This window comes from Musa acuminata, chromosome BXJ2-8, assembly GCF_036884655.1.
Source record: "Musa acuminata AAA Group cultivar baxijiao chromosome BXJ2-8, Cavendish_Baxijiao_AAA, whole genome shotgun sequence".
Taxonomy (NCBI): Eukaryota; Viridiplantae; Streptophyta; class Magnoliopsida; order Zingiberales; family Musaceae; genus Musa; species Musa acuminata.
Window position 1 is genome coordinate 20204871 of NC_088345.1, and position 72089 is coordinate 20276959.

Below are 72089 nucleotides of genomic sequence, written 5' to 3' on the forward strand. Positions count from 1 at the left end.
GTTTTATCTGTCATTTGAAAATAATTATTGATTTTCTATTTTCTTATATTTATGATATTAATATAATTAGTATCATGTAGTAGATGTGACTAGACCAGTAGTTCACATTGGGAGTGCAACTTGTGAAAGGAGCTACGGGCCCATCACAATGCGGAGCCACCAATGAATATAGTCTAGCATATTTACATCAAGTATGGTCTCTCATGATATTTAATCATATTGATTTCTTGATGCATGCGTGAGTGAATGGATGAGTGTAAATGAATGATCATGAATGTTTATGTATCCCTGCCAAGGGCAGGTATGACGATTCTGTTCAGGGATAAACGGGCCATCAGACGTGATGGTTAGATGGTTCTTTCATCTGTTGTTAGGAGGAACGTGTCCATACTTAAGCGGGTGAGGGATACCACTTCATCCGCTATTGGGAGTGCGATATGGATTATCTCCATCCGTTGTTGGGAGGAATCTATCTCATGGAATATGTCACTCCATCCATTGTTGTGAGAGTGCACTAGGTGATGTACGCCTTTGTTATTATGTATGTGTTGCATGTGGTTGATGCATGATTTTATTTATTATTTAAGAAATTATCATTATTTTTCTGATGCATAAATTTTATAATGAATCGATATATTGTCATTTCTTATTAAATTATTGATATTTATTTTTTTCATGAATATTAAAAATTATTTTAATGATTATTTTGAGATTCCTACAGTAATCTACTATTTTGTAATAAATCTAAAGCTTGGATAGAAGAGACTTATGATGCTACCAAGAAGATGCGATCTTTTTTCTAATTAATAAAATATTTACTATTGTAAAGATATCGATTTGAATTCAAACATGAATGAAAAAAAATATTATGTAAATTATGAATAATAAATTATTGATTTATTATTCTTTTTATAAATTCGGGAGGTGATAAATCTATTATATTATTAAGAATATAAGAATATATAAATTATAAAGAAGGGTGCCATGGATATGGTGTGTAGCACACCAGTTCTTCCTAGACATGCATTGTCATATAACTAACACCAACCAAATGATCACAACTTCATCTCCTAAAGATGGAGGAGCTACTACAATTATCAATATCAAGATGAATTAATTCTGAGATGACAACCACATGAAACATTTCCACTAGTTCCCTTAAGGAGAACAATCCCTAACAGTCCTCATATCATCATGTCCCTTTGAATTGTATTTTTTTAGTTTAGCATGTAATTCCTATCCCTCTAGAAACGTTCCTAAATCAGCACGGTTAATTTGACAATCGTACCATCCTTGTATCACATGGTATATTTCCAATAGACATAATGGCCTACACTTGTAGAATCTATAAAACTTATTTGGTATATTTCTTTTTTAAGTACTACACTTATTTGGTCCATTTCGTAGTCTTAAATTTTGAAGTTATTTATCCTAAATTATCAACTAAACGTTTTTACCAGAGAAAAAAAATCAAAAGACAAAAATGGAGAGTTACTAGTGGTATGCCAGCTGGAAAAGCAAACTCAGCTGCAGTTAATGCAATCAAGGGTGTTTTATTGTATTCTGATGGCTTGGCGATGACTGCACAGCCACAAGAAATGTTAGCCTAACCTAAACATCATAATGCAAGAAGATTTTCTTTTAAATTAAAAGTGCCATGCAAGAAATAGAACCTATAGACTTGTAAAATAGATTCATTATGTGAAATAGTAAATGTCACTGTAAAAGCAATTTTTATAGGATAACAAAGCCTGACAGATAACAACGGCCGAAGCAAACTTCCAAAGTTTGATTGCTCCAACTGCTCCTACAGGAATAGCGAATGCAATTTCACCTTAGATCGGTACGCACTGGCTATCAACACGTAGGCCCCCCAATTACGGACAATCCACATGTGGTACAGTGATCAACAAGGATCAGACAAGACAGTAAGCCTATAAACCTTAAATACAATGATGTATGTTTCCCACGCGATCCTATCTTGTGTTGTTCGCTGCTGCCAACACACTACCCTTACCCCGGTGGTCCTCTTATTTCTTATTTTTATTCTCGTTTTCGTTCACGCTTATCAATCGGTAATATTCGTCTTACGAGAGTATCATATGTATCTTTATTTTATAGGATTAAGGTTCATTTAAACTCCTATAATTTTGATCATGAATCATTTAAGTTTTTATGATTTATTTATATCTAAAATAATTCTTATATTTTAAAAAATATAGTATATAAACTCCTCCCGTCAAGTCTGAGTTAACATATATTAAAATATTTTTACGTGACATACTGATCCATAATAAATTATTAATATAATAACACATATAATTTAAGTTTAAAAAAAAATTAAGATCCATTTTAGCCCATATTGTTTTGGCCATGGACCACTTAACCCCTTATGGTTTACTCGTGTCTAAAGTAATTTCTATATTTTTAAAAACGTAATATATAAGCTCATTCCCTTACGTTTGAATTAATAGACATTAGAGTCTGTTTATGTGATATATTGACTCATAATAAATCATTAATACAATAACACATATTGGGTCACTGAATGAGCCTCTCAATGAATCTAAATCAGTCCCAATTAAGGCATAATTGGCCCGTAATTGAGTTAACATTATTATATCAAAAGCTAACTCAATTAGTCCCCTAAACTACTTCAATCTTAGACAAATGGTTACAAAGCATGAATCCTTTGTCCGACATGTCATTGGTTTATCCGGCGCTTATCCGATCCTTCGGCGTATTGCCCAATCGGCATGTTGACTCCCGCAACTTCCGATTTCCTTAGTGCAATGTTCGATCTTTTGGTCCGATGCTTGAATTCACGACACGAAGCCTTTTGTCAATATGTCGACTGATCCTTCGGCCTAACGTCCAATCTTCTAACATGTTCACTCCGCCCTAATGTATGATTCCTTCTACTTTAATCAATTTGTCTCTCCTTGATCAAAGCTAGTTCTACATTACTCAAAACGCAGATTATATCACAAACTCATCAATTGATTTCATCATCAAAATCCGAGATTCAACAACTTTGATGATGAAAATTATTTTTCAGTTTTAAACAATGATGTATGTTTTGATTTGGTGTAAAAACTTTGGCATGCTTGTAAGAAATAAAATCACTTAAATTGAAACAACTAAAAAGAGGAAAGCATTTTTCTTGAAAATTTTTTTCTCTATCTTATCAATTTTTTAAAAAAGAGATTAATGAATCTATTTATGATATTTTATGAATCTTTTGAACTATTAAAGTGATTTTGATGATTTAGATTTGAATGAGTTTTATCTAAATCATAATCTTGATTATTGAAGATTTTATATGCATGAATTGAGATATTTTTCTCCTATGTTTCTTTTTGCCCATTGCTAAATAGAAAAATTATCTAAATTGTTCTTTTGATTATAACTTGAAAGATTTTCTATATGAATCTTGAGAATTCTTATGCATGAATCGAGATCATTTATTATTTGTTCTCCTACAATTCTTTTGTTGTTTATTAAAGAGAATATCTTTCTCAAAATTCGTGACTTAAAATTTTCTTTGAAGAGTAATCTCCTAAGATTTCCTTTTGATTATTTAAGAGGAGATTTGTCAAAATAAATTATCTTTTGGTATTCACATGATCTTATCTTTCATGATATGATTTTCTTTATATAATTTATTATATTCATGAAGTATATCTCATCATCAAAATTTTATTGATATCTTCCATGTGATGACTCGAATATTTCCGCCTTTGTGCTATTCCCCTCTTTTTGACAACGGGGGAGAAAATAAATGTTGAATGTTTGGTATTATGTATGAATTGATAAATGCTTAAAAATTTTAATGTTGATTTAATGTATGAAGAGATAAATTCTTAAAAATTTTAATGTCTTAGTATCATGAATGTTATACTTAAAATGATGTATCATAAATGCTTGAGTATCATGATTTGTCTATAGTGATGATTGATTTATTTTTGGTATTATATATAAAATAAGGATGATGTGTAAGGTTTTGAAATTGTGCATGTTTTAATTTGAAACTATAATGATGCACAAACATATTGAATTAAGAATGATACTTTATCTTTGTCATAATATGAAAATTGATGTAAAGGGAAAAGGATTACAAAATTGTATTCTTCCCTTCTTTTTTATAATAACAAAGGAGGAGATAAAATTGCTAGCTTGTATGCTGATATAAAATTTGATAGCTTGCATATTCTAATATGATATAACACTTGCTAAATTTGCTAGCTTACAAATTATAAGGAGAAAAACCTACTATGAAGTAAAATTGTGCACTTCTCAAAAGAGAAGAAAGAACTTGCTATCTTGAACATTATCAATAATTGCTAGTTTGCAATCTCAAGAGAAGTAAAAGTGCTATCTTGCCTATCTTAAGAAGTAAAATTTATAAATTTGCACAACTCAAAATTATTGCTAGCTTGTATGTTATAAAACTTGTATATCTCAAAAACTTGCTATATGCACTTTTTCTTTTTGTCGATGACAAAAGGGGAGAAGGTATGATGATAATACATGGCACGATGAATAATGATTTAGAATCATGCATGTAATGATGATTTTATATTTTAAAAATATACATGATGATTTGGTATTATGCATGCAATACTTCAACTTATGATAATGATGTATACAATGATGAAATATTCATGATGAAATATTTCTTTGACTTGAATTCAGTTTGAATTTAAGATTCTATCAATGGAATATTGATAGGGGGAGTTAAAGGTTAACTTTGTCATCAATTGGTTGTCATCATCGAAAAGTGGGAGATTGTTGAATTTCGGATTTTGATGATAAAACTAATTGATAGTGTTTATGATTTGATCTACATTTTGAGTGACGTAGGAAGCTTCAATCAAGGAGAGACAATTAAAGTAGGAAGAATCATGTTGGGTCGGAGTGGAACATGTCCGAAGATTGGACTTCGAGCTGAAGGATCAGTCGAAGTATTGACAAAAGGCTTCGAGCCATGGGTTCAGGTATCGTGCCAAGAAGAGTGGAAATTACACCAAGAAAATTGGAGTTGCAGAGATTAATTCGCCGATTGGGTAATTGGCTGCAAGATAGGATGATGCACCGAAGAATCGGACGAAGCGTCGATGAACCAATGACATGTCGGACGAGATTTGATTCAAGATTTGTAATAATTGTCTAGATCAAAGTAGGTTTTAGGTGTAATTGAGTTAGAATTGGACCAACTCAATTAAGAGCCAATTGGACCCAAGTTTAAGTTGTGTTGGGCTAAGTGAAATACCCAAACAATGACCCAATAGATGGAACCATTGGTGGCACAATCTCCGAGATTATGTCAGGCGGTGGTATCGTCCAGACATAGTCTTCTAGGCGGTGGTATCGTCCGATGTCAGTCCTACAGGAGGTGGTACCGCCAGGATCTAGGAAACTCGGGATGAGACCTTTTTTAGCTCCAATTTTGAAGCCATTTGGGGTCTATAAAGACCCCAGCTATTCATGCATTGAGTAGCAAGAATTGAGCATAAATTTAAGTTGAAAAAGAAAGAAAAATAATTGAGAAAAATTGAGAAACTCTCTTAGGATTTAGGATCACTTCTTCCTAGAATTTAGAAGTTCATATAAAGGGATAAGTGAGGTCTACGAAAAAGAGACTTGTAGAGGTTGTCTCCTAAACCCGTGAAAAGGAGAAAGAGTGTAAAAGGGTAATTGATCTTCGCTGGTTGAAAGAAGATCGTTAGTGGATGCCGATGGCCTTGACGGAAAAGGAATCGGGAGTAGATGTAGGTCATGACGATCGAACCACTATAAAACTCGGTTTGCATTTCTATTTTGTTTTTCATTCCCTTACTGCAAACTGCCTTACTTGCTTACTGTTTTCACTACGCTTCTGTACGTTTTCAAATTAAACGCACATTTTCGATACAAGTTTTTATCAAATGAAAGATTTTCGAACCGACGTCGTTTTTATTCGCTATACTAATTCACCCCTCCCCCCCTCTTAGTACCGACTCGATCCTAACAATATTTGTATTTAACAAATAAACATCAAATAAGAAAATATATTTTAAATACCACACTATTCATGAATATATATATATATATATATATATATATATATATATATATATATATATATATATAGACAACAATATAGTTAAGTGATGTTCTGTGTTCTTGATTCAAGAAGAAATGAAAAAACACAAAGAAGAAAACAAAGAACATCAACCCACGTATCCATGTATAAAGACAAGGGGAGACAAATAAAAACAATAAAAAAAATTACTTATCAGAACAACACCGTGCAGATAACAATCACTTTATAGATTTTCTTAATAAAAAAAAAATTAAACCAGCATAATTTAAAAAAAAATATTAAACCAGCATAAATCATTATAACCTGAGTTGTTTAGTAAGATTTTACTGAACGGACGATGCAAACCCATTGTTTTGAAAAAATAAATTTAAGCTTAACTGTTCAAAATTAGATAGATAAAATAGCTCACGCTATTTGAATATTTTTCAAAATAAAAACACTATGTAAGAAAAAGCCATAGTCAAAAACTTTTTCTAAAAATTCATCAAAAAGAAATTCTCAAATATCAACCAGAAGGCTGATAAGGACACTGCTCAAATAAAAGAAAGCGAAAGCAACCCGTTTGGAACTTGCGAGAAAAAAAAATGCCACGATCAAACATCCAGATAGCCGCGGAACCACTGGGAAAACAATTCTTGATACATTATTTTGAAGCAGAGTCATGTCCATGAGCATAACTTAAACACAACTTATAGTTTTTCTGTTTTATCATCCAAAATAAAGCTGAGACACATCCATAAAAATCTCAACTTGGTTTTGTTCCGAGAAATGTGCATTTCCAGCAATATTACACAGTTTTTGAACACTAATCATCAATTGGATCATGAGGAGCCTCGTCAGCCTTCCTTTTAATGGTAACCACCGGGCAATCTACATGCTTCACCAGGTACTCACTCACAGTCCCGACAAAAACCCTGAAAAAGAAAAATAAAACGTGCACTGTATACTTAAGTTAATAACATTCATAAAGGAGTGAATAAACTTTGATAAATACATGAATTTAATGTCATTACAAACAAGAACATGATTATTTCCATTAATAAACAAAAATTATGAAGCCTTCTATGACGGAGTTAAAAAATTTTCCAAAAGGATATCAAGTCAACACATCTCATGAAGGCAACCAGAAACTTGAGGATTAAATGGTCCAGGCCATGCACCATATTTAGTTCCGGTATAAATTCTCAGCCTTGCATATATGCTTCAATGATCATGGCATATCTTTCTTCACATGTGAGAACAGAAATTCCTTTAAACAATATTCACATGAATAAACTGGACTTTGCACCAACCCTAGAGGACGAGTGGACAATCTCCAAACACTATGTCCGCCATTCACTTAATACGCTGTGCAGAGAAATCATCTAATTTGGAAACTAAATAAAAGAAATCAGAATATGTTACTAGCACCAAATTAATCTAAAAGAACTTGCATTAAAAAAGAGTTCAAGAACTTCAGAAAAGAAATTCCATACCCCACACACACACAAGAAAACAATGAACAAATTTGACAAGCCAAAATAAAAGTATCACGACCCAACCTGATAGGATAACTAACATGTTAACTTTGTTGGATTTGACAATAGTACATCTATCAAACCTTTATAACTCAATCTATCATTAGAAACTCCTGATGTAGGGCTAAACCAAAGCGTTAAAATCTACTTAACTTAAGGGATTGTTATCCTTCCTAGTATAGCTTAAAATTAGACTTTAATATGGTGCATATGACATTTTTTAGGACTAGTATGGAAACACCTTAAATTGATCTAATTTAAACTTAATTGAGTCTAACTTTGGTTAAACAAGCTTGAACCAGTCAAAATTGATTCAGTCAAATAAAAATATATATTATAATTATAAAAATATATAATATAATTATTTAAAATTATCTAAATTATAAAATATATAATATAATTATAACAATAATTTTAAATAAATAAAAATTAACAATATTAAAATCAAAATAATATATTATTAATCTATTAACAGAAAATTAATCATTTCAAAATTCAAATAAACTTAATATTAAGAGTATACTGAGCCTGATGGAGAAACGAGGAAGCAGCGGCGGCGGCAGCAGCAGCGACGAGCGGCAGCAACGGCGAGCGGCGGCAGCGGTAGCAGCAGCAGCGGCTAGCGGCGACAGCAGCGGCGGTGAGCGACGGCAGCGGCAGCGGGAAAGGGAAAGGGAGCGGAAGGCGCGAGCCGCGGGAGGCCTCGAGGGAGGCGCGAGCAGCGGGAAGGCTCGCGGGAGGGCTCGCAGGAGGCGAGAGGGCTCGCGGGAGGCGCGAGCAGCGGGAGGGCTCGCGGGAGGCGTGAGCAGCGGGAGGGCTCGAGGGAGGTGCGAGCAACGGGAAGGCTCGCGGGAGGGCTCGCAGGAGACGCGAGCAGCGAGAGGGCTCGCGGGAGGCGCGAGCAGTGGGAGGGCTCGCAGGAGGCGCGAGCAACGAGAGGGCTCGCGGGAGGCGTGAGCAGCGGGAAGGCTCGCGGGAGGCGCGAGCAGCGACAGCGGTGAGCAGCGGCAGCGGGAGCAGCGGCAACGAGCGACGAGATCGCGATCGGGATCGGGATCGGGATCGAGAGCGGCAACGGCAGCAGGTTAGTGTTGGGTTAGGGTTAGGGTTAGGGTTGGGGTTATATCGGTTTAGTTGGTTCGATTGAACCAACTAACAACCGAACCAGGACCGAACCAGACCTAAAATTTTGGTTCGGTCGCCTTGGTTTACCCAGGCGCTCGCCCGAAGCGCCCAGCGCCTAGGCTCGGGCGAGCGCCCAGCGCCTAGGCTCGGGCGAGCGCCCAGGCGGCGCCTGTTTGAAGCGCGCCGCCTGGGACGTTAGCGAGGCGCTCGGGCCTCGCCTCGCCTCGCCCGAGCGCCTAGGTGAGTGCCCGAGCGCCTTTTGCAATCACTGCTCTTAAATGCTAAAAAATAATGAAATTATTATAATAACGAAACTAGGAGAGTAGGAGAACCTCTCTCTCCGGCAACAGACCACCTTGCCCCCCTCCTTGTGGACCGGGACTCGACTCATCCATTGATGAATATAAAGGGGCTCTACTAGTCCTTAAGAAAGAAATAAGGGAGATTCTTAGTAAGATATTTTTTTTTTTTTTGACAAAGAGTAAATAGCAAAGGCGAGATTCGAGCCCAGGACTGTGATACCCTATCAAAGTCTTTACCAACTAAGCTAGGTGGTACCTTCAATTCTTACGAAGATTAAGAGTCTTATGATGAAAATCTCAAATTTAATAATCAAATAATTAATTTTATTTTTTCTATTTATTAGGTCTCTTGGATTAATTATTGTCCATAGAGTAAAAATAAGATTGTTAAAATGGCAAGGGACTTAGAAGTCTTGTGTGATCGTCAAATACCTTTAAGACTAAAAAAAAAATTTATAAGACAAATGTGAGACTAACAATACTTCATAGATCTGAGTATTTGACAGTTAAAAAACAGCATATACAAAAAAGTTTATATTGCCGAGATAAGAATGTCAAGATAGATACCTGGAGTTACTAGGAAAAATTGAAAAAAAAAATAATTTTCATAGATCTGAGTATTGGACAGTTAAAAAACAACATATACAAAAAAATATGATGCCGAGATGAGAATGTCAAGATGGATGCATTGAGTTATCAGGAAAAAAAAAAAAAATATTTTTATTCATGAACAACTAGATATTACCTCGATAGATGATAAAATGAGAATTGTTAGTATGGGCATATGTTTAGCAGACCTCCAGATACAATAGTCAAGAGAGGTGAAATGATTAATGTTAGTGGTACAGATATAGAAAGACCTAAAAAACTTTAATAGAAACTATAATAAAAATTTAAGTATTCTAAACTTAATTAAACATATGACTTTTTATATATCTCAATAATAACAAAAGATTCATATAGTTGACTCCAAATAATTAGGACTTGCGGCTTTGTTATTGTTGTTATATTAAGATTCAATTTTTTTTAAAAAAAATCCTCTTATCAAAATCCACTTAAAAAGAGAATACAATACCCTGATTGAAAAAAAAAATCTATCTTTATCTATTTTTAGTCAGATTGATTTTAAATTAATTTTTGAATATTACAAATATATTATTATAATAATTGTACCCCATATTTTAGATTGTAAACTGATGCTAAGAGAGATGCAAAGGAAACTATAAGTTGTCAATGGAACTGCTAAGGTTCTAAAAAAGAACCATGGAACATCTAATGCAACAGATTAAACTGTTTCTGGATATAACAACCTCCATGATGGAATTTTTTTAAACAGAGACCTCTCTTTTCAGTTATAGAACCACTTATGTAGGACATTGAAGAATTGAGTGTTCCAAAGAATCATTCGGGTGACCAACAGAAATAGAATTAGTAGAAACACAAGCTGAAACTTATTAAAAAATGAAATTTTCTGTTTAGGAAGATAATAACAACTACTTCATGACAGAAGGTTAATCTTAGAGTACTGAAACAGCAAACCTATCAGTGGCAGAAACTTAAATTAATAATGTGCTTAAATTACTACTCAAATATTGTTTGGTACTTCGGCACTGATTTCTCGGTACTCTTGCAATATCATTTTAGTATAATTGCACCGAGATGGCATTAAAATTTAAAATTTTGACTGCCAATCAAGATTCAAAAAAGTTCCCAACAATAACTTGCAGAAAACAAAGAGACAACTGAATAAGAAAACTATAAAGAAGGCTAAGTGTCACAATAGGAGAATAATGGCAATACAAACAAGTATCGGGTTCACTTTAATCACAGAACCCAACAACTTCTAAGGGAAGTCTCACCTCCATATGCCCCAAGTACAGAAATCAAACATTTCTCATAGCTTCATTACAATCTCATTGCATTATGAAATAACCAGTCTTTATCCACGGTAAAAAAAAAATCATAATAATAAAACTCTGAAAGTAGTAAAAAGTTTCTACCAGTGTGACCTATAATATTTTTTATGGCAGAAAGATCTTAAACAATAAATTCTAATGTTCAACTTGCTGTGATAAAGTATCTAATGCCTAAACTATATAATAGTTAATAAGTAAAACTCAAACAAGCCACAAAAGTCAAGTCCAATAGGCATGATAATAAAAAAACAAAGCATGTCGACTCTCAAATATATATCGAACATCATGCGGAAGTGTTGGTCATAGATACTAATACATGGATCAAAGCACATACAGCTTGACGACCATAAAGCAGAGCAAGAAATTAAAGTATGCAAACTAGCAATTTCAGAATGAACATATATAAAATGAATTAATCCCAACAGAAGCAAAAAATAACAATCTAATACCTTTGGAAGGGTCCAAGACCACGGCTTCCTACAACCAAAATATCTGGCTGAACCTTCTTTACCTCTTGGCATATAACTTCTTTTGGGTCACCCTTCCTTATCCAGGCTTCACATTGTATCTGCAAATCATAACAAAATATCATAAAAGCAAATTTATAGTATCACTTTTGATAAAATTTTCCATCTAGGTATAAGTCAATACTCTTATTGACAAACTAAAAAGGATAAGGCCTCTCAACCAATTTCAATTACCCCAAGTTGATGAGAGTGTTCTACAAAGTACTGCAGCAAGTGAATCCCTCTTATCTTCTCTTTCTGATGCATGCTCTGGAAATCATCAGGTGATGCATAGATACTGTCCATGTCATCGAATCCTTTTTGTTGGCCATAGTAGAGAGAAAATAGTCAGCCATAATACACTTTCTTGCTCAAGTTACAAAATAAGTTCAAAATAGGTCTTATAACAATTCAAAATAGTAGAGGACTAAATTTTTCTTTTAAGAGGGGGAGAGTGTAATCCCCTCATTTTTGAATTTTCATAAGGACTTATTTATAATGTAAGAATCTGTTTTAAATTGTTTATAAGACCTAGTAGTAAAAAAAATCTGAGGACCTATATGTAAACTCTGAGGACCTAATCATAAATATGAATAATACAAGGACTAAACCGAAAAATATAGAGAAAAGACAAATTTCACTGCCTCGACACCTCTGCCTTCGTTCTTAAGGAACCTGAGAAGGCAGGATTGGTGGAGAAGAAAAGAAAAGAGGAAGAAGAAGAAAAAACAAATTTGGGGCTTAGGGTTTTCTCGCTCAAATCCTCTCATCTGGGATCAAAAATTTCAAAGGCAAGTTTCTAACCTCATCCTACAGTAATCTCAATCTTTGTTTTCATCTTAATTCTGAATAATTCGAAAGATTTCGACTTAGCACCAGATATTTCTTTCGTTTAGATACAAAACTATGAATCTAAAATTTTTCCATAATCTGACCTCTATGCTTTGTTTTAGTCCTAACTTTCTGCACCGAATTTTGATTGAGCAAAATCTTATTCATGTGAAAGTAGACTCGTAGATCTTTTTGTTGATACCAGAATTAAAATATTTGAAGTTCAAATGCCTGCCCAAACTACTATTTCAATTGACCCTATGAAATCTGTAAAACAGAAACCGTAATTTCTAACCTTTTGATACTAAATTTCTTATAACTCTATGTTGGAAACTCTAATTACGACAAAACCTATTTTATTGAAAACTAACTCATAAATCTTTCTGTGCATACCTGATTTGAAATATTTGGAGCACAAATGCCTACTGAAACATCTGTTTTAATCGACCCTATGGATTCGGTAAACAGAGATGATGTTTTTTAACCTTTTGTCACTAAATTATTCGTAACTCCCTGTTGGAAACTCCAATTCGTATAAAACTTGATTCATCTAAAAGTAGATTGATATATCTTTCAAATGCAACCTATTTTGAGTAATTTGAAGCATAACTGGTTGTTCAAATAATTCGTGCAGTGCGTCTCTCAAATTCTGCCAAAATAAAACTTTTGTCAATTTTGCCTATTTTTGTTTCATCTCTTTGAAATTAAATTCATCTAGTATTCTTTGTTTTAATCGAGCCTTATGTGACTGCTTTGAACTCTTGTATGCTCTGGTCCTTAATTCCTTTCCTATTTGAATGTATTATGTGAAATATTATGTTTACATCGTATTGACTCATACAGGCACATGTATATTTTCATTGTTTTGCATGTGTTTTCAATATGCACCAATGTTATTACTCACAATGTCCTTTTGTACTCTAGTGTTTATGGGATAATGTAAACATTTACCAAAAATGATAAAGAGAGTTATGCTTAGAGCCCGCAATATTCTACCGGCCCCCTCTGACTTCATCCAAACATGGGTGGATAGAGCTCCCAAACGTAGGAGACTTTTGTCTGATGATCATCCATAAATGAATGGACCATATTCTGTCTATGATCCTACTGCACCCTCTATGTTTTTGATATGATATCCAAAGTATTGCTTATGAGTTTCTATATGTGCTTTGGATAAGAATGAAATGAATGCAACGTCAAATATTACATTTGAGCTTTTGTTTCTTGTTTACCCATTGATATGTTCCAAAATGTTTTATTTGTCATTGATATACTCTGAAATATTTCATATGTCATAGATATGCTCTGAAATGCCTCTTACATCATTGATATGTTCCAATTACTCTTTACTCTATTGTTATGAACAAAAACATGCTTTGAATGAAATGACATTACGATTCTGTATTCAATGAGTGGATATCTATAAGTTCTTGTATCCTACCTTGTATTTTGATACCAAGTTTGTTTGAAATTGTCCTCTCTCGTGATGGATATATTTGTCACTTCCTGAGCTTTGTAGCTCACTCCGTTGCTATATAAATTTTTTAAGTTAGCTTGTCACTCACTGAAATGTTGGAATTGGGCTGAGGTAGTGGAAAGCTATTCAACTTGTAAACAAGTCTTTGTGGATTGTTATATTGTTGTATAAGTGCATTTTGTGTGTAATGAAATGTTGTCGATGAATCTGAATTGATATATCATGTAAAAGCTTTAGAAGACCTCTTACATTTAGAATTTTGAAATGTTAAGTTTAGTTTACGATGATATGAACTTGTGGTAAATGGTTGGTTTTGCAATTATATAGATTCTCACACTGGAGGATTATAAGTGTTGTTAATGTTTTGTTAAATTTGCTTTGGGTTTCCTAAATTATCGAGTGATGTGATGTATGATTATAAAATACACAGGTTTTATGGATATGAATAATGTTTGAATATTTTTCAATGTCCTCAAATATTAGTTTGGATCTTAGATCGCGGATTATGGATGAAATATAATATTCTTGATTTAAGATAGATTCACACCTCTCGAATGTGTTAATTTAGAGGGACGTGACAAAGGTGATATTAGAGCATGATTTGAGGATCATTGAGATATTTGATATGTTTGATGTACGAAATATATTGATGTTTAGTAAATTATATAGTAATCGATGGTAATTTTCTTTTATATCTTTTAGGAATCTAGGATGAGAAGGACATCTAGTCCTCTTGCTTCATCTTCTTCTGAGTAATTGTGTGGGATAAAATTGTTGATCGGGGATATCAAATCAGAATGGATCAGGAATGGAATAATTTAAGAGGCATAGTCCTCCCTATTTTATGATCTAATAGTGTGGCAGAACAATAGATGATGCGAATGGAAAAAATATTTGATGTCTTAAATTGCTTAGATGATTAGAAGATTTGTTTTGCCACCTTTATGTTGGAAGGAGACATTGAGCATTGGTGCAAAACAATAAATAGAATTTTCGAATATCAGGATTAGGAATAGCAAGGACAAGTTTACTAAAAAAAATTAAAAGAAGAAATGAATCAGAAAGTGGTAACAAGAGGGTCCAAACATCTAGATTTGATAAGGGAAGCCACCGCAGAGGACTCGATCATGTGCAAAATGCGGGTTAAATCAAAATACAAATCAATGTTTTTGAGTGATTAGAGTATGTTTTGTCGACTAGGAAATATATTCTCCTCATGATAAAGGTATGATTTTATTTGTTTGCAAACGATTTAGTTCCTTGTATAAAAAGAAATTAAGTGCTAGTATATAAAACTGCAAATAATTTGAAGATCATGTGCCAGACATTTCCTCTAATCTATGTATCATCTACACCTTCAAAGCAGCAAAAGATAATTCATGCAATATCAGTGTTTTTCACAGTTCACATAAGCATGAGGAGACCATGAAACATTCTCCATCAAATATTAATGGCAAAATGCAGTACTCAGCCTATGCACCTAACAAATCGATGTTGATATATGTAAGTGTTTGCATATGCTACTGCATTTGTATATACAAAACACAGACAAATATGAAGCCTATGTGTTTCTCTAAATTATACTTCCAAAGTAGGAAAGAGGAATCCACAACTATCCCTACTAATAGCACCAAAGTACGGTCACTTTGTTTTAAAATCCAGTCAGATACTTTGCTGTCGACAGCCCTAACTACCATGAAATTTATTTATTGAGAGTGAGCAATTTTTTTTTATCTCATCAAGACCATTGCCATGCTGCCAATAAAGTATGACAGTATTATGCCCAGTATTGCATGCATAAATATCATCCTTGATCCAATTTCAGTTTCAGATCTGGGCACAATTTGGCAGAGTTTTGGCCTGCTTGAATTTGGTTGTTTTGGCTGTTTTAGGCCAAGTTTTGGTTGCTCCGAATTATTATTGTTACAAAACAGAAATGATTATAATAAGCATTATTTACTAAAAACAATGAGTTTCAGAGTGGCATTACAACATTTTCAGCCGATCCATATTGGTTTCTTTAGAAACAACACATCTGGAACAAGGCTTAAATTAGAAGTGTCATTGAGATTAAGAATGGCAAATTCCTCTCCATTTTGATGGATTCAGACAGGGACCCACTGAAAAAACCTTAGAAAAATTCCCATGGCTGCTTTACAAGTGTTTCATATCCCCTTTTTGAGTGCATTTCCTTTGTCATTCCCATACTCCTAATGTTGGTAGCTATAAAGGGAATCAGAAAAACTGTTAAGCAATGTAGCTGATTTTTGCTTGAGATAATAAGATACAAAGTAGTGCGTTGGTTTTCAATCAAAATAATTAGTAGAAATTATAAACAGCAGGTCAGGAAGAATTTTGCAACCCTGGAGCCTTAGGATCACCTTCTATGCTTCAATCTATTTTTAGCATTAATAACCAACGTATAGTTCACAAAGATGAAGGATCAGCAGGTGCACTAGGCAAGTGTAGCTGGTTTAAGGCGGTAACTAGCTTAAAATGGTAATGAATCAAGATAGCATAACCTTAAGTAGCTTCATTGAGGATTACAGACGTTAGTTCCTTTAACAAGCATATGCATGACACAATTCACTCCACAAGGTTCCAAGAAACTCCCTCCCTACCTCCCTCATCCTTCCCTTTCTCTCCCTCTCCCTCCTCCCAGAATAATACAACTCATAAGTTAATGCAACGCAGACTAAGTAGCAATTAGTAAAGATGCATGATTCAAAAGCAAAGGATTTAACCATAGAACACGAAAATAATATAAATTTGAACGACGGCTGAAAAGTATTCGAATTTAAAGCAAAGTTAACAGAGACAACGAGAGTGTAAATCATTAATTATCCCTTCTCCCTCTTGGATTTAGGATTCGATCCAAACAGAACGGTGGAAGAACGGAAGGGCAAGAGATCCAAAATCGCCATACCCTAAAACCAAAAAGCGGCCGTACACCCAAAGAGGGGAGAATAGAGCGAGGAGGAGAAGGAGAAAGAGGAGGAAGGGGGAAGAGAGTAAGAGTGCGTGGGTGTTTGGACTTGGGGGTACCGTCTTCGTCGGGAATCTGAACGTGGAGGAAGAGGAGCTTGAACCCAGCGGCGTTGGATCGGACGATCTTTTGCAGAGTCCAGTCGAAGGCGGTGCGGCTGCTGATGGAGGGGTGCGGATATCCCCGAATGGACGACTCGTTCACCCCGATCATTATCCGCGTCGGACGAGCCTCTTCCCCTGCTGATGATGAAGATGCCATCCTCTCTCTCTCTCTCTCTCTCTCTCTCTCTACGCGCGTAGAATGGTCGGTTTTGCCGCCCCCTCTCTCCCACGCATTCCCTCGCTCTTATTCTCACCCTTCCGGGTTTCGATGGTTATCATTTTGATGGGTGCCAGCCGACTATGTAGACGAACTGTCTGTTTCGGATCCGACAGATGGACGGTTGGCACTGCATCCAGATATCAGCGAAATATATCACCGACTAGAAGTTTCCCTCGGTGCCACGTTGGGGGATGGCTGAGATCGAGGGGTGAATTTAAAAATGTGAGAATAAATTTTGGTTTATTACCATTAAACACAAAGCAAACAGTGAGCATACGATTAGAAAGTAGTTATCTATAAATTTTTATATTCAAAATATTAATCTGATTTTTCTTGAGTGGGCAAAATAAGGGATCTGCATAATTCCAAAAGAATTGGCCGATTCACCTATCAAAATTTAAAATATTTAAATCTTATTTTATTTATTCTTGAATATTTCAGTTAGTTTATGTTAGAAAATCTGGGACGCCATCACATGCGAAAAATAAAAATCCGTAAAATCGAAAACCTACGCACAAGATAATTACCTAGGGAGATTGTATATCCTTGAATTTCTATAGATACGTGGGATTAGATGAAAAAGTTCAAATGCCCTTCTCTCTAACGATGATCCACATGGCAAGGGCTGCGAAGATGTTCCTCAAATTGCTACCTAAAACTCTTTCTCGACCACATAATCAAGAAGAGGCTGCCCTTTCTCGCTATCCAAATGCCCCAAATAAGGGCTATAGTATGAGAAAGAGAAGGAGAGAAGAGAATAGAAGGTGACAGTAAAAAATTACTTAGCCCATGGCTATTTGGTTCCCTCCTATTTATAGACGTCTCCTATCAACTTAATCCTAATAGATTATGTCATATTGGGTACTAAATCTTCATCTAACTACTTAAGCCTCTTAGATTAGTGAAGCTCTACCCAATAATCTCTTATTACTATTAGGATCGAGTCGACACTAAGAGGGGGGGTGAATTAGTGTAGTGGATTAAATTACGTCGATTCGAAAATCTTTCGTTCGATTAAAACCGATTTCGGAAAGATGTTAACTTAAAACACATTTGTAAGAGTGTGCAGCTAAAGTAACGAAGAAGTATGGCAGTTTACAATAAATGTAAATAACAAAGCAGAAATGCAAACTAGATTTTATAGTGGTTCGGTCATCGTGACCTACATCCACTCCCGATTCCTCTTCCGTCGAGGCCATCGGCATCCATTAACGATATTCCTTCAATTGGCAAAGATCAACTACCTTTACAACTCTATTATCCTTTTGACAGGTTCAAGAGAGAACCTTTACACCCCCATTTACTCCTTTCTTAAACCACAAGCTTGAGAGGAGTTCTCACAAGATTTAATAGCGTTTTTCTTCTTTTTTGATCTCAATTCTTATGTATGTTAACCAGGGATGGGAGAGATATTTATTTATTAGCCTCAAGTGGATTCAAACTTAGAGCCTAAAAGTGTCTTATCCTCGATTTTCGAGATACTAGTAGTACCACCGCCTACAACACTGACACTAAGCGGTACCACCACCTAGTCTGGTGGTACCACCACCCAGTCTGGCGGTACCACCGCCCAATTTGGCGGTACCACTGCCTGATATTGAATCTCAAATTTTGATGATGAAATTAATTGATGTGTTTGTCATCTAATGTGCATTTATATGACACAGAACTAGCTTCGATCAAAAGAGGCAAATTGATTAATGCAGGAGGAATCATACGTTGTGTCGGAGCAAACCTGTTAGAAGATTGGACGTCGAGCCGAAGGATCGATCGACGTGTCGGCATAAGGCTTCGGTCCATGAATTCGGGCATCGAGCTAAGAAGATCGGATATTGTGCTAAGAAGATCAGATGTTGTGAGAAGATAACATGCTCATTGGGTAATACGTCGAAGGAGAGAATGATGCATCGAATGAGAGAACGATGCATCGAAGGATCAGATGAAGCACTGGAAGAACCAATGACATGTCGGACAATATAGGATTCGCTTGTAATCGATTATGTCTAGATCAAGTTAGCTTAGAGTTTAATTAAGTCAGTTTAGAATGTAATTAGTGTTGAATCTCGGATTTTGATGATGAAGTCAATTGTCATTTGTTGTCTAATGTATGTGTTGAGATAAGTGTGCAGGATTAACTACGATGAAAGTAAGACATGCAGCAGGAGTTGCGCCGGAGTCATGACAATGATCACGTTAGGAGTTCGAGAGCTCGACGGAAGTTCGGACAGTCGTCGGAGGTTCTGCGGGAACAAATCCGAGAAGTCCAGAAGCTTGCCAAAGGAGCTCGTCAGAACTTGCCAAGTGGATCGTCGCAGTCCAGGAGTTTGCCGGAAGTCCGTAGGAGCATCACCGAGGGTTCATCGGATGATCGACGGAAGTTCGCCGGAAGAAGCGAGTGACGCACCGAAGCAAGCTGCATAATATGTCTTAGGAAATAATCGTAGTTAGCACTTTGATTAAGTTAGAAATGGGAGGTGATCCCATTAGCTTAATCCTGGGGCAATTGGGCCCTTGAAGAACTCAAATTGGGTCGAATGGTTCAACCCATTCGGACCCAGGTTGCTGTGGGAGGTGCAACCGCCCAGGCAGGGAGGTAGCACCACCCAGGCTATCTCTCCCAGCGAGACTGGGCGGTGCAACCACCCCAGCCAAGAGGTGCAACCGCCCAGGGCTCAGTCTCCAAGCAAGACTGGGCGGTGCAACCTCCTATGTCAGGAGGTAGCACAGCCAAAGCTCAAGTTTCGAGCTCTGCCAAGCGGTGCAACCTCTCCAGTCAGGCGGTGCAATCGCCTGAGCTCGGTCTTCGAGCTCTGGCAGAGAGGTACAACCGCCCCTGACAGAGGTGGCACCTCCCAGAGAGCTCAGTCTTCGAGCTCTGCCAGGCGGTGCAACCTCTCCAGTCAGGAGGTGCAACCGCTTGATCCCGGAATTCCGGGATTTGATCGTTTTGAGCTCCAAATTTGAATTGGGTTGGGGCCTATAAATACCCCACCCATTCAGCACTGAAAAGATACAGACCTACACCGAATTCTTGATCTTTTCTGTGATTCTAAGAGCTCAAATTTGTGTAAAGTCCAAAAGTTCTCCTCTTTCTGTTCTTCAAGTCTTGAGTTGTAAAGAGAGGAGAGAAATGTTCTGTAAGGGTTGTCTCCTGAGCCCGTCAAAAGGAGTGAAACTGTAAAAGGGCAGTTGGCCTTCGCCTATTGAAGGAAGGCCTCTAGTTGACGTCGGTGACCTCGTCGGTGGAGGAAGCCAAAAGTGGAGTAGGTCAAGACTGACCGAACCACTCTAAATCTCTGGTTTGCTTTTATTTTGAGCACTTTATCATTACTGCAAACCTCCTACATAGCTACTGCTCTCTGCGCTTTTACGAACAAGTTTCTAAGTTCTGATCTTTCCGAATCTGCATTCAGACGTAAATCGGTGTTTTCATACGATCTTTACATTGTAGTTTACATTTACGTTTTGATTCTATTTATAACTGCAAACTGTCTTCTGCGCTTTTACGAACGAGTTTCTTTGCAGTTTACGTTTACGTTTTGATTCCATTTATAATTGCAAACTACCTTCTGCGCTTTTACGAACAAGTGTCTAAGTTCAGATCTTTCCGAATCTGAGTTTAGACGCAAACTACGCTTAGACGCAATCTGCGCTTAGACGCAAACTGCGCTTAGACCCAAACTGCGCTTAGACGCAATCTGAGCTTAGACGCAAACTACGCTTAGATGCAAACTGCGCTTAGATGCAATCTGCATTTAGACGCAAACTGCATTTAGACGCAAACTGCGTAAACTGCGCTTAGATGCAAACTGCATTTAGACGCAAACTGCGTAAACTGCGCTTAGACGCAAACTGTGTTTATACATAAACTGCACTTAATCATAAGTAATCTTAGAATCGGCTTTTGCATCAAAATAGTTTTTATCGAACGAACGCAGCTTTCGTTTTTAATCGCTAAAAGATTTCCGCTGCACTAATTCACCCCCCCTCTTAGTGCTCTCGATCCTAACAATTGGTATCAGAGCCCGATTAACTCTCAAACGGATTAAAACCTAAGAGAGATGGCTTACGCTGGAAACCAAGAGGGCCATTCCATTACACGTCCACCCATGTTTAATGGGACGGACTACACCTATTGGAATACCCGAATGAGGATCTTTCTTATTTCTATGGACGTTGAACTCTGGAATCTTGTCGAGAATGGTTTTTCAAAGTCTTCTCTTCCAATGATCGATTGGAACTATTCGGAGAAGAAGGCTTTCGCTCTTAATGCAAAGGCTATGAATGACTTATTTTGCGCACTTGATAAAAACGAGTTAAATCGTGTTTCGATTTGTGAAACTGCATTTGATATTTGGCACACACTCGAAGTGACTCATGAAGGCACAAGTAGAGTGAAAGAGTCAAAAATCAATCTTTTGTTACACTATTTCGAACTTTTTCGGATGAAACCGTGTGAGACTATTAGCGACATGTTTACCCGTTTCACGGATATTGTCAACGGTCTAAAAGGACTCGGAAAAAGTTTTTCGGATTTTGAGCTCATAAATAAGATTCTAAGATCCCTTCCTAAAAGTTGGGATCCTAAAGTCACTGCTATTCAAGAGGCAAAAGATCTAAACAACTTCCCTCTTGAAGAACTAATTTGGTCATTAATGACCTACGAGATGACTTGCAAAGCTCATGAAGAGCAAGAAGACATCCTTCCAAAGAATAGGAAGGATATGACACTTAGAACTTTGGAAGATCACTTGAAAGAAAACTCAAGTGATGAGGACTGTGATGATGACTTGGCACTTCTAACAAGAAAATTTTAAAAATTCATTAAAAGAAACAAGTTTAAAAATGACACTAAAAGTAAACTTGAACCCAAGAAAGACCAAGTTATTTGCTATGAGTGCAAAAAGCCGGGACACTACAAGAGTGATTGCCTCTAAGCCAAAAGGAGAACAATAAAAAAGAAGGTTCACAAAGCAACATGGGATGATTCGAGCGCGTCTGAAGAAGAGGAGTCTAACACCGAGCAAGTTGCTCATTACGCCTTAATGGCCATCGGAGAGGAGGTAACAAACTTATTAGATGCTGATTTATCTTTCGATGAATTATTAAATGCCTTCCATGACTTATTTGATGAATGCAAGATTATCAACAGAAAATACAAATTGCTGAAAAAGGAGCATGATAGTCTTACTTGTGATTTTGATAAGTTAAAAATTGAATATCATGATAGTTTAAATTCATGTATTAAATGTCATGATCTAGAAACTCTCCAAAAAGAAAACTTGCTACTTAAGGACACCTTGAAGAAATTCGAGGTTGGTAGCAAGTCATTGAACATGATCCTTGCAAACAAGGGTCACATTCCAAAAAGAAGTGGAATTGGATTTGTGAGAAGTCCTCACCTAAATCCAACCACCTTTATAAAAGGCCCCATCTTACATGTTCAACACCAAGCAAAATGTAACTTTTGTTGTAAAATTGGACACAAGACGCATTATTGTCCATTCAAGAAAATTAGTCCAAACAAATTGATTTGGGTTCCTAAAGGAACCATGATAAACTCTATGCAATATGATAAACAATGTAGATCTATCTTTGAGGCACCCAAAAGCAAATGGGTACCTAAAAATCATCCTTTCTTGTAGAAACCTACACCATCGCAAGCTAGGAGCAAGAGATGGTACCTTGATAGTGGATGCTCAAGGCATATGACCGGAGATCCATCTCAATTCTCTAAGCTCACTAGCATAGACGAAGGCTATGTCACATTCGGAGACAACAACAAGGGTAAAATCATTGGCAAAGGAACCATAGGTAACAAATCAAACTTCTTTATTGAAGATGTTTTGTTAGTTGATGGTTTAAAACATAACCTCTTGAGCATTAGTCAATTATGTGATAAAGGATACACTGTCAAATTCGAATCTAATGCTTGCATCATTGAAAACCACATAAGAACATGTCTATGATTGCATTAAAACAAAATAACATATACACTATTGACATCAATGATTTATGTGATGAAATGTGTTTTGCGGTTATGAATGAGGATGCTTGGCTATGGCATAGAAGATTAGGTCATGCTAGCATGAAACTAATCACTCAAATATCATCTAGAGAACTTGTAAGAGGAATTCCTCATATCAAGTTCATCAAAGATAATGTATGTGATGCTTGCCAATTAGGTAAACAAATTAAGGGTAGTTTCAAAGCTAAGAATCAAATAAGCACCTCTAGGCCCTTACAATTGATCCATATGGACTTATTCGGACCAATCTCTACATCGACTCTTGGAGGTAGCAAGTACTCCTTTGTCATTGTTGATGACTATAGCAGATATACATGGACCTACTTCTTAAAACAAAAAAATGAATGCTTTAAATATTTTACCAAGTTTTGTAAACTTGTTCAAAATCAGAAGGGTTCTATGATTTCGTCAATTAGAAGTGATCATGGTGGAGAATTTCAAAACCATGACTTCCAAGAATTCTGTGAACTCAATGGATACAACCATAACTTCTCTACTCTAAGAAATCCTCAACAAAATGGGGTAGTAGAAAGAAAAAATCAAAATCTACAAGAAATGGCAAGAACCATGTTGAATGAACATAGCCTACCCAAATATTTTTGGGCCGAAGCCGTAAACACTGCATGCTATATTTTGAATAGAGTTCTAGTAAGACCCTTACTCACCAAAACTCCTTATGAGTTATGGAATAACAAAAAACCCAATGTCTCATATTTTAAAGTCTTTGGGTGTAAATGTTTTATCTTAAATGAAAAGGATAACTTAGGAAAATTCGATGCTAAATCTGATGAAGGAATCTTTCTTGGTTATTCTTCGGTTTCTAAAGCTTTTCGTATTTTCAATAAAAGAACTTTAATTATTGAAGAATCCATCCATGGTGTTTTCAATGAGATTTTCGAAATTAGGAAAAATGATCTTGATGATGATGTTAATTTTGATTCTTTGAATTTAAACGCAACCCCGTCTCCAACTAGCAACTTGGATGCATCCACTTCCCAGATTTCCTTACCCAAGGATTGGAAGTATGTAGATGCTCATCCTAAGGAGCTAATCTTAGGAGACACATCAAAGGGGGTTCAAACACGATCTTCTTTTAAAAATTTTTGTGCCAACGCCGCCTTTCTCTCCCAAATTGAACCCAAATGTGTTGATGAAGCCATGAAAGATGATTCATGGATTATCGCAATGTAAGATGAATTGAATCAATTTGAGAGAAATGAGGTGTGGACGCTTGTTCTTAGGCCAAATGACCATTTAGTAATTGGTACTAAATGGGTCTTTAGAAACAAGCAAGATGAAAATGGTATCGTGGTTAGAAACAAGGCTAGATTAGTGGCCAAAGGTTTCAACCAAGAAGAAGGTATCGATTATGAAGAAACCTTCGCTCTTGTGACTCGATTGGAGGCCATAAGAATGCTCCTTGCCTACGCTAGTAGTAATAATTTTAAATTATTTCAAATGGATGTTAAAAGCACTTTTCTTAATGGCTTTATTTCCGAAGAAGTCTATGTTGAACAACCTCATGGATTTGAAAATAATAGTCTCCCTAATCATGTGTTTAGATTAACTAAAGCTCTCTATGGTTTAAAACAAGCTCCAAGGGCTTGGTATGAGAGACTTAGTTCTTTTCTTATTGAAAATAATTTCATAAAATGCAAGGTTGATACTACATTATTCATCAAGAACTTTGAAAATAATTTTCTCATTGTTCAAATTTATGTTGATGATATTATCTTTGGTTCTACGAATGAATCTCTTTGTGAATCCTTTGCTAAAACTATGAGTCTTGAATTCGAAATGAGTCTAATGGGAGAGTTAACATTCTTCTTAGGTCTACAAATCAGACAACTAAGCAATGACATCTTTATTAGTCAAACTAAATATGCTATGAGTTTACTAAAGAAGTTTAATATGAATAACTCAAAAGCTATTAACACTCCTATGAGCACCTCCACTAAGTTAGAAATTGATGAAAGTGGAAAAAACTTCGATCAAAAAACTTATAGGGGTATGATAGGAAGTTTACTTTACCTCATTGCAACTAGACCAGATATCATGTTCAGTGTAGGACTTTGTGATAGATTTCAATCAAACCCTAAGATATCTCATCTCAAAGCAGTTAAAAGAATACTCAGATATCTTAATGGTACCACAAATCTAGGATTATGGTACCCAAAATCAGAGAATCTTGAGTTAATTGCTTATGCTGATGCAGACTTCGTTGGCTGTAGACAAGATAGAAAAAGCACATCAGGAACATGTCAATTCTTAGGACATGCCCTTGTTTCCTGGTCATCTAAAAAACAAAACTCGGTTGCACTATCAACAACTGAAGCTGAATATATTGCAGCAAGTGCATGCTGTGCACAAGTTGTTTAGATGAAAAACACCTTAGAAGATTACAAAGTTCATCTTAAAAATATTCCCATTAAATGTGATAACACAAGTGCAATATGTCTAACAAAAAACCCTATACAATACTCAAGAACAAAACATATTGACATCAGACATCACTTTATACGAGATCATGTTACGAATCATGATATAATCATAGAATTCATTGATACGAAACATCAACTAGCTGATATCTTTACAAAACCTCTAAGTGAAGAACAATTTGATTTTATAAGAAGAGAATTAGGAATGTTGATGTGTTCGAATACTTAAACTAGTTAAAATTATTTTTCGGACGTTATTGATTACTATTACATGCCTTGGTATCACTTGATCAAATAACATATTGGAAATTATGTGACAAATGTTTTTGAAAATCAGTAGCTTACTCATATCTGAATGCATGTAAGAAGTTCATCTTATTTTCGGTTTGAATGCTAAAAAAAGGATTTTCCTGTACACTCTTATGAAAACTTTTTGAAAAATGAGTTTCCTCCTTCAAGCAACGAACTATAACATAACAAGGAGAAGAGATATTCAAAGCATTATATGTGTCATGCCTTCCTTTATGTGCTTGATAACCTGCTAGAATCACATCTACCATGCTTTTTGATAATGCTACCATGCTTTTTGTTTATGACAAAGGGGGAGAAAAATATGAATTGATATGGTTGCTATTACTGATGTTATGATTAGGCCATACCTGCTATCACTGATAATGATATGGTTGCTATTACTGATGTTGATATGGTTGCTATCACTGATGCTATGATTAGGCCATACTTCCAAGAAATATATGATTGCCATATCCCTGTATCAAGATATCAAACAAAAATTTGCATCGTACGAACTGATATCTTACCATGTGATGCAATGCTACACTTGCTAAAATATTCGAAATGTGTACATCATGTAATGATATCAAAATCTTGCTTCACAGCTTTACATGTCGATATCTTACAATATGATGAATTGCTACGATAACCATCATTCAAATTTGTTAAATTTGAAAATGTATGTCAAGCCTTGACATCATCTTCAAAGAGATACATTATGATAGGAATCATGATGGGAATATGTCTCTTGAATTTATAAAGTTTTAAATTCAAGAAGTATGGCATATAGACAGGGGGAGTTAAGGTTAACTCCATTATCAATTGATTATCATCATAAAAAAGGGGGAGATTGTTGAATCTCGGATTTTGATGATGAAGTCAATTGTCATTTATTGTCTAATGTATGTGTTGAGATAAGTGTGCAGGATTAACTACGATGAAAGTAAGACATGCAGCAGGAGTTGCGCCGGAGTCATGACAATGATCACGTTGGGAGTTCGAGAGCTCGACGGAAGTTCGGACAGTCATCGGAGGTTCTGCGGGAACAAATCCGAGAAGTCCAGAAGCTTGCCAAAGGAGCTCGTCGGAACTTGCCAAGTGGATCATCGCAGTCCAGGAGTTTGCCGGAAGTCCGCAGGAGCATCACCGAGGGTTCATCGGATGATCGACGGAAGTTCGCCGGAAACTCACCGGAAGAAGCGAGTGATGCACCGAAGCAAGCTGCAGAATATGTCTTAGGAAATAATCATAGTTAGCACTTTGATTAAGTTAGAAATGGGAGGTGATCCCATTAGCTTAATCCTGGGGCAATTGGGCCCTTGAAGAACTCAAATTGGGTCGAATGGTTCAACCCATTCGGACCCAGGTTGCTGTGGGAGGTGCAACCGCCCAGGCAGGGAGGTAGCACCGCCCAGGCTATGTCTCCCAGCGTGACTGGGCGGTGCAACCACCCTAGCCAAAAGGTGCAACCGCCCAGGGCTAAGTCTCCGAGCGAGACTGGGCGGTGCAACCTCCTCTGTCAGGAGGTAGCACCGCCAGAGCTCAAGTTTCGAGCTCTGCCAGGCGGTGCAACCGCCTGAGCTCGGTCTTCGAGCTCTGGCAAAGAGGTGCAACCGCCCCTGACAGAGGTGGCACCGCCCAGAGGCTCAGTCTTCGAGCTCTGCCAGGTGGTGCAACCTCACCAGTCAGGAGGTGCAACCGCCTGATCCCGGAATTTCGGGATTTGATCATTTTGAGCTCCAAATTTGAACTGGGTTGGGGCCTATAAATACCCCACCCATTCAACACTGAAAAGATACAGACCTGCACCAAATTCTTGATCTTTTCTGTGATTCTAAGAGCTCAAATTTTGTAAAGTCCAAAAGTTCTCCTCTTTCTGTTCTTCAAGTCTTGAGTTGTATAGAGAGGAGAGAAAGGTTTTGTAATGGTTGTCTCCTGAGCCCGTCAAAAGGAGTGAAACTATAAAAGGGTAGTTGGCCTTCGCCTATTGAAGGAAGGCCTCTAGTTGACGTCGGTGACCTCATCGGTGGAGAAAGCCAAAAGTGGAGTAGGTCAAGACTAACCGAACCACTCTAAATCTTTGGTTTGCTTTTATTTTGAGCACTTTATCATTACTGCAAACCTCCTACATAGCTATTGCTCTCTGTGCTTTTACGAACAAGTTTCTAAGTTCTGATCTTTCCGAATCTGCATTCAGATGTAAATCGGTGTTTTCATACGATCTTTACATTGTAGTTTACATTTACGTTTTGATTCTATTTATAACTGCAAACTGTCTTCTACACTTTTACGAACGAGTTTCTTTGCAGTTTACGTTTACGTTTTGATTCCATTTATAACTGCAAACTGCCTTCTGCGCTTTTACGAACAAGTGTCTAAGTTCATATCTTTCCGAATCTGAGTTTAGACGCAAACTGCGCTTAGACGCAAACTGCGCTTAGACGCAATCTGAGCTTAGATGCAAACTGCGCTTAGATGCAAACTGCGCTTAGACGCAATCTACATTTAGACGCAAACTGCATTTAGACGCAAACTGCATTTAGACGCAAACTGCGTAAATTGCGCTTAGACGCAAACTGCGTAAACTGCGCTTAGATGCAAACTGTGTTTAGACATAAACTACACTTAATCATAAGTAATCTTAGAATCGGCTTTTGCATCAAAATAGTTTTTATCGAACGAACGCAGCTTTCATTTTTAATCGCTGAAAGATTTCCGCTGCACTAATTCACCCCCCCTCTTAGTGCTCTCGATCCTAACAATTAGGTCAACTCAATTAGGGGCCAATTGGGCCCAAGTTTGAGATGTGTTGGGCCAAGTGAAAGGCCCAAACAGTGACCCAAACTAATGGAACCGTCGGTGGCATAGTCTCTAAGACTGTGTCAAGCGATGGTACCGCTAGTCTAGGTGGTGGTATCACTCAAACTCAATCTCCGAGAGATTGTCAGGTGGTGGTATCGCCAAGACTTAGTCTCCGAGAGACTATTAACCGATAGTACCGCTAGTTTGGCGATGGTACTGCCCAAACATAGTCTCTCAAGCAGTAGTACCACTAGATTGAGCGGTGGTACTACCCAGTATAAGTGCTGTAGGCAGTGGTACAAATACCCCTATCATCCCTAGTTAATACATCTCCAAGTTTGAATCTATTTTGAACCTATAAATACCACTCTCATCCCTGGTTAATACACATAAGAACTGAGAGCAAAAAAGTAGAAAAATGCTATTGTAATCTTGTGAGAACTCCTCTCAAGTTCTAAGTGTTAGTGTGGTTTAAGAGAAGAGTAAGTGGGGGTGTAAAGGTTCTCTACTGAACCTACCAAAAGGAGAATCAAGTGTAAAATGGTAGTTAATCTTCGCCCGTTGAAAGAAGATCATTAGTGGACGTCCATGGCCTCGATGTAATAGGAATCGGGAGTGGATGTAGGTCACGACGACCGAACCACTATAAAACTTGGTTTGCATTTCTATTCTTGCTATTTACCTTCACAACAAACTACCTTACTTGCTTTACTTCCACTACACTTACGAATACACTTTTAAAGTTAAATATTTCCTATACAGGCTTTGTCGAAATATTTTTTTATCGAACGAGATTCTTGAACCGACGTGATTTATCTACTGCACTAATTCACCCCACCCTCTTAGTGTTGACTCGATCTTAACAATTGGTATCAGAGCCACGTCTTTCTCATTTGGTTTAATACAAAAAAAAAAAGGCTTCTTTCGGCTTTCAAGAGGGCTTTTCTATCGTTCGTCCTCCCATGTTCAATGGGACAGACTACATTTATTGAAAAACTCGGATGAGATTTTTCTTGCTTTCTTTGGATTTAAATTTATGGACTATTATTGAAAATAACTTTCAAAAATCTTCTAAACCAATGAACGAATGAAATAATTTGGAGAAGAAGATTTTTTTTAAAAATGCTAGAGCTATGAATGCGCTATTTTGCACTTTATAGATAAAACTAAATTCAATCGAGTTTCTATTTGCAAAACGACTTTTGATATTTGGCATACACTCGAAATCACTCACGAAGGCATGAATAGAGTTAAAGAGTTTAAAGTCAATCTTTTAATACATTATTTTGAACTATTTTGAATGAAGCCAAGCGAAACCATTATTGACATGTACACCCGTTTTATTGATGTAATCGATATTTTAAAAGCTCTTGACAAATATTTTTTGAATTTTGAACTTGTTAACAAAATATTAAGATCTCTTCCAAAAAGTTGGGATCCTAAAATCACGACAATATAAGAGTCAAAGGACTTGAACCATTTTCCCATTGAAGAACTAATTGGGTCATTGATGGCCCACAAAATGAGTTATATGGCTCATGAAGAGCTTGAGAACAACCTTCCAAAGAACATTAATGATTTGGCACTTAGAACAAATGAAGACCACTCGAGCGAAAGCTCAAGTGATGATGACTTTGAACTCTTGACTATAAAGCTTAAAAAAATTTTAAAATAAAAATTTAAGAACAAAAATGAACCTAAGAAAAAGAAGCTATAAAAAAGAAGAAAACACTCAAGGTGGCTTGGGACGAATCAAATTCATTCGAAGATGAAGAACAATCCAACAAAGATGAGGTGTCAAACTACACCTTAATGGCTTTCAACAACGAGTTAACCAAAATCTTGTTACTTTATTTTGACATTATATTATGCATTTCACGAGTTATTTTTAAATTAGTTTAAAAAAATTATATATAATTTTTTTAAAAAATTACATGATGTAATGAAAATGTTAAAAGTTTTTGGGATCATGTTTATCTTTCTAGTGTTTTTGAAAAATTAAAAAAAATGATCATGACAATTGCATGTTAACTCCTAGCACTAAGCATGAAAAATTAGATTTACTTAAAAAGAAAAATACATTACTATAACAAACAAAATAATTTTGATTAAAAATGAAATCATGCTTGATGAGTTAATGATGCATAATGATGTAATGATGTAATGGAAATGTTAAAAAGTTTTGGTATCATGCTTACGATTTTATAATTATGCATAGTGATTTGAAGTAATATGATTTTTGGGTAATTTATAGTTTATTGAGCTTGAATATTTCTATGATTTCCATATTACTTTGCGATTATAAATAATGAAGCATGGCCTTTGTACGAAAGACTTGAACATGAAATCAATCACAAAATTTGGAACTAAAAAAACTTGAAATATCTTTAATCTTATAGGAATCTATCTACGTTGCTTTCATTGAATTTTTCGAAAAGTGATTTTGATGATGATTTTGGATTCTTTTTCATATGATTTATTTTAATAATGAGATGATATATCCAATCGAATAATTTATCGATGTTTGTAACTTGAGATTTATTTTATATGAAATATTTTTCTTGATTCACGTATGATTTACTTGTCTAAGAGAAGATTTATCCAAACGAATCTTGATTCTTAACATTAATAATTTGAGATTTATTTGAATCAAGATATATTATTTGATCTTCTATGATTCTATTCATTATTTACTAAAAGAGAGATTTGTCAAGATGAATTATTCATGAATTGATTTTTCATATTAATATCCTTCGTGTCATGATTTTTATATGACTCTTTAGTAATTATAATCTATCTATGTCTTTTTTTATGAATCTCTTGAAAATGATTTTGATTTGATAATTTGAATTTGAATGAGCTTTATCTTGATTTTTTGAGATTTATAACTTGAGATTTCTTATGTATAAATCAAGACATTATATTATTTGATCTCCTATGTTTCTTTTTGCTATTTATAAAAGAAGAGATTTGTTGAAATAAATCATGTCTTGTGGCATTCATGATTTGATATTAATATCTTTCATGTCATGATTTATTAATGATATTCTTTTGTATTCATAAATTATATATCTCATCATCAAATTAATCTTTTTTCTGATGACTTGAACATTTATACCATTATTTTCTTCCCTTCTTCTTTCTTGTTTACAATAACAAAAGGGGGAAAGAAAATAGCTAACATATCAAGAGAATCAAATTTACTAGCTTGAATGATAGACTTAGACATGTTAGATCTCCCAAATGAATAAATTCTTCTTATACATTTTTCGGATCATGATATTGATTTCTCGATTTCTCGATTTTTAGATTTGAATTTTCTTTTTGAATCAAGATCATTTCCTATCATTCTTTCTATATACAAAAGAAGAGATGTCAAAAATCATAACTTGATCTTTTAATTTTGATGATTGGAATAAAGATTGGAATATTGATGTAAATTTATTATTTATCTTTATTATGCTTTGAAAATTATTGTAAAGAGAAAAATAATTATAAAATTGTATTCTTCCCTTCTTTTTGACAATGACAAATGATGAGATAAAATCTGCTAGCTTGCATGATGATATATGCAAGAAGAAGCTACAACTTAGCTTGCACATCGCAAAGAGAGCAAAACTTGCTAGCTTGCTCATCTCAAAAGAGAAGATGTGCTATCTTGTAAATCTCAAGAGAAATAACGTTTGCTAGCTTGCATATTTCAAGAAGATACAAAAACATACTATCTTGCACTTCTCAAAAGAGAAGAAAGAATTCACTAGCTTGCATGTTGTAAAGTGATAAAAAATTTGCTAGCTTGTATGTTGCAAAACTTGCATATCTCTAAAACTTGATAGTTACACTTCTCTTTTTTGTTGATGACAAAGGGGGAGAAGATATGATGATATGAGAATCATATGTGGTAGGATGTAAGATACTTTGATATTTTGATACCATGATGATTTGAAATATTTATGATGATGCATGCAAAACTTATGATAATGATGCATACAATGCAATGATATGCATATAATGTGTTGCAAATATTCATGATTAAATTTACTTTGACTTGAATTCAATTTGAATTCAAGGTTCTATCAATATGACATATTGATAGGGGGAGTTAAGGTTAACTCTGTCATTAATTGGTTGTCATCATCAAAAAGGGAGAGATTGTTGAATCTTAGATTTTGATGATGAAATCAAATGATGTGTTTGTTATCTAATGTGTGTTTAAGTGATGCAGGACTAGCTTCCATCAAAAGTGGCAAATCGATTAAAGTAGGAGGAATCAAACATTGGGCCGGAGCAAACATGTCAGAAGATTGGACGTCGGGCCAGAGGATTAGTTGACATGTCGACAGAAGGCTTTAGTCCGTGAATTCGGGCTTTAGGCTAAGAAGATTGGACATTGCATCAAGGAGATCAGATATTGCGAGAAGACAACTTGCTGATTGGGCAATACGTCCAAGGAGAGGACGATGCACCAAAGGATCAAACGAAACACCGGAAGAACCATCGATTATGTCTAGATTGAGTTAGTTAAGAGTCTAATTGAGTTGGTTTAGAATATAATTAGGTAAACTCAATTAGAGGCCAGTTGGGTCCAAGTTTGGGCTATATTGGGCCAAGTGAAAGGCCCAAACAGTGACCCAAACTAGTGGAATCGTCGGTGGCACAGTCTCGGAGACTATGTTAGGTGGTGGCACCGCCAATCTTGGCGGTGGTACCGGTGGTATCGCATAGACTCAATCTCCGAGAGACTATCGAGCAGTGGTACCGCCAGACCGCCCAAACTCAATCTTCGAGAGATTGTCAGGCGGTGGTACTATCAGTCTAGGTGGTGGTACCACCTAGACACAATCTCCTAGGCGGTGGTACCGCCAAACTAGGTGGTGGTACCGCCCAGTGTTAGTGCTGCAGGCAGTGGTACCGCAAATACCCGGGATGAGACTAGTTTTGGCTCTAAGTTTGAATCTATTTGAAGCCTATAAATACCTCTCTCATTCCTAGTTAATACACATAAGAACTAAGAGCAAAAAAGTAGAAAAATGCTATTGTAATATTGTGAGAACTCTTCTCAAGCTCTAAGTGTTAGTGTGGTTTAAGAGAGGAGTAAGTGGGGGTATAAAGGTTCTCTCCTGAACTTGTCAAAAGGAGAATCGAGTGTAAAAGGGTAGTTTATCTTCGCCCGTTGAAAGAAGATCATTAGTGGACACCGGTGGCCTCGACGTAAGAGGAATCGGGAGTGAATGTATATCACGACGACCGAACTACTATAAAACTTGGTTTGCATTTCTATTCTTACTATTTACCTTCACTACAAATTGCCTTACTTACTTTACTTCCACTACGCTTACAAATACGCTTTTAAAGTTAAATATTTCATATATAGGCTTTATCGAAATGTTTTTTTATCGAACGAGATTCTCGAACCAATATGATTTATCTACTACACTAATTCACCCTCCGTCTTAGTGCTGACTCGATCCTAACACCTGACACCCTGCCATTGGACGGTACCACTGCCCAGTCTAGTGGTATAACCGCCTAATAGTCTCTTAGAGAATGAGTTTGGGTGGTGCCACCACCTGACACAATCTCGGAGACTGTGCCATGATGGTTCCACTTGTTGGGTCACTGTTTGAGCTTTTCAGTTGGCCCAACACAGCCCAAACTTGGGCCCAATTGGCCCCTAATTGAGTTGGCCCATTTCCAACCCAATTACGTCTAAAACCTACTTTGATCTAAATAATTATTACAAAGCTAATCAAATGTTGTCCGACATGTCATTATTTCTTCGACGCCTCGTCCAATTCTTCGACGCATCATCCTCTCTTGCGGCCCCTATTGCTCAATCAGCCAGTTGACTTCTGCAACTCTGATTTTCTTGGCGTAATTTTCGCTCTTCTTGGCCTGATGCTCGAACCCATGGCTCAAGGCCTTTTGTCGATATGTCGATCGATCCTTCGGCTCAACGTCCAATCTTCTAACATGTTCTACTCCGACCCAACATGATTCTTCCTGCTTTAATTGTCTCTCCCTAATCAAAGCTTCCTGCATCACTCAAAACACAGATCAGATCATAAACACATCAATTGGTTTTATCATCAAAATCCGAGATTCAACAATATCCCCCTTTTTGATGATGACAATGTTGAATCTCGGATTTTGATGATAAAATCAATTGATGAGTTATTTGATCTAATCCATATTATTGAGTTAAGTATGCGGGATTAACTACGATAACCAGAAAACACAAAGCAAGAATACCGGAGTCAAGTTCGATGAACGTTTAAGAGTCCGAAGAATCGTCGGAGATGCTGATGGAACCAACCGAGAAGAAATCGGGAACCTATTGGAAGTTCGCCGAAGAGATCGTCGTAGGTTCGCAGAGATCACCGAGAAGTCTCGGCTACTCATTAAAGTCATCACAAGTTCAGGAGCGTGCTTGGACCCCGTCGGAAGAAGTTCGTCGGAAAGCTCGACGGAACAAGACTTGACATTCGCGGTTGATAAAATTGCTTAGGATGTGTTTTGTTATGTAGTTCACTTGTAATTAGGATTAGGATTAAGAAGATAATCCTATATCCTGGTTAGGGGCCAATTGGGCCCGAGTTCGGACTAGTTTAGGCCAAGATTGAAGCCCAACTAGTGGCTGAAAACACTGTAGTCGGGCTGAAAACACTGTAGGCGGTGGCACCGCCCAGCACCCGAGAGCTGGGCGGTGACACCTCCTGGGCTGGGCGGTTGCACCGCCCAGCACCCGAGCGCTGGGCGGTGGCACCGCCAGCATCGGGAAACCAAAGAGAATTCAAATTTGGAGCCCAAATTTTGGAGCCCAAATTTGAATCCTCTTGAGGCCTATAAATACCCCTCAAAACTCAGCTGAGGATACAACTTTTTGTGTAGCAAAAGTTTGAGAGAAAGGTCTTAGAAAAGTGTTAGCTTGTCTTCTTTTCAATTTGCTAGTGTTCACCTCATCTCTTCTCGAAAATCTGTAAGAGAGTGAACCGCTTGTAAAGAGTTGTAAGAGGGGTATTTACCCTTCCATTTCAAGAGACTTGCTAGTGGAAGGTGGGAGCCTCATCGAAGAGGGGCCTCGCAAGTGGAGTAGGTCATTTGACCGAACCACTCTAAAATTGGCGTGATTCTTGGTTTGCATTTCATTATTTCTATTTACATTATTGCAAACCTTCTTATATACTTTAAGTTCCTTATTACTTTTGCTGCACATATTTAAGAATACGCTTTCAAGATTAAGCTTTTCAAGTTCCGTTCTTATCGTACGAAAGATTTACTAAAACCGAAGTTTTAATCCGCTGCACTAATTCACCCCCCCCTCTTACTGCCGCTCCGATCCTAACAATTGGTATCAGAGCAAGGTTATCTCTCATATTTGGTTTAATACCCAAGAGAGATGGCTTACTCCGGCATGCAAGAGGGCCATTCTATTGCACGACCACCTTTCTTTAATGGGTCGGATTACACATATTGGAAGACTCGCATGAGGATCTTCCTCATTTCTATGGACTTTGAGCTTTGGTCTATTGTCGAGAATGGATTTCAAAAATCTTCTCTTCCGATGAGCGAATGGAATGAATCGGAGAAGAAGGTTTTTGCTTTAAATGCAAAGGCTATGAATGCCTTGTTTTGTGCACTAGACAAAAACGAATTTAATCGTGTTTCAATTTGTGATTCGGCTTTTGATATTTGGAGAACTCTTGAGGTCACTCATGAAGGCACTAGCCGAGTGAAAGAGTCCAAAATCAACATCCTTGTGCACTCTTATGAACTTTTCCGAATGAAACCAAGTGAGTCCATCGGAGACATGTACACCCGGTTTATGGATGTCATCAATGGACTCAAAGCTCTTGGTAAAGATTTTACTAACTTTGAACTAGTAACTAAAATCTTAAGATCCCTCCCTAAAAGTTGGGATCCAAAAGTCATGGCCATTCAAGAGGCCAAAGACCTTAAAGTATTCCCTCTTGAAGAACTCATTGGGTCTCTAATGACCTATGAAATGACATGTCAAGCTCATGACGAGCTCGAGAACCCCCTTCCAAAGAACAGGAAGGATATGACACTCAAATCACAAGAAGACCACTTGAAAGGAACATCAAGTGATGAGGACAGTGACAATGACATTGCACTTTTGACTCAAAAATTCAAAAAATATTTAAGGAAGAACAAATTTAAAAATAATACAAAAAATAAATTTGAACAAAAGAAGGACCAAGTGATTTGCTATGAATACAAAAAACCGGGACACTACAAGAACGATTGCCCTCAAGCCAAAAAGAGAACATCAAAGAAGAAGGCGCTAAAGGCAACGTGGGTTGATTCAAGTGCATCCGAAGAAGAGGAGTCCAACACCGAGCAAGTTGCTCATTACACGCTAATGGCTTTAGGAGAAGAGGTATGTGATTTATTTAATGAAGATTTATCTTTTGAAGAACTCTCTATCGCTTTTCATGAATTATTTAATGAATGTAGAACTGTTAGCAAGAAGTTAAGTATCTTAAAGAAAGAGCATGCTTTGCTACAAGATAAGTTTGATAATATTCAAACTCCTCCATGCTCTAAGTGTGAGCATTTAGAAGCAATAAAAAATGAAAATTTGCTTCTTAAAGGAACCTTAAACAAGTTTAAGGTTGGTAGCAAAGGATTAGATATGATCCTTGCACACAAGGGTCATATCGTAAATAGAAATGGAATTGGATTTGTAAAAGGATTACATCAAAATCCTACCCCTTTCATAAAAGGACCTACATTACATGTTTCCTCTTATATGCAATGCAACTTCTGTTGTAAATCCGGACATATTGCCTACAAATGTCCTTTTAGGAAAATGAGTTCACAAAAATTAATATGGGTTCCTAAAGGAACTATAAAGGATTCGATAATAAATAACAAAGTTAGTGGGTCAATTTTTGAGGCACCCAAAATCAAATGGGTACCTAAAAATCATCCTCTTTTGTAGAAAAACCCACAAGCTAGGAGCAAGAGATGATATCTCGATAGTGGATGCTCAAGACATATGACTGGAGATCCATCTCATTTCTCTATGCTCACTAGCAAAGAAGAAGGGTACGTCACCTTCGGAGACAACAACAAAGGCAAAATCATTGGCAAGGGAACTATTGGTAACAAATTTAGTTTTTCCATTGATGATGTTTTACTAGTTGATGGATTGAAACACAATCTCTTAAGTATAAGTCAACTATGCGATAAAGGTTATATCGTTAGGTTTGAATCAAATATGTGCATTGTTGAAAAACCAAATCATAACATGACTATGATTGCGTTAAAACAAAATAATGTCTATACCATCAATCTTGATGAACTAAGTAATGAAATGTGTTTCTCCGCCGTAAATGATGATGCTTGGCTTTGGCATAGGAGATTAGGTCATGCAAGCATGAAAACAATATCTAAAATCTCATCTCAAAAACTAGTACGAGGGATTCCGAATATGAAGTTTATTAAGGATAAGGTATGCGATGCATGTCAACTAGGGAAACAAATAAAAACAAGCTTCAAACCAAAAAATCAAATTAGCACCACTAGACCGTTACAATTGATCCATTTGGACTTATTTGGACCAATTGATACAACAAGTCTAGGTGGAAGCAAATATGCTTTTGTGATTGTGGATGACTACTCTAGATACACTTGGACCTATTTCTTAACTCACAAAAGTGATTGTTTCAATTGTTTCTCTAAATTTTGTAAACTCACTCAAAACGAAAAAGGTTTCATGATTTCATCAATACGAAGTGATCATGGTGGCGAATTTCAAAACCATGACTTTCAAAATTTTTGTGAAGTTAATGGATACAATCATAACTTCTCCACTCCGAGAAATCCCCAACAAAATGGAGTAGTTGAAAGAAAAAATAGAAACCTACAAGAAATGGCAAGAACTATGTTAAATGAACATAGTTTACCTAAGTATTTTTGGGCCGAAGCCGTAAATACGGCTTGCTACATCATGAATAGAGTCCTAATAAGACCTTCCATATCAAAAACTCCCTATGAATTATGGAATAACAAAAAACCAAATATTTCCTATTTTAAAGTTTTCGGTTGTAAATGCTTTATTTTAAATGAAAGGGATGCCTTAGGAAAATTTGATGCTAAATCCGATGAAGGCATCTTTCTTGGTTACTCTTCCGTTTCGAAAGCTTTTCGGGTTTTTAATAAAAGAACCTTAGTAATTGAAGAGTCTATTCATGTAGTCTTTAATGAAGTCTCAAATTTTAAGAAAAATGATTTTGACGATGATCTTGGTTTTGATAATTTGAATTTAAATGAACCCCTTCCTCAAAATAGCAACTTGGATGCACCTTCTTCCGAAATTTCCTTACCTAAGGAATGGAAGTATATAGATTCTCATCCAAAGGAGCTAATTATAGGGGATACATCTAAAGGGATTCAAACTCGTTCCTCTTTCAAGAATTTTTGTGCTAATGCCGCCTTCCTCTCTCAAATCGAACCTAAGTGCATTGACGAGGCCATAAAAGATGATTTTTGGGTTATTGCAATGCAAGAGGAATTAAATCAATTTGAGAGAAATAAGGTGTGGGAGCTTGTTCCTAGACCTAGTGACCATTTAGTCATTGGTACTAAGTGGGTCTTTAGAAACAAGCAAGACGAAAATGGTATCGTGGTTAGAAACAAGGCTAGACTAGTGGCCAAAGGTTTCAACCAAGAGGAAGGTATCGATTACGAAGAAACCTTCGCTCCCGTGGCTCGATTAGAAGCCATAAGGATGCTCCTTGCCTATGCTAGTAGTTATAATTTTAAACTATTTCAAATGGATGTCAAAAGTGCCTTCTTGAATGGTTTTATTTCCGAAGAAGTATACTCTTTTTCCTAATCATGTATTCAAATTGACTAAGGCTCTCTATGGCTTGAAACAAGCTCCTAGAGCTTGGTATGAAAGGCTTAGTTCCTTTCTTATTTTAAATAATTTTACCAAAGGCAAGGTTGATACTACATTGTTTATTAAATATTTTGAAAATAATTTTCTTATTGTGCAAATTTATGTTGATGATATTATTTTTGGCTCTTCGGATGAATCACTATGTGAATCGTTTGCCAAATCTATGAGTCATGAATTCGAAATGAGTTTAATGGGGGAATTAACTTTCTTTTTAGAATTACAAATCAAACAACTTAAGGATGGTATATTTCTTAACCAATCTAAATATACGTTAGAATTGTTAAAACGATTTAACATGGATAATTCAAAAGAAATAAACACCCCTATGAGTATTGCGACTAAGTTAGATATGGATGAAATTAGTGAAAATTTCGATCAAAAAACATATAGGGGTATGATAGGTAGTCTACTCTACCTTACTGCGACTAGACCAGATATCATGTTTAGTGTAGGACTTTGTGCTAGGTTTCAATCAAATCCTAAACTATCTCATCTTAAAAGTGTTAAAAGAATATTTAGGTATCTTAAAGGAACTCCAAATTTAGGTTTATGGTATCCAAAATCTGAAAATTTTGATTTAATGGCTTATGCGGATGCCGATTTTGGCGGATGTAGAATAGATAGAAAAAGTACATCCGGAATATGCCAATTTTTAGGACATGCACTTGTTTCTTGGACTTCCAAGAAACAAAATTCAGTAGCACTATCTACGGCGGAAGCCGAATACATTGCTGTAAGTGCATGCTGTGCACAAGTTGTTTGGATGAAAAACACATTAGAAGACTATGGAATTCACTTTAAAAATATTCCCATAAAATGTGATAATACTAGTGCCATATGTCTTACTAAAAATCCAATTCAACATTCTAGAACTAAGCACATCGACGTTAGGCATCATTTCATACGCGATCATGTCCTTAACAATGATGTTGTTCTAGAATTCATTGACACAAAGCATCAATTAGCAGATATATTCACAAAAGCCTTGAATGAAGACCAATTTGAATTCATTAGAAGGGAATTAGGTATGTTAAATTGTCCCTAAACAATAAACTTGTTTGATTGGATTTTCTGTAAAGTTTTTCATATTCTTTCCATCTCTCGGTGAATCTAATCCTTCTCCTTCAAATTCCATATGACATGTTGTGAAATCTCGAAATCGATTTTGATAACTTGATTATGAATTTCAAGTTAGCAATTTGATTTAAATAAGTTTTATCTAAATCATAACCTTGATCTTGCAAAATTGGAATCACAAATAATATCTTTTGGCATTCATGAATTGATAAATATGAAAGTATTGGCATTCATGACTTGAATTTGATTGAAACATTGTATGCTTAAATTAATCATTCTCCTATGTTTCAAAATCCTTTAAATGCCTTATATGATAATTGAAAAGCAATATTGAGATTCTAATGTATTTAACGATTTAAATGAGTTTGTATTCGAATTATGATCTTGACTTCGTGAGATTACTACTTGAATTTTTATCCCAATCTCTCTCTTGTAAATCTACAATTTCTGTTATTTATAGAAAGAAGAGATTAGATAATATGAATGCATGCTGAATTTTCCTCTAAAATGATCTCTGCATAAATATTTTTGCATACTTAATTTTTCAATGATAAAATCGTTGTATGACAAAATATGTGCTTCAAGTCTCATTTCCCTTTTTGTTGATGACAAAGGGGGAGAAAAGTGATGACTTATATCATTCTTAATAGCATGCCAAAATATGAATTGCAAAATCCTTGAAAATATCGTAAGATTGATTGATCATATTGAATGCATGTCTAAAATGTATAATCATGCAATTCAAGTTGAAAATCTTTATCTCTTGTCATAGTAAAATTTGTCTCTTATCTTTCGACTTGAAAAAGATTTTCATCAAAGTTTCGCATTTACATTATGCTTAATAAGAATAACGATAAGTTCTACGGTTAGAGCTTATCGATTTATACTTGAATTCAATGGATGAAATTCAAGTGTTTTATCTTCTCATAATATGGCATATAGATAGGGGGAGTTACGTTTAACTCCATCATCAATTGATTGTCATCATAAAAAAGGGGGAGATTGTTGAATCTCGGATTTTGATGATAAAATCAATTGATGAGTTATTTGATCTAATCCATATTATTGAGTTAAGTATGCAGGATTAACTACGATAACCAGAAAACACAAAGCAAGAATACCGGAGTCAAGTTCGATGAACGTTTAAGAGTCCGAAGAATCGTCGGAGATGCTGATGGAACCAACCGAGAAGAAATCGGGAACCTATTGGAAGTTCGCCGAAGAGATCGTCGTAGGTTCGGAGAGATCACTGAGAAGTCTCGGCTACTCATTAAAGTCATCACAAGTTCAGGAGCGTGCTTGGACCCCGTCGGAAGAAGTTCGTCGGAAAGCTCGCCGGAACAAGACTTGACGTTCGCGGTTGATAAAATTGCTTAGGATGTGTTTTGTTATGTAGTTCACTTGTAATTAGGATTAGGATTAAGAAGATAATCCTATATCCTGGTTAGGGGCCAATTGGGCCCGAGTTCGGACTAGTTTAGGCCAAGATTGAAGCCCAACTAGTGGCTGAAAACACTGTAGTCGGGCTGAAAACACTGTAGGCGGTGGCACCGCCCAGCACCCGAGAGCTGGGCGGTGACACCTCCTGGGCTGGGCGGTTGCACCGCCCAGCACCCGAGCGCTGGGCGGTGGCACCGCTTGGCTGGGCGGTGGCACCGCCAGCATCGGGAAACCAAAGAGAATTCAAATTTGGAGCCCAAATTTGAATCCTCTTGAGGCCTATAAATACCCCTCAAAACTCAGCTGAGGATACAACTTTTTGTGTAGCAAAAGTTTGAGAGAAAGGTCTTAGAAAAGTGTTAGCTTGTCTTATTTTCAATTTGCTAGTGTTCACCTCATCTCTTCTCGAAAATCTATAAGAGAGTGAACCGCTTGTAAAGAGTTGTAAGAGGGGTATTTACCCTTCCATTTCAAGAGACTTGCTAGTGGAAGGTGGGAGCCTCATCGAAGAGGGGCCTCGCAAGTGGAGTAGGTCATTTGACCGAACCACTCTAAAATTGGCGTGATTCTTGGTTTGCATTTCATTATTTCTATTTACATTATTGCAAACCTTCTTATATGCTTTAAGTTCCTTATTACTTTTGCTGCACATATTTAAGAATACGCTTTCAAGATTAAGCTTTTCAAGTTCCGTTCTTATCGTACGAAAGATTTACTAAAACCGAAGTTTTAATCCGCTGCACTAATTCACCCCCCCCTCTTACTGCCGCTCCGATCCTAACAGACAACCAATTGATGATGGAGTTAACCTTAACTCCCCCTATCGATATGTCATAGTGATAGAATCTTGAATTCAAGTTGAATTCAAGTCAAAGCAATATTTCATCATGAATATATGCAACACATTATATGCATATCATTGCATTGCATACATTATCATTATCATAAATATTTCAAATCATCATGGTATCAAAATATCAAACTATATTATATCCTACTATGTATGATTCTCATATCATCATATCTTGTCCCTCTTTGTCATCAACAAAAAGGAAAAGTACAACTATCAAGTTTTAGATATGTAATTTCAAATCATTACATTATAAATATAATATAAAGTTTTATCATCATGCAAGCTAGTAATTTTCTTTCTTCTCTTCTGAGAAGTGTATGCTAGCAATTTTACTTCCTTACAAGTTTTTCTCCTTACAATTTATAAGCTAGCAAAATTAGCAAGTGCTACATCATATTAGAACATGTAAGCTAGCAAATTTATATCATTTTAGAGTATGCAAGCTAGCAAATTTTACATATTTGAAAGTTTACAAAATTTTAAATCTTTTGAGATATGCAAGATAGACTATTTTTGCATCTTTTTGAAATGTGTAACTTAGCAAATATTGCTTCTCTTGAGATTTGCAAGATAGCAATTCTTGCTTCTCTTTTGAGATGAACAAGCTAGCAAGTTTGCCTCTTTTCGTGATGTGCATACTAGCAATTCTTTCTCCCCCTTTGTCATTAGCAAAAAGAGGGGAATAACAATACAATAGTGCAATTCATTTCCCTTTATTTCAATCTTCAAATCATGACAAGGATAAATAACAAAGATGAAGAATTAAGTCATGAATGTCAAAAGACCATATATTATTTTTGATAAATTTCTTCTTTTGTAAATAGAAAGCATGATAGGAAACAATCTTAATTCAGAAAGAAGACTCAAAGTTATAATTCCAAGAATTCACAGGAAAAATCATGATTCATTTGATAAAAAGATTGTCGATTCATGCATTTGAATAAATATTTTTAAACCAACATCACTTAAACTCATCATGCATAATTTCAAAATGTAAAATCATCAAACATGATATAAATATTTATTTTCAAAACATTCATCATTATTTTCAACTCATTCAATTTGTCAAATCAACAAAGTCCCTTTCAAGAGATTCAAAATGAAATGAAGAGATTTATCGATCTCTTGAAATGCTTGTGATTTCCTTTCTCTCCTTTGTCATTGTAAATAATAAAAAAGAATAGGCGAATAATATATAACAAAACTCAAGTCATAAATTATCAAGATGTCAAGTAGCATATCATGGTTAACTAGAATAAGTCTCATTTTTAGTGAATAGCAAAAAGAATTGTAGGAGAACAAGATCTCAATTCATGTATATAAAATCTTTAATCATCAAAATCATGATTTGGATTAAACTCATTCAAATAAAAATAATCAAAATCACTTTAATAGTTCAAGAGATTCAAAATATAAATAGATTCATTACTAAGGATCTCTAAGATGAAGACTCGATAAGATAGAGATTTTTTTTTTTTTTAAGAAACATACATTCTCCCTTTTTTTGCTTCAATTTAAGTGATTTGATTTCATATAAGCATGCCTTTGTCTTTTATGCCAAACAAAAATATGTATCATTGTTTAAAAGTAAAGTTCATCATCACAAAGATCATCATGCATAATTTCGAAATATAAACTCATTAAGCATGATTTTAAATCATCATTATGTTATTTCATCAAGTATGATTTCATAAAGTGTTTTTAATCAAAATTATTTTGTTTATTGTAGTAATACATTTTCCTTTTTTGCATCAATGATTCAATCATATCATAAGATATACAAATCATAAATACAAAGAAATCTGAAAGATATAAGATCAAAAGTGTACATGTAATTCCAAAACATAAGATTTCAAATCATTATGCATCATTAAATCTACAACATGATCATTTTCAATTAAAATGATTAAGTGAATCTAACTTGTCATACTTAGTGCTAGGAGTTAATATGCAATTGTCATGCTCAATTTTTTATTTTTAAAATCACTAGAAAGATAAGCATGATCCCAAAACTTTTAACATTTTCATTATATCATTAAACATGCAATTTAAAAAAAAATTATATATAATTTTTCTAAACTAAATTAAAAATAATTCATGAAAAACATCAAATAATTTCAAAGTAAACTAAGGGGATTTTGATTACCTTATCATCGAAAGCCGTTAAGGCGTAGTTTGCCACCTCGCCTTTGTTAGTTTTTTCTTCATCTTCGGATGAACTCAATTCGTCCCAAGCCATCTTTAGTGTTTTCTTCTTCTTTTATAGCTTCTTCTTTTTAGGTTCATTTTTATTCTTTGATTCTTATTTTAAGAATTTTTTAAGCTTTATTGTGAGAAGTTCAAAGTCATTATCACTTGAGCTTTCGCTCGAGTGGTCATCTTGAGTTCTAAGTGCCAAATCCTTCCTGTTCTTTGGAAGATTGTTCTCGAGTTCTTCATATGCATTGCACGTCATTTCATAGGTCATCAAAGACCCAATGAGTTCTTAAATCGGAAAATAGTTCAAGTTCTTTGATTCTTGTATTGCCATTACTTTCGAATCCCAATTTTTAGAAAGTGATCGTAAAACTTTATTTACAAGTTCAAGATTCGAAAAACTTTTATCAAGAGCTTTTAGACTATTGACGATATCCGTAAAACGGGTGTACATATCTCCAATAGTCTCGCTTGGTTCCCTACGAAATAATTTAAAATTACGTATCAAAATCATCATGTATAACTTCAAAATCTCATGCATAGAATAAAATCATCAAGCATTGTACCAAAACTTCTAATATTTTCATTACATCATTACATCATTATACATCATTAAATCATCAAAATTGATTTCATCAAACATGAAGTGTTTTTAAAATCATTTTGTTCGTTGTAGTAATGCATTTTTCTTTTTAAGTGAATCTAACTTTTCATGCTTAGTGCTAGGAATTAATATGCAATTGTCATGCTCAAATTTTAATTTTTTTTAAAGTCACTTAGATGTTAGGAATGAGTCAACACTAAGGGGGGGGGGGGGGGGGGGATTCATGAATTAGTGTAGCGGATAAAATCATATAGGTTTCAAAAGCTTTCGTTTCAATTAAATCCATTTCGGAATTGTATTTAACTTGAAACATATGAGAGCGTAAGCAAGGTAAGGAGGAGAGACAGTTTGCTATAAAAGTAAATTGCTCAAAAGAAATACAAACCAGATTTTTATAGTGGTTCGATCGTTGTGACCTACATCCACTCCCGATTCCTCCTCCGTTGAGGCCACCGACATCTACTATCGGTCTTTCTTCAATGAGCAAAGACCAACTATCCTTTTACACCCCTCTTCTCCTTTTTACATGTTTAGGAGATAATATTTTACAAGCACTTACTCCTCTCTAAATAGAATTCTAAACTTAGAGATTACTACAACATTTTCTCACTTTTAAATTCTTTGTGCTTATGTGTGGTAACCAGGGATGAGGGTATTTATAGGCTTAAAGTGAATTTAAACTTGAAGCCTAAAAATGTCTCATCCGGGGTCCTTCAAGTACTGGCGGTACCACTACCTGTGCTGGGCAGTACCACTGACTGCAGCACTAACACTGACACTATCACTAGGCAGTACCACCGCTTGACACCTTGCCACTAGGCAGTACCACCGCCCAGTCAGGCGGTACCACTACTTGATAGTCTCTTAGAGACTATGTTTGGGTGATACACCGCTTGACAGTCTCGGAGACTGTGCCACATCGGTTCCACCTATTGGATCACTGTTTGGGCCTTGCACTTGGCCCAACACAGCCCAAACTTGGGCCCAATTGACCCCTAATTGAGTTGGCTCAATTCCAATACAATTATGTTCTAACTATGAATTTTAAGACATTTACTAAGCTAAATAAGTCTGTAAGTCTAGGTTTCTTCTAGCGAGCTTCCGGTAATCTTCTAACGAACTTCCGACGATCTCTCGACAATATTCCAATGGACTCCCGGCAAGCTCTTAGACTTTATGATGATCTTCTTGGCGAGTTCCGATGAGCTTCTTTGGCAAGCTCTTGGACTTCTCGATCAATTCCGATAGAACTTCTGACGAACTCTCGAACTCCCAACGAAATCTCATTCTTGACTCCGAGACTTCATTTTGCTTTATGCCTTGCTATTGTAGTTAATCCTACACACTTAAAGCCTAATTCAATCTAGACAATTATTATAAGGCTTAAATCAAATATTTTTCGGCATGTCATTGGTTCATCGACGCTTCATCCGATTCTTCGGCACATCGTCCTATCTTGTGGCCTATTGCCCAATCGGTCAGTTGACATCTGTAACTCCAATTTCCTTAGCGCAATTTTCTCTCTTCTTAGCCCGATGCCCGAACCCATGGCCCGAGGCCTTCAGTTAATACGTCGACCGATCCTTTGGCTCGACATCCAATCTTCTGACATGTTTCTCTCCGGCCCAATATGATTCTTCCTACTTTAATTGTCTCTCCCTTATCGAAGCTTCCTACATCACTCAAAACGTAGATCAAATAAACACTATCAATTGGTTTTATCATCAAAATCCGAGATTCAATAATCTCCCCCTTTTTGATAATGTTAACCAATTGATGACGGAGTTAACCTTAACTCCCCCTATCAATATGCCATATTGATAGAACTCTTGAATTAAAAAAAAAAACATGTCATCATAAAATCATGCATAACATCATCATACTTCTCCCCCTTTGTCATCAACAAAAAGGAGAAGTGCAACATTCGAGCAACAAGTTTTTAGAGATATGCAAGTTTTGCAACATATAAGCTAGCAAATTTTTCATCACTTTACAACATGCAAACTAGCAAATTTTTGGTGATGTTCAGGATAGAAAATTCTACTCCTTGCAATTTGTAAGCTAGCAAATTTAGAATTTTAGCAAGTTTTACATCATGCAAACTAGTAACTTTTTGCTTCTCTTTAGATAACAAGCTAGCAATTCTATCAAGTTTTACATCATGCAAACTAGCAAGGTTTGCTTTTCTTTGTGATATGCATGCTAGCAAATTTTTCTTTTTTGAGATGTGCATACTAGCAATTCTCTCTCCCCCTTTTTTATTGGCAAAAAGAGGGGTATAATAAAATAATAGTGTAATTCATTTTCTTTTACATCAGTTTTCAAATTATGACAAAAATAAAGTGTCATTCTTATTTTAATATGTTTGTGCATCATTAAAAACATGCACTATTTCAACACCTTACATTTCATCCTTCATGTATGATACCAAAATATTAATCATTACTATGGGCTTATCATATATGAGACTCAAGCATTCATGATACGTCATTTTGGGCAAAATGTTCATGATGCTAAGACATTAAAAACTTTTAAGCATTTATTAATATTTTGATCTTGATACTAAGCATTCATCATTTATTTTCTCCCCCTTTCCATCAATTTTCAAATCATCACATAAAGAATAACAAGAAAAAATAATTTGGTGATGAGTTATACTTTGTGAAAACAAGGGAGTATCGAAACACGAAAGAAAAATCAATTTATGTATACAATATTCCAAACATCAAAGCACATCATCTCAAGTTGTGAGAAAAATTAATCAAGGAAACATTATGATTCATTTGGACAAATATTCTCTTTAATAAAATGTAAGAAATCATTCGAGAATAAAAAGTGAGGAATCTTGATTCACATAAGGAAAATATCATGTTTTGAATCCGAGAATTCAAGATCATGATTTCAATAATGCTTCCTTTTAATATATAGCAAGTAGAATCATAGGAGATCAAATAGTAAAAGATGTTCAAAAGAAATTTGAAGTCATGAATTCTGAAAGAGATATTCTTTTTAGTAAATGACAAAAAAAGACATAAGAGATCAAATGATATAATATCTTGATTCATGCATAAGAAATCTCAAGTTATAATTCTTGAAAAATCAAGATAAAAGCTCATTCAAATTCAAATCATCAACTCAAAATCATTTCTAGAGATTCAAAATGACATAAGTAACTTTATCAATCTCTTAGTGAAAATATTAATAAGATAGAGAAAAAAAAATTTTCAAGAAAAATGCTTTCATCTTTTTAGTTATTTTAATTCATGTGATTTATTTTATAGAAGCATGCCTTTTTCATTTATGCTAAATAAAAAACATGCATCAACATTTAAAACCGAAGAAGAACTTTCATTATGACAAAGATCGATAATCCATAAATCATAAGAATCATCATACATAATTTCAAAATATAAACTTATTAACCATGATTTCAAATCATCATTACATTTTCATTAAGACATCAAGCATGGTTTCGTTGAACATAATGTTGAATGATTCTTAAAGATATCTAAATTTCTTTAGTTTCAATTTGTGTGATTGACTTTATATTAGCATGCCCAAATATTTGTTCTTATGTCGAAACTATGCATCATGTTTAAAATCGAAAACCAAAGACAAGATTCATCACAAAAATCATGGTATACAAGCATTAGATTTATATCTAACATTTTATTGCATTATCATAAAACATGCAATTGTCATGATCTTTTTCAAAATTATTAGAAAGATAAGCAAAATCCTAAAACTTTTAACGTTTTCATTACATCATTAAACATGTAATTTTCAAAAAAACATTATATAATTTTTTAAAAATAAATTAAAAATAACTCATGAAGAACATCAAGTAATTTCAAAGTAAACTAAGGGGATGTTGATTATCTCATTGTAGAAAGCCGTTAAAGTGTAGTTTGCCACCTCACCTTTGTTGGTTTTCTCCTCGTCTTTGGATGAGCTTGATTCATCTCAAAGTGGTTCCTTCTTCTTGTATTCATAGCAAGTGGTTGCATTCTTTTTAAGTTTATTTTCATTCTTTAATTATTATTTCATGAACTTTTTAAATTTTATAGTGAGAAGTTCAAATTCACCATAACTTTAGCTTTCGCTCGAGTGGTCTTCTTTTGTTCTAAGTGTAAAATCCTTCTTGTTCTTTGGAAGATTGTTATCAAGTTCGTTTTGTTCCATACAATTCATTTCATAGGTCATTAAAGACTTAATTAGTTCTTCAATGGAAAAATGGTTCAAGTTCTTTTATTCTTGTATTGCCATTACTTTAGAATCCCAAGTTTTAGAAAGTGAACGTAAAACTTTATTAACAAGTTCAAAATTTGAAAAACTTTTGTCAAGTGCTTTTAAACTATTGACAACATCTATAAACCGGGTGTACATGTTAATAATAGTTTTGCTTAGTTTCATATGAAATAACTTGAAATCATGCATCAAAAAATTAATTTTAGAGTCTTTAACTCTACTAGTGCCTTTGTGTGTGATTTCGAGTGTGTGCTAAATGTCAAAAGCCATTTTGTAAGTAGAAACCTGATTGAATTAATTTTTATCTAAAGTGCAAAATAGAGCATTCATAACTCTAGCATTTAAAGAAAAAGTCTTCTTCTCCAAATCATTCCAATGGTTTATTGGAAGAAAAGACCTTTTAAAACCGCTTTCGATAATATTTCATAAATTCAAATACAAAGAAAGGAAGAAAACTCTAATTCAAGTTTTCCAATATGTGTAGTGTGTAGTCCGTCGCATTGAACATAGGAGGATGAATGAGAGAGTGACCCTCTTGAAAGCCGAAAAGAGCCATTTCTCTTAGGTGTTAAACCAAATAAGAAATTACGAGGCTCTGATACCAACTGTTAGGAATGAGTTAGCACTAAGAGGAGGGTTGGGGGCAGGGAGCGAAATTAGTGCAGCAGATAAAATCGTGTTGGTTTAAAAAACTTTCATTTCAATTAAACCTGTTTTAGAAATGTATTTAACTTGAAACGTATGAGAGTGTAAGCATAGTGAAAGCAAGGTAAGGAGGAGAGGGGTATTTATAGGCCTCAAATAGATTCAAACTTGGAGCCTAAAAATATCTCATCTCGGGTCCTCTGGGTACTAGCGGTACCACCGCTTGTGTTGGGCAGTGTTGAATTTCGGATTTTGATGATAAAACCAATTGATAAGTGTTTATGAATTGATCTACGTTTTGAGTGACGCAGGATGCTTCGATTGTTAGGATCAAGAGCACTAAGAGGGGGGGGGGGGGGTGAATTAGTGCAGCGGAAATCTTTTACTATGAAAATCGAAAGCTGCGTTCGTTTGATAAAAATGATTTCGATGTAAAAGCCGATTCTAAGATTACTTTAACTTAAGATTAAGTGAGATGACATTAAAGTAAATCTACGAAGGCAGTTTGCAGTTTATGATGAAAATCAGAATGCAAGCGCAAACTAAAATGCGATGTTCGTACAATAAAACCGGTTTACGTCTAAATGCCGATTTTGAAGATACTGAACTTTGAGATACGTTTTATAAATGCGTAGAAGGCAGTTTGCAGTTATGATTGAAATCAAAACATAAACGTAAACTGAAATGTAATGATCGTACGAAAAAGCCGATTTACGTCTAAACACAGATTCGGAAAGCTCTGAACTTAGAAACTCGTTCGTAAAAGCGCAGAAGGCAGTAGCTATTTAGGAGGTTTGCAGTAAAGATAAAATGCTCAAAGTAAATGCAAACCGAGATTTAGAGTGGTTCGATCAATCTTGACCTACTCCACTATTGGCTTCCTCCACCGACGAGGTCACCGATGTCAACTAGAGGCCTTCCTTCAATAGGCGAAGGCCAACCACCCTTTTACAATTTCACTCCTTTTGATGGGCTTAGGAGACAACCCTTACAGAATTTTCTCTCCTCTCTTTACAACTGAGAACTTGGAAGAAAAGAGGGAGAAGAACTTTTGGCCTTTACAACAATTTTGAGCTCTAAGAATCATAGAAAAAGATTAAGATTTCGGTGTATGTCTATGCTCTTTCAGTGCTGAATGGGTGGGGTATTTACAGGCCCCAACCCAATTCAAATTTGGAGCTCAAAACTGTCAATTCCCGGAATTCCGGGATCAGGCGGTTGCACCTCCTGACTGGAGCGGTTGCACTGCCTGGTAGAGCTCGAAGACTGAGCCTTTGGGCGGTGTCACCTCTGTTAGGGGCGGTTGCACCTCTCTGCCAGAGCTCGAAGACTGAGCTCAGGCAGTTGCACCTCCTGACTGGGGCGGTTGCACCGCCTGCCAGAGCTCGAAGACCGAGCTCAAGCGGTGCTACCTCCTGTCAGGGGAGGTTGCACCGCCCAATCTCGCTCGGAGACTGAGCCCAGGCGGTGCCACCTCCTAGCTAGGGTGGTTGCACCGCCCAGTATCCCTAGGAGACTTAGCACAAGCGGTGCTACCTCCTGGCTTGGGCGGTTGGACCTCCCACAGCAATCAGGGTCCGAATGGGTAGATCCATTCGACCCAATTTGGGTTTTTCAGGGTCCCAATTGCCCCAAGATTAAGCTAATGGGATCACCTCCCATTTCCAACTTAATCATTATGCTAACTATGATAAATCCTAAGACAATTTCTGCAGCTTACTCCGGTGCGTCAATCGCTTCTTCCGGCGAGTTACCGGTGAACTTCCGTCGATCATCCAATGAACCCACGGTGATGCTCCTGCGGACTTCCGGCAAACTCCTGGACTTGCGACGATCCACTTGGCGAGTTCCGTCGAGCTTCTTTGGCAAGCTTATGGACTTCTCGGATTTGTTCCCGCAGAACCTCCGACGACTGTCCGAACTTCCGTCGAACTCTCGAACTCCCAACGTAATCATTGTCTTGACTCCGGCGCAACTCCTGCTGCATGTCTTTCTTCCATCGTAGTTAATCCTGCACACTTAAAACAAAACTTTGATCGAGATAATTAATCCTAAGCAATTAACCAAGTTGTCCGGCATGTCATTGGTCCATCGACGCTTTGTCCGATTCTTCGGCGCATCATCCTCTCCTGCAGCCTATTGCCCAATCGGCCAGTTGACTCTGCAACTCCGATATCCTTGGGACAATACCCGCTCTTCTTGGCTCGATGCCCGAGTCCACGGCCCGAAGCCTTCTGTCGATACGTCGATTGATCCACCGGCCCGACGTCTAATCTTCTGACATGTTCCTCCGGCACAACATGATTTTCCTGCTTTAATTGTCTCATCCTGATCAAAGCATCCTGCGTCACTCAAAACGCAGATTAAATGATAAACATATATCTAGTAGTTTCATCATCAAAATACGAGATTCAACATCGATCTGGATGAGACAATTAAAGCAAAAGAATCATGTTGGGCCGATGGAAAATGTCAGAAGATTAGATGTCTGGTTGGAGGATCGGATGACGTATCGACAGAAGGCTTCGGGCCATGAATTCGGGCATTGGGCTAAGAAGAGCAGAAATTGCACTAAGGATATCGGAGTTGCGGAGGTCAACTGGTCGATTGGGCAATAGGCCGCAAGAGAGGACGATGCATCCAAGAATCGAACGAAGGGTCGATAGACCAATGACATACCGAAAAATATGATTCATGTTTAGTAATAATTGTCTAGATCAAAGTATGTTTTTACATATGCAGGATTAACTATGATAGCAAGGCATAAAGCAAAATGAAATCTCGGAGTCAAGAACGCGATTTTGTTAGGAGTTCGATAGTTTGTCGAAAGTTCGAACTTTTATCGAAAGTTCTATCGAAATTGATCAAGAAGTCCCGGAGCTTGCCAAAGAAGCTCATCGAAACTCACCAAGAAGATCATCATGAAGTCCAAGAGCTTGCCAGGAGTCCGTTGGAACATTGCCGAGAGATCGTCGGAAGTTCGTTGGAAGATTGTCGGAAGCTTGCCGGAAGAAACCTAGACTTACAGACTTTGTTTTGGTTAGTAAATATCTTAAAATTTGTAGTTAGCATATAATTAAGATTATAATTGGGCCAACCTAATTAGGGGATAGTTGGGCTAGGTTTGGGCTATGTTGGGCCAAGAGAAAGGCCGAAACAGTGACCAAACAAGTGAAACCGTTGTGGCACAGTCTCCGCAAAGTCTCCGAGATTGCTTGGGCAATGGTACCACCAATGTCAGGCTACAAGCGGTGGTACCGCCCAGTGCAGGTGGTGGTACCGCCCGTACCCTAAAATTTTGGGGGGTTTGAATTTTGGGTTACAAATTTGAATCCCTTTGGGGCCTATAAATACCCCAGCTATTCCTACATAGATAAGTAAGAAATATTAAGCAAAACTCTATGATTCTAAATTTATAAAGCTTAGAAAGTTTAGTTTCCTTCTCCCAAAGCTAGTAAGAGTTTTAAGGGAGGTGTGAGAGGGATGCCTTATAAAAAAGGGTTGTAAAAGATTGTCTCCTAAACCTGTGAAAAGGAGAAGAGGGGTATAAAAGGTGATTGGTCTTCGCCTATTGAAGAAAGACCGATAGTGGATGCTGGTGGCCTCGACGGAAGAGGAATCAGCAGAGTGGATGTAGGTCACAATGACCGAACCACTATAAAAATCTGGTTTACGTTTCTCTTGAGCAATTTACTTTAACTACAAACCACTTTACTTGCTTTACATCCACTATGCTTTTCCGTACACTTTCAAAGTTATTATCTTTCCAAAATAATTTTTCGTCGGAAACAGATTTAATTGCAACGAAGTTTTGAATCAACGTAATTTTTACCGCTGCACTAATTCACCCCCCCTCTTAGTGATGACTCTTTTCCTAACAATTGGTATCAGAGCCTCATATTGTTGAATCTCGTATTTTGATGATGAAACTACTTGAAATATGTTTATGATTTAATCTTCATTTTGAGTGACGCAGGATGCTTCGATCAGGATGAGACAATTAAAGCAGGAAAATCATGTTGTGCCGAAGGAACATGTCAGAAGATTGGACGTCGAGCCGGTGGATCGGTCGACGTATCGACAGAAGGCTTCGGGCCGTGGACTCGGGCATCGGGCCAAGAAGAGCGGGTATTGTGCCAAGGATATCGGAGTTGCGGAGTCAACTGGCCGATTGGGCAATAGGCTGCAGGAGAGGACAATGCGCCGAAGAATCGGACGAAGCGTCGAGGGACCAATGACATGCCGGACAACTTGGTTAAATTGCTTAGGATTAATTGTCTCGATCAAAGTTTTGTTTTAAGTGTGCAGGATTAACTACGATGAAAGATAGACAAGCAGCAGGAGTTGCGCCGGAGTCAAGATCATGATCACGTTGGGAGTTCGAGAGTTCGACGGAAGTTCGAACGGTCGTCGGAGGTTCTGCGAGAACAGATCTGAGAAGTCCAGAAGCTTGCCAAGCGAAGCTCGTCGGAACTCGCCAAGTGGATCGTCGCAAAGTCCAGGAGTTTGCCGGAAGTCCGCAGAAGAATCGCCGAGGGTTCATCGGATGATCGACGGAAGTTCGCCGGAAGAAGCGATTGACGCATCGGAGCAAAGCTGCAGAAATTGTCTTGGGGCAATTGGGCCGAATGGAGCTCACCATTCGGACCCTGATTGCACCAGGAGGTGCAACCGCCTAGGCCAGGAGGTGGCACCGCTTGGGCTAAGTCTCCCAGCGAGACTGGGCGATGCAACCGCCCCAGCCAGGAGGTGGCACCGCCTGAGCTCAGTCTTCGAGCTAGACTGGGTGGTGCAACCTCCCTGACAGAGAGGTGGCACCGCCTGAGCTCGGTCTTCGAGCTCTGGCAGAGAGGTGCAACCGCCTCAGTCAAGAGGTGGCACCGCCTGGGGCTCAGTCTCCGAGCCAGACTCAGGCGGTGCAACCGCCCCTGACACAGAGGTGCAACCGCCTGGGCTCAGTCTTCGAGCTCTGCCAGGCGGTGCAACCTCTCCAGTCAGGAGGTGCAACCGCCTGATCCCGGAATTCCGGGATTTGATCGTTTTGAGCTCCAAATTTGAACTGGGTTGGGGCTTATAAATACCCCACCCATTCAGCACAGAAAGAGAAGAGACCTACACCGAAATCTTGATCTTCTCTGTGATTCTTGAGCTCAAAATTGTTGAAAAGCCTTTAAGTTCTCCTCCTTCTGTTCTTCAAAGTCTTGAGTTGTAAAGAGAGGAGAGAAAGGTTCTGTAAGGGTTGTCTCCTGATCCCGTCAAAAGGAGTGAAACTGTAAAAGGGCAGTTGGCCTTCGCCTATTGAAGGAAGGCCTCTAGTTGACGTCGGTGACCTCGTCGGTGGAGGAAGCCAAAAGTGGAGTAGGTCAAGACTGACCGAACCACTCTAAATCTCTGGTTTGCTTTTACTTTGAGCACTTTATCATTACTGCAAACCTCCTACATAGCTACTGCCCTCTACGCTTTTACGAACAAGTCTCTAAGTTCTGATCTTTCCGAATCTGCATTCAGACGTAAATCGGTGTTTTCGTACAAACTTTACATTACAGTTTACGTTTACGTTCTGATTCCATTTATAACTGCAAACTGTCTTCTACGCTTTTACGAACAAGTCTCTAAGTTCTGATCTTTCCGAATCTGCATTCAGACGTAAATCGGTGTTTTCGTACAAACTTTACATTGTAGTTTACGTTTACGTTCTGATTCCATTTATAACTGCAAATTGTCTTCTGTGCTTTTACGAATGAGTTTCTAAGTTCAGATCTTTCTAAAACTGCGCAAATTACGTTTAGACGTAAAACTACGTTTAGACGTAAAATTGCATTTAGACATAAAACTGCGTTTAGACGTAAACTGCGCAAACAGTGTTTAGACGCAAACTGCGTTTAGACGTAAACTGAGTTTAGACGCAAACTGCGTTTAGGCGCAAACTGTGTTTAGACGCAAACTGCGTTTAGACATAAACTGAGTTTAGATGTAAAACTGCGTTTAGACGCAAACTGCGTTTAGACGCAAACTGCGTTTAGACGCAAACTGCGTTTAGACGCAAACTGAGTTTAGACGTAAACTGCATTTAGACGCAAACTGCGTAAACTGCGCTTAATCTTAAGATCGGCTTTTACATCGAAATCGCTTTTATTGAACAAATGCAGCTTTCGTTTTTAATCGCTGAAAGATTTCCGCTGCACTAATTCACCCCCCCCCCCTCTTAGTGCTCTCGATCCTAACACATATTTCTCATTTAGTTTAACACATAAGAGAAATGACTCTTTTTGTCTTTCAAGAGGGTCACTCTCTCATTCGTTTTCCCTTGTTCAATGGGACAAACTACACTTATTGGAAAACTCGGATGAGAGTTTTCTTGCTTTCTTTAAACCTTGATTTATGAAATATTATTGAAAATGATTTTCGAAGGTCTTCTCTTCTAATAAACCATTGGAATGATTTAGAGAAGAAGACTTTTTCTTTAAATGCTAGAGCGATGAATGTGTTGAATCTCAGATTTTGATGCTGAAGTTAATTGTAATTTGTTTGATCTAATCTATATATTGAGAAAAGTGTGCAGGATTAACTACGATGGCAGTAAGACATAAAGCAAGTGTTGTGATGGAGTCAAGATCGAGATCACGTTGGGAGTTTGAGAGTTCGACGGAAGTCCGGATGTTCGTCAGAAGTTCTGCGGGAACCAACCGAGAAGTCTAGGAGCTTGCCATAGAAGCTTGTCAGAACTCGCCAAGAAGATTGTCATAAAGACTAGGAGCTTGCTGGGAGTCTGTCGGAGCATTGCCGAGAGTTCATCGGATGTTCGCCAGAAGTACGCCGGAAGCTCGCCGGAAGAGCAATTGATGCCCCGAAACAAGAAGTGCAGTAAACATGTCTTAATTATCGTAGTTAGAGTATAAATTAAATTAGGATTGGGAGATAATCTCACTAACTTAATTAGGGGCCAACTGGGCCCTTGACAGGGCTGAATTGGGCCGAATGGAGAAGCCCATTCAGCCCCTGAATTCCTGGCCAACGGTGGCACCGCTTGGGAGACTCGGTCTCCCAGGAATTCTGGGCGGTGGTACCACCCCTGTCAGGCGGTAGTACCGCCGGCAGTTATTGTTGCCAGCGGTGGTACCACCCTTATCAGGCGGTGGTACCGCCAAAGCTCGATCATAGAGCTTTGTCAAGCGGTAGTACCACCTAGAATAAGCGGTAGTACCAACCAGTGTCAAATGTCAAGCAGTAGTACCACCCAGAAATGGCGGTGGTACTACCAGGACCTCGGAAATCCGGGATGAGACACTTCTTGGCTCCATTTTTGAAAGCCATTGGGATCTATAAATACCTCACCCTTTTCTGCATGAAAGGGCACAAAAACATGATACATTCTTGAGTCTTTGAAGTGTCAAAGAGTTATAAAAGTGCTAGAGTTCTCCTCCTCCTTTTCTAAGTGTTGAGATCATTCAAGAGAGGAGTGAAACTTGTAAGGGTTGTCTCCTAAACCCGGCAAAAGGAGAAAAGCTGTAAAAGGTGATTAGCCTTCGCCTATTAAAGGAAGGCCTCTTGTGGACACCGGTGACCTCGTTAGAGGAGAAAGCCGAAAGTGGATATATGTCGCGATTGACCGAACCACTCTAAATCTAGTTTGTATTTCATTTTGAGTAATCTTCTTTAACTGCAAATCATTTTATAGCAAAGTACTTCTTCTCCTCATCTTGCTTTCACTACACTTACGCTCTCTTACGTTTAAAGTAATTATCTTTCTGAATCGATTTCCTTCGAACGTACGAAATATTTTCTAAAATCGCATAAGTTTTCCATTGCACTAATTCACCCCCCCTCTTTGTGCACTCTTGGTCATAACAATTGGTATCAGAGCAAGATTCACTCTCGTTTGGTTTAAAACCCAAGAGAGATGACATTTGTCGGCGACCAAGAGGGTCATTCAATTACACGTCCGCCCATGTTCAATGAGACGAATTACACATATTAGAAGACAAGAATGAGAATCTTCCTGATTTCAATGGATTTTGAGATTTGGAATACTGTAGAAAATGGATTTCAAAATTTTTCTCTTCCAATGAATGATTGGAATGAGTTAGAGAAGAAGACTTTTGTTTTAAACGCAAAGGCTATGAATGCCTTGTTTTATGCATTAGATAAAAACGAGTTCAATCGAGTGTCGATTTGTGAAATGACTTTTGATATTTGGCACACACTTGAAGTGACTCATGAAGGCACTAGTAGAGTGAAAGAGTCAAAAATTAAACTTTTAGTGCATTCTTATGAATTGTTTTGAATGAAACCAAGTGAGACCATTAGCGACATATACATCCGATTTACGGATGTCGTCAATGGTCTAAAAGGACTTGGTAAAAGTTTCTTAATTTTTGAGCTTGTTAATAAAGTTTTAAGATCCATTCTGACGAGTTGGGACCCTAAAGTTATGGCCATTCAAGAGGCCAAAGATCTAAAGAATTTTCCTCTTGAAGAACTAATTGGATCACTAATGACCTATGAAATAACATGTAAAGCTCATGAAGAGCTTGAGGACACCCTTCTAAAGAATAGGAAGGATATGGCACTGAGAACACAAGAAGACCACTTGAGAGAAAACTCAAGTGATGAGTACTTTAACGATGACTTGGTGTTAGAACCTTTGTAGATTCTAAACTTGGGGTTGATCTCTTTAGGGGATCAGCCTCCTTGGAACTCTATAGGGGTTCCTCCATCCAAGTTGCTGCTTAAAGACTGCAAAAAAGATTCATCTATTGCTTATGAAAAGAGGAGGAATACATAACTATTTATAGGGCTTCTAAACCCTAACTCCTAATAGGACTCCTACTCAAGACTCCTATTCCTTTACAACTCCTAATTCTTCTCTAAGAAATAACCTCCTAACCCTAGCCGGACTCTTCACCTCTTTAATAGGGGTCGGCTTAGGTAGGTTTTACATGAATGTCTATCTCAATTAGGACTCTCCTAGTTAGAGTCCTAATAGACCCGCCATCTTCAAATCAGCCTTGTCCTCGAGGCTGACGATTCATGAATTATGGGAATTTGATCTTCAAGTCATCATAGTTCTCCCAAGTGGCATCTTCTGTTGGTAGGTTTGCCCACTGTATTAGCACTTCAGTAGTGGGTCGTTGTTGTCGAGTCACGATCCGTCGATCAATAATGGCACTTGGCTGGGTCTGGAGTTCTCCTTGGGTAGTCATATTTGGTGGGTGGCTTTGGACTGTCCCCAAGCACCTATTTATAACTTTCATCTAGCCGTCAGTTTATGGGTGATATGTTGTACTCCTTTTCAATTTAGTATCCTACATATGGAATAACTTTGTCCAAAATCTGCTCATGAAGATGCAAGTAGAATTTGTCACAAGCACAATGCGTCCCTTATAGTATAATTCTTTTGAGTCTCAATTGTAATGCGCCACGGAGCTTGGTGCTTCCTCCAATTTTTTTATAATCTTACTAGTCTCCGAATCTTCCTACCATTCCATCTTAGTATCCTCAAGGAAGTCGCTAGTTGGAAGTGAAATGGCTGAAAATTCAGCTTGTTCGGGTAGTTGCGAAAGCGCATCTGTAATAATATTCTCTTTCCCCTTTTTGTAAGTTATTTCATAATCAAATCCAAGAAATTTTGTTACCCATTTTTGCTGCTCAGGGGATGATATCTTTTGCTCCAAAAAGTACTTGAGGCTTTTATGGTCGGTTTTAATTTGAAATCGTTGACCGATTAAGTAGGGTCTCCACCTCGTTGCTGTGTGCACAATGGTGAGCATCTCCTTATCATATGTTGACATATTTTGATGGGAGGGAGACAATGCCTTGCTAGTGTATGCGAGTGGTCGACCATCTTGCATGAGAATGGCTCCAATTCTGACTCTAGAGGTGTCGGCCTCAATAATGAAGGGTCGGTTGAAATCTGGTAGTGCTAGCACCGGCGTCATCGTCATGGCTACCTTAAGTTTGTCGAAGGTAGAAGAGGCTTTGTTCGACCATTAAAAGATATTTTTTTTCAGTAAAAAAGTAAGTGGTGCATTGATCTTTCCATAGTTTTTCACGAACTTGCGTTAGTAGCCTATTGAACCCAGAAAGCCATGTAGCAATTTTATGTTTCTTAGGGTTGGCTAGTTCTACAATGCTTCTATCTTGGAGGGGTCCACCATCACACATTCCTCTGATATAATATGCCCAAGATATTCCACCTTTTTTTGAAGAAAGCAAAAATTTATAGTGGCCGTTGTGTGTTCGAAAGGCGATTTTCGGTATGTCTTTTTCGCACACTCATATTTGATGATATCTGGATCGAAGGTCCAGCTTTGTGAAGATTTTGCTCCCTTTCATCTAGCAATTCATCTACAATTGGAATAGGGTATTTATCCTTGATGGTTATGCCATTGAGAGCTCGGTATTCAAAACATATTCACCATGTTCCGTCCTTCTTACGTACACTTAGCACCAGTGAAGAGTAGAGGTTGCAACTTGGTCAAATAACTCCTGTTTCGAGCATCTCTTTTATAATCCTTTCTATTTCATCCTTCTGGAGATGTAGATACTGATATGGCTGAGTATTTGCTGGAGGTTTTCCTGGAAGAATCGTTATATAATGATCATGCCGATGGGTAAAAAGTAGGTTATGCGGTTCATCAAATATATCTGAAAATTCAGTAAGCAAAGGAAGTAGGTTTGAATCTTCAAATTCTATTAGCTCTCCCTTAGTTTGCTGCTCAAGTTGTACTAAAAAGCCACTGCATGCTTTATGCAAAACCTTCTCTATTTGTTGTATGCAAATCGTCGTTACGTCGCCGCCACGTTTCCCATGCAGTATCACCTGTTTCTCCTTACTATAAAATTTCATAATTAGCTACATAAAATTCCAAGAAACATTATCTAATGCCATCAACTATTTAATTCTGAGCATGGCCTCATGATCATTAAGAGGGAGGAGGAAGAAATATGCAATTATCTCTTGGTCCTACAGCAATAGTTTCACTCGCGGGCGCCTACGATCATACTTCAAAATCTATCCGTCGGCGACCTTAACGTCAAACCTACTGCAATTCTTGGTAGATAAGGCCATCCAGACAGCAACCTTATTGTTAGAAAGTTATTAGTACTGCCCCTGTCGATGAGAACAATGATCGGTTGTTGTTTGCGAAGGCCTCCAACTTTCATCGTTTGCGGGCTTGAGTAGCCGGCTAGTGCATGTACCATAACTTCGGTCGGTTGTGGCTCTTCTTCTGCATCTTCTTCTTCATGTTTAAGGCTCTCTTCTAGATGTTCAATGACCTCTTCTTCTACTGGTTCAATCATAAGAAGTCTCCCTTTACTACAACGATTCTCATGGCTCCACGGCTCGTCGCAATGCCAACATAACCCCTTAGCATATCGCTCCTGAAGCTCTTCTCTTGTCAACCTCTTTGGTGCAGAGACTCAATCAATAGTAGGGGGGCTGAGGGCTTCAGTATTGCTGGTCAAGGAGTGACCCTAGTCCTCTGAGCTTCATGGTTCAATCGCTCCTCTTGATGTCGTGCGAAAGAGATCGCTACCATAAGCGTGTATGGTTGTCGTGCTTTAACTTCTCCCCAGATCTTCGGCTTCAAGTCCTCAATGAAGGTCCCCAATAGATGTTTTTGAGACCAATCACGAGTTTGATTAGATAACCTTTTAATCCTAGTTTGGTACTCCTGTATGGTGGAGGTTTGTCGGATCTTTGCTAGTTGTCTATTAATGTTCTCGTAATCGGTTGGTCTGAAGCGGATCAGTAGTCCTTCTTTGACTTGTCACCATGAAAGGATTCCATAAGTATGTTTAAACCAATCAAACCATTGTATGATATCCCCTTCAAGATGTATAGCCACAATTTTCACCATAGATGCATCCACGATTTTGTGGTACCGAAAATATCGCTCCGCGCGCGAGATCCAACCAATCGGGTCTCCTTCTTCCCATCTAGGGAAGTCCACCCTCATGTGTGGATATTTGGGATCAGTCATAGAGCCTCCACTCCCTTGGAAGTCATTTCTTTGGGCTTGGTGCGATTGGGCAAAGCTCTCTGCTCGATGTGATTTCTTCGGGCTTAGTGGTCGGCCCAATCTGAGTTCGGTAAAGAGAGTCCGAATCTTATCCTCCATTCGTGCCTCGAAGGCTTCGAATTTAGCATTGATTACCTTCTCAAATGTAATAGTATATGCCTCCAAATATATGATGTTAAGATCTCTCTTTTGTTGTTGGGTTAAAGGCATGTATAGGTTCAGAGAAGTGATGGTCGAAAGGGTTAGTAGATCGGTGGATGTAAGCTACGGTTTAGGCTTGTTTTGTGGCTGTTTTGGGTGTAGTTTGAGGGTATGGTTTGGTGGAGTTTTAGGGCTGTGGATGAAAGTTTTAGATCTGTAGTATATGGCAGCAAATGTTTGATAGAAATCAATGGAAGTTGCTACAAGTATGTGTTGCCTTGTAAGAGCAGAATTGTCATCGAAGAAACAACGATTTCTCGATGAAATTTCTACCAAAAACTTAAGAAATTTGAGGAGAGAATTGACAACAAAATCTCAGTTTATATGACAGTAAGGATGTCTAATTTAATTAAGAAAATTTCAGTAGTATAATAGCAAGTAAATTGGTGCAAGTTGCGATAGCAGAATTCTCGTCAAAAAATTTCAGCGGTTTGCAATGAAAATTTAGAGCAACACAAAATCGTTTTTAGAGATGAATTATTTAATAAATCAATCTTAGATGAAAGTCAAGATGATCTATAAAGTGTATAAGAAATTTTATTAAAAAAAATTGTAAATATATGAGTTAAGGCAGTAATATGCGGCTGAAATTTTCTACATCACAGATTTTCAAGTATAGCAGATTGGATGTAAAAGATCAGTAGTTTATATTAATAATTTTTTGATGAAACTAAAGAGAAATCCACTGTTAGGAAGTGTCAAAGCTATTATAAAAATTTGGTAGAGGTTTGGATAGAAAAAACATAGTAGCAAGATCAAACAATCTTTGCTATGTGGCTGAAATTTTATAATACAGATTTTCAAGTATAGCAGTTTAGACGTAAAAGATTAATGGTTTATATTGAGAATTTTTTGATAAAACTAAAGGAAAATCTGCTGTTAGGAAGTGTCAAAGCGGTCATAAAAATTTTGTAGAGATTTGGATAGAAAAAAATATAGTAGCAAGATCAAACAGGTTGTGCTATGCGGTTGAAATTCTGCAATGTATCTTTCGTCGTAGATATGAAAATTTTACGACGAAAAATTTATGCAGTAATATAGGAACAATTTTTTTTTGAATTTTCAAATAAAGATAACTAAATTGCAGTAGTAGAAAGGTAGGAAACCAGAACCTATTACAATTCATAGGGAGATCAAAGGATGATCTGCGGTGGTGGAGATGACGGTGGAATTTGGCGATGATCTTTTAAGCAATTGTGAGAATTGCTTTGGGCGGTTGTGGAGGGCTGATGGATGGCTGCGGAAGGGCAATGAGATGCCAAGAACGCTGCTCTGATACTAGGTGATAGAACCCTTGTAGATTCTAAACTTGGGGTTAATCTCTTTAGGGGATCGGCCTCTTTGGAACTCTATAGGGGTTCCTCCCTCCAAGTTGCTGCTCAAAGGCTGCAAAAAAGATTTATCTATTGCTTATGAAAAGAGTAGGAATACATGACTATTTATAGGACTTCTAAACCCTAACTCCTAATAGGACTCCTACTGAAGACTCCTACTTCTAATCAACTCCTAATAGGACTCCTACCCAAGACTCCTATTCCTTTACAACTCCTAATTCTTCTATAAGAAACAACCTCCTAACCCTAGCCGGCCTCTTCACCTTTTTAATAGGGGTCGGCTTAGGTAGGTTTTACATGAATGTCCCTTTCAATTAGGACTCTCTTAGCTAGAGTCCTAACACTTGACACTTTTAATAAGGAAATTTAAAAAAAATATTAAAAGAAATAAATTTAAAAATGATACTAAAAATAAATTTGAACCCAAAAAATATCAAGTAATTTATTACGAATGCAAGAAACTGGAACACTACAAGAGTGAATGTCCCCAAGCCAAGAAGACGACACCAAAGAAGAAGGCGCTCAAAGCAACATGGGATGACTCAAGTGCATCCGAAGAAGAGGGGCCAACCAACACCGAGCAAGTTGCTCACTATGCGCTAATGGTCGTTGGAGATAAGGTAACAAGTTCATTAGACGCAAATTTATCATTTGATGAACTATTAAATGTTTTAATGATTTATTTGATGAATGTAAAATAATTAGTAAAAAATATAAATTATTAATAAAGAAGCATGATTCTCTTGTTAGTAATTTTGATAAATTAAAAATTAAGCATAATGATAGTTTAGCTCCATGTACGAAATGCCATGATTTAGAAATACTTCAAAAGGAAAATGTGCTACTTAAGAAAATCTTAGAGAAGTTTGAGGTTCATAGCAAATCCTTGAATATGATCCTTGCTAACAAGGGTCATGTTCATAGAAAAGGCGGAATTGGATTTGTGAGTAGCTCTCACCATAATCCAACCACCTTTGTTAAAGGCCCTACCATGCATGTTTCACCCCAAAAGAAATGTAACTTTTGTTGTAAATTTGGGCATGTATCTTATGATTATCAATTCAAGAAATGTAGTCCACATAAATTGATTTGGGTTCCTAAAAGAACTTCAAATAACTCAATGCAATATGATAAGCAATTTAGATCAATTTTTGAGGCACCCAAAGTCAAATGGGTACCTAAAAATCATCCTTTTTTGTAGAAACGTTTACCATTACAAGTTAGGAGCAAGAGATAGTACCTTGATAGTGGATGCTCAAGGCATATGACCGGAGATCTATCTTAATTCTCTAAGCTCACTAGCATAGACGAATGATATGTCACCTTCGGGGCCAACAACAAGGGTAAAATCATAGGTAAAGGAACCATAGGTAACAAATCCAACTTCTTTATTGAAGATGTATTGTTAGTTGATGGCTTAAAACATAACCTCTTGAGCATTAGTCAATTGTGTGATAAAGAATATATTGTTAAATTTGAATCTAATGATTGCATTATTGAAAAACCATACAAAAACACATCTATGATTACATTAAAACAAAATAACGTATACACCATTGATATCAATGATCTTTGCAATGAAATGTGTTTTTCGATTTTAAATGACGATGCTTGGCTTTGGCATAGAAGATTAGGTCATGCTAGCATAAAACTAATCTCTCAAATTTCATCTAAAGAACTTGTAAGAGGAATTCCTCATATCAAGTTCATCAAAGATAATGTGTGTGATGCATGTCAACTAGGAAAACAAATAAAAAGCAACTTCAAACCTAAGAACCAAATAAGCACCTCTAGACCTTTGCAATTAATCCATATGGACTTGTTCGGACTAATTTCTATATCAAGCCTAGGAGGTAGCAAATACGTATTTGTCATCGTGGATGATTATAGTAGATATACATGGACTTATTTTTTGGCACACAAAAGTGAATGCTTTAGGTATTTCTCTAAGTTTTGTAAACTTGTTCAAAATGAAAAGGGTTTTATGATTTCGTCAATTCGAAGTGATCACGGTGGTGAATTTCAAAACTATGATTTCCAAGAATTTTATGTATCTAATGGATACAACCGTAACTTCTCTACTCCAAGAAATCCTAAACAAAATGGAGTAGTAGAAAGAAAAAATAGAAATTTATAAGAAATGGCAAGAACCATGTTGAATGAACATAGCCTACCCAAATATTTTTGGGCCGAAGCCGTAAACATGGTATGCTATGTCATGAATAGAGTTCTAGTAAGACCCTTACTCACCAAAACTCCTTATGAGTTGTGGAACAACAAAAAACCCAATGTTTTATATTTTAAAGTTTTTGGGTGTAAGTATTTTATCTTGAATGAAAAAGATACCTTAGGAAAATTTGATGCTAAATCCGATGAAGGAATTTTTTTTAGCTATTCTTCTATTTCTAAAGCATTTTGTATATTTAATAAAAGAACTTTGATTATAGAAGAATCCATTCATGTTGTTTTCAATGAGGTTTCCGAAATTATGAAAAATAATTTTGATGATGATGTTAATTTCGATGCTTTGAATTTAAATGAAACATTTTCTCCATCTAGCAACTTGGATGCATCTACTTCCGAAATATCCTTACCCAAGGATTGGAAGTATGTAGATGCTCATCCTAAGGAGCTAATCATAGGAGACACATCTAAAGGGGTTCAAACATGTTCTTCTCTTAAAATTTTTTGTGCCAACGCCGCTTTTCTCTCCCAAATTAAACCAAAATACATTGACGAGGCCTTGAAAGATGATTCATGGGTCATTGCAATGCAAGATGAGTTAAATCAATTTGAGAGAAATGAGGTATGGAAGCTTGTTCCTAGGCCAAATGACAATTTATTTATTGGTACTAAATGGGTCTTTAGAAACAAACAAGATGAATTTGGTATCGTGGTTAAAAACAAGGCTAGATTAGTAGCCAAAGGTTTCAACTAAGAAGAAGGTATTGATTACGAAGAAACTTTCGCTCCTGTGGCTCGATTAGAAGCCATAAGGATGCTTCTTGCCTATGCTAGTAGTAATAATTTTAAGTTGTTTCAAATGGATGTTAAAAGTACTTTTTTTAATGGCTTTATTTCTGAAGAAGTTTATGTTGAACAACCTCCCAAATTTGAGAATGATAGTCTCCCTAATCATGTGTTTAAATTAACTAAAGCTCTCTATGATTTAAAATAAGCCCCAAGGACTTGGTATGAGAGATTTGTTCGTTTCTTATTGAAAATAATTTCTCTAAAGGTAAGATCAATACTACATTGTTTATCAAAAATTTTGAAAATAAATTTTTTATTTTTCAAATTTATGTTGATGATATCATTTTCGGTTCTACGAATGAATCTCTTTGTGAATCATTTGCTAAAAGTATGAGTCTTGAATTTGAAATGAGTTTGATGGGGGAATTAACTTTCTTTTTGGGCTTACAAATCAAATAACTAAGTAATGGTATATTTCTTAGTCAAACAAAATATGCCTTAGATTTGCTAAAAAGGTTTAATATGGATAGCTCAAAGGCTATCAACACTCCTATGGGTACCTCCACTAAGTTAGAAATTGATTAAAGTGGAGAAAGCTTTGATCAAAAAGCTTATAGGGGTATGATAGGAAGTTTACTTTACCTCACCGCAACTAGACAGGATATCATATTTAGTGTAGGACTTTGTGCTAGGTTTCAATATAATCCTAAGATATCTCATCTTAAAGTAGTTAAGAGAATACTTAGATATCTTAAAAGAACCACAAATCTAGGATTATGGTATCCAAAATCTGAAAACTTTGAGCTAATTGCTTATGCTGATGTGGATTTTACTGGATGTAGATTAGATAGAAAAAGTACTTCAGGAATATGTCAATTTTTAGGACACGCACTTGTTTCTTGGACTTCCAAGAAACAAAATTCGGTTGCACTATTTACAACCGAAGCTGAGTACATTGCAGCTAGTGTATGCTGTGCACAAGTTGTGTGGATGAAAAACACTTTAGAGGATTATAAGATTCATCTTAAAAATATCCCCATAAAATGTGATAACACAAGTGCAATATGTTTAACAAAGAATCCCATTCAACACTCTAGAACAAAATATATTGACATTAGACATCACTTTATATGAGATCATATCACTAATCATGATGTAATCTTAAAGTTTATTGATACAAAACATCAATTAGCCGATATTTTTAAAAAGTCTTTAAGTGAAGAACAATTTGATTTTATTAGAAGAGAGTTAGGAATGTTAATATGTCCGAATGCATGAATTTGTTAAATTTCAGACTTTCTTAATTCTTTGATCACTCACTTAAATTATGTGCTGATAATTGTATGATGCGAATCTTACATAATGATAAGGTTGCGTGCTTCAATAACATGTTTACTTTGATATTAGAAATTTTGTGCTTTGATGCTAAAAATTTCGATGATGATGAGCGTGATATAATATCATGTTTACTTTCATGATCATGATTTCTATTGAATATTGAGAAGTTTTAATCATACATCGGATTCTTAATCTTTGAGTACTACAAAGAACTAATGATTTTGTAGTGATGAAAAGCTATGACAAAACACTTTATAAATGCATGAATTTGATGCATATTTTCTTTCTGGACTATCTTTCACTTAATATATTTCTTGAATGGAGCTTTCATGAGTCTATGCCATATCAAGTTTATTTCGTCCATCACTTAATGATTTTTGATACATAGAAGTCATTGACAAATGCATCTCTCATGGATTTATCTCTTGTGAATTTTTAATTGAGAAATGGATTTGATATGATAATTCCTTCACATGAATTCTTACTTAACGACAGAAGAATTTTTTTTGAGATGAACGCTTGCAAGGATTTAATTTCACATGAATGTCTTGATCCTTGTGAAAAATGACGCATGATATAATGACACTCTTTTATCATTTTTAACTTTATTCAAAGTTGGTTCTCAATGGTTTTTCCTCCTTACTTCCCTCCTTCATGCAAAGTTTTAATGAAAAATAAAAAGGGAGAAGTTGATGGAAGCCATCTCGTTAAATATTTATAACTTTTAATGTGAGAACCTTTGAATGATATCATGTCATGAATGCTTGAAATATGATTTGTATGAATTTCTTTATAATTTAAAATATGACTTGAATTTTTACCACACTTACATTTATTGTTGAATCGTTCTCCTTTTTGTTTATGACAAAGGGAGAGAAATAATACCAAAATATGGTAAATTGATGATAAATATATGCAATCTATTGATGAAAAATGTATGCAATTTTACACTTGAAAAGGTTGCATGTTAACTTTTCTTCATTATGATAAGATATCTAGAGCTTAACTTGTAATTTTATAAATTGATATCTTAGAATGATGAATTGCTATGTTTGTCATCCTTCATAATTTGAAATATAAGACTTAAAAATGGATGTCATTCCTTGACATCATGTTAGATCATGATAGGAATGATGATATGAGTATTGATAAGTTTAAATGACCTTAACTTATCAATATGTCTCTTGAATTCAAAGGTCTTAAATTCAAGAATGACTTTTCTCAAGTATGTCATATAGATAGGGGGAGTTAAGGTTAACTCCATCATCAATTGATTGTCATCATAAAAAAGGGGGAGATTGTTGAATCTCGGATTTTGATGATGAAGTCAATTGTAATTTGTTTGATCTAATCTATATGTTGATAAAAGTGTGAAGAATTAACTATGATGGCAGCAAGACATAAAGCAGGTGTTGTGCCTGAGTCAAGATCGAGATCACGTTGGGAGTTCGAGAGTTCGACGGAAGTCCGGATGTTCGTCGGAAGTTCTGCAAGAATCAACTGAGAAGTCCAAGAGCTTGCCGTAGAAGCTCATCGGAACTCACCAAGAAGATCATCGCAAAGTCCAAGAGCTTGTCGGAAGTCCGCCGGAGCATTGCCGAGAGTTCGTCGGATGTTCGTCGGAAGTACGCCGGAAGCTTGCCGGAAGAGCAATTGATGCACCGGAATAAGAAGTGTAGTAAACATGTCTTAATTATCATAGTTAGAGTATAAATTAAGTTAGGATTGGGAGATAATCCCACTAACTTAATTAGGGGCCAACTGGGCCCTTGATAGGGCTGAATTGGGCCGAATGGAGCAACCCATTCAGCCCTTGAATTCTTGGCCGACGGTGGCATCGCCAGGGCCGACGATGGTACCGCTTGGAAGACTCGGTCTCCCAGGAATTCTGGGCAGTGGTACCGCCCTTGTCAGGCGATAGTACCATCGACAATTATTGCTGCCAGCGGTGGTACCGCCCTTGTCAAGTGGTGGTACCGCAAGAGCTCGGTCTTCGAGCTCTATCAAGCAGTAGTACCGCCCAAAGTTAGTGGTAGTACCGTCCAGTGTCAGATGTCAGGCGGTAGTACTGCTCAGTAATGGCGGTGGTACTGCCAGGACCTCGAAAATCTAGGATGAGATACTTTTTGGCTCCATTTTTGAAAGTCATTAGGGTCTATAAATACCCCACCCTTTTCTGCATGAAAGGGCACGAAAACTTGATACATTCTTGAGTCTTTGAAGTGTTAAAGAGTTGGAAAAGTACAAGAGTTCTCCTCCTCCTTTTCTAAGTGTTGAGATCATTCAAGAGAGGAGTGAAACTTATAAGGGTTGTCTCCTAAAACCGGCAAAAGGAAAAAAGCTATAAAAGGTGGTTGGTCTTTGCCTATTGAAGGAAGGCCTCTAGTAGATGCCGGTGACCTCATCGGAGGAGGAAGACGAAAGTGGATGTAGGTCACGATTGACCAAACCACTCTAAATCTGATTTATTTTTCGTTTTGAGCAATCTTCTTTAATTGCAAATCATTTTATAGCAAAGTGCTTCTTCTTCTCATCTTGCTTTCACTACACTTATGCTCTCTTACGTTTTAAAGTAATTATCTTTCCAAATCGATTTCCTTCGAACGTCCGAAATATTTTTTGAAATTGCATAAGTTTTCCACTGCACTAATTCACCCCCCCCCTCCTCTTAGTGTGCTCTTGATCCTAACAGAATGATCTATTTTGCGCCTTAGACAAAACTGAGTTCAATCGGGTTTCTACTTGCGAAACGGCTTTCGATATTTGACATATTCTTGAAAGCACACACAAAGTCACTAGTAGAGTAAAAGACTCTAAGATTAATATTTTAATGTATGATTTTCAATTGTTTCATATGAAACCAAGCGAAACCATTGGAGACATGTACACCCATTTTACGATTATCGTTAATGGTTTAAAAGCACTTGGTAAAAATTTCTAATTTTGAACTCATTAACAAGATCTTAAGATCACTTTCTAAAACTTAGGATTCAAAAGTACCGGCTATTCAAGAATAAAAAAACTTGAACTATTTCACTCTCGAAGAACTTATCGGGTCTTTGATGACCTATGAAATGACTAATATGACACTTAACGAACATGAGAACCACCTTCCAAAGAATAGGAAGGATTTAGCACTTCGAACAAAAGAAGACCACTTAAGCATAAGCTCAAGTGATGGTGAACTTGAACTCCTCACTAAGAAATTTAAAAAATTCATAAAACAAAAATTAAAGAACAAAATGAATGCAACTATTTGCTATGAACGCAAGAAGAGGGAAGTACATTGGGATGAATCAAGCTCATCCAAAGATGAGGAGAAAATCAACAAAGGCGAGGTGGCAAACTACGCCTTAACGGCTTTCGACGATGAAGTAATCAAAATGCTCTTAGTTTACTTTGAAATTATATAATGCTTTTCATGAGTTATTTTTAATTTAGTTTAGAAAAAATATTTTTCTTGAAAATTGCATGTTTAATAATGTAATGAAAATGTAAAAAATTGGGAATCATGCTTATCCTTCTAGTAATTTTTTGAAAATGGTCATGAAAATTACATGTTTTATGAAAATATAATAAAATGTTAATCTAATGCT

The 72089-nt window shown here is 36.6% G+C and overlaps 1 protein-coding gene across 2 annotated transcripts; it reads right to left on the reverse strand.

The window, feature by feature from the left end:
- Positions 1 to 6706: 6706 nt before the first annotated feature.
- On the reverse strand, positions 6707 to 17170 carry LOC103999227 (universal stress protein A-like protein). 2 transcript variants are annotated; one of them, XM_009420909.2, is made up of 4 exons: positions 16805 to 17170; positions 11647 to 11768; positions 11395 to 11513; positions 6707 to 6999 (listed from the first exon to the last, which is right to left on the reverse strand). In XM_009420909.2, exons 1-4 carry the CDS (start codon positions 17004 to 17006, stop codon positions 6891 to 6893), a joined length of 552 nt encoding a protein of 183 aa, XP_009419184.1. In that variant the 5' UTR covers positions 17007 to 17170; the 3' UTR covers positions 6707 to 6890. The 2 variants fall into 2 exon arrangements, with proteins under 2 accessions (XP_009419184.1, XP_064977293.1); XM_065121221.1 differs by having other exon boundaries at positions 6819 to 7024; positions 16805 to 17113.
- Positions 17171 to 72089: the final 54919 nt, after the last annotated feature.

Coding starts and splice junctions, on each gene's coding strand:
- LOC103999227 (XM_009420909.2), bottom strand. CDS start 17,006: ATGGCATCTTCATCATCAGCAGGGGAAGAGGCTCGTCCGACGCGGATA. Junction 11,514..11,646: donor AACACTCTCATCAACTTGGG/GTAATTGAAATT, acceptor TATGATTTGCAG/ATACAATGTGAAGCCTGGAT. Junction 7,000..11,394: donor GGTCTTGGACCCTTCCAAAG/GTATTAGATTGT, acceptor TTTCTTTTTCAG/GGTTTTTGTCGGGACTGTGA.